The sequence below is a fragment of the Oncorhynchus nerka genome, linkage group LG7 (genome assembly GCF_034236695.1).
Source record: "Oncorhynchus nerka isolate Pitt River linkage group LG7, Oner_Uvic_2.0, whole genome shotgun sequence".
Lineage (NCBI taxonomy): Eukaryota > Metazoa > Chordata > Actinopteri > Salmoniformes > Salmonidae > Oncorhynchus > Oncorhynchus nerka.
This window is the reverse complement of record NC_088402.1, coordinates 5,762,928-5,835,016: the sequence shown is the minus strand read 5'-3', so window position 1 is coordinate 5,835,016 and position 72,089 is coordinate 5,762,928.

The window sequence follows — 72,089 nt, the reverse complement described above, 5'->3', positions numbered from 1 at the left end:
AGCCCTGAAGGCTGAGCTTTTGGTGCTAGTCAGGGAGGGTTTAGTGAGAGAACGGATTCTCTCATTGCAAGGAGAGGAGACTGGTAGACCTTCTGATGCCAAGTCAGAGGACAGGCGGAGGAAGGGGGTTCTCTCGCACTTTTTACATTGCCCCGATTCGATCCTTTATCTTCTGCTTCGGGTCGTTCAGATGGGACTGCTAGGCTGAAGGTGAGGCTGGCTCAGTTAGAAATGGAGCAAAAGATAAAAGAGAGACAGATGAATTTTTGAACTTGAAATTAGGAAAATAGAAGCTGACAAGGAGGTGAGGATCCGACAACTGGAGCTAGACGCTGGCTCCAGTGCGATCACAAGCTGCTCATCATCAAGCCCACTTCGATGTGAGTAAAAACATAGCTTTAGTCCCTCCATTCCGAGAGTCGGAAGTTGATTCTTATTTCTCGTTTGAGCGTGTGGCCACTGCGCTGCATTGGCCACTCGAGGTTTGGCCTCTCTTGTTACAATGTAAATTGTCTGGGAAAGCCCAGGAAGTAGTAGCTGCTCTCTCCCTGGAAGACAGTTTACACTACAATACAGTTAAAACTACAGTGTTGCGGGCTTATGAGTTGGTGCCTGAAGCTTATAGACAGCGCTTCAGGAACCACAAGTAACCCTCTCACCGTACATTTGTTGAATTTGCTAGGGACAAAGATTCTCTGTTTAGTCGCTGGTGTTCAGCCAGCAAAGCTAACACCTTTGCTGATATTCGGGAGTTGATGCTGTTGGAGGACTTTAAAAGTAACCTCCCAGATAGAATTGTAGTTCATTTAAATGAACAGAAAGTGGCGACATTGGCCCAAGCAGCAGTGTTGGCAGATGAGTACGCTTTGACACACAAGACTGTCTTTGGTGCACCTCGCTTTGAAGGCCGGACGATTACGTCATCAGTTCCTCGTTCAGGTCGCTTTACCGCTGAAAACCCTAAGCCTTTTCATGAAATCCGTGAATGTTTTTACTGTCACCAAAAGGGTCACGGATTGCGGACTGCCCAGTTTTGAAAAAAATAAACCGAAACAGTCCTGTCACCGTCCCCAAAATGAAAAGTTTGGGTTTAGTCAGTCTTTGGCTCTTCCATTGATCGAGTTATTGATTCACCATTTGAGAAACCGGATCCTGTCTATGCTCCGTTTATCTCTGCCGGTGTTGTTTCCTTAACAGGAGAACAAGCTGATCAGAAGCCTATCCAAATCCTACGAGACACCGGGGCGGCGCAGTCAGTAATCGTTACTGATACTTTACCCTGGTCTCCTGAAACCTATTGTGGCTCGCATGTCATATTACAGGGGATAAAGACAAAAACAGTACCTGTACCATTACACTGGGTCCACTTAGTGTCAGACTTGGTATCAGGACGTTTCCGTGTTGGTGTAGTGTCTACACTGCCAGTATCAGGAGTCAAATTGCTACTAGGGAATGATATTGCTGGTGGTAATGTCACTCCTGTGTTAGAGGTAGTAGACAATCCAGAAATCAGAACTACAGATGAGAAATTGGTTCAAGCATTTCCTCATGTTTTTCCTGCTTGTGTGTTAACGAGGGCACAATCTTGCAAGCTAGGAGATGTGGTGGATTTGGCTAGTTCCATTTTTGAGAACGTTGAAGTAGAAGGCAATGCACCGAGTATGCCTTCTGCAATGCCGACAGTTTTTACCCCCGTAAAAACTAAGGCAGGGGAAAACGAAATTGTACCCCAATTACATGACATTCTTTTGTCTGTCACCCCAGAGAAGGTGATTGAATGTCAAAAAGAAGACACCAGTCTTCGCAAGTGTTTTGCTTCGGTAATTTCCATTGAGGAAGCTAAAACTAGAGAGACTGCCTACTTTATGGAAGCAGGAGTTTTGATGCGTAAATGGGCAGCTCATGACACCGTTAATGACTGGAGTGAAGTGTGTCAAGTGGTTGTTCCTACACCGTTCCGGCAGCAGGTGCTGTCACTCGCCCATGACCAGGCGTGGTCTGGACACTTGGGGATCACAAAGACTTATAACCGGGTCCTTCGTCATTTCTTCTGGCCAGGTTTGAAGTCTGACGTGGTCCAATTTTGTAAAACATGTCACATATGTCAACTCACAGGGAAAGTGAATCAAACAGTTCCTCGAGCGCCGCTCTGCCCGATTCCTGTGGTGGGGGAACCGTTTGAAAGAGTGATAATTGATTGTGTAGGTCCATTGCCGAAAACCAGGTCAGGTAACCAGTTCCTACTAACAATAATGTGCAGTGCTACTCGATACCCAGAGGCTATTCCTCTCCGTACTATAACGGCTAAGACTGTGGTGAAGGCACTGGTGAAGTTCTTCTCTACGTTTTGACTCCCTAAAGTAATCCAAACTGATCAGGATCCAACTTCATGTCTAAACTGTTTTCAAATGTGTTAAAGACATTGTGTATTTCCCATCAGGTCTCCAGTCCGTATCATCCAGAGAGTCAAGGGGCTCTAGAATGCTGGCATCAGACACTGAAGGCAATGCTACGCAAGTATTGTATGGATACCAGTACTGATTGGGATGAGGGGTGCCCTTTGTCCTATTTGCTATAAGGGGAAACGATACAAGAGTCCTTAGGGTTCAGCCCTGCTGACCTTGTGTTTGGACACACCACGGGTCCGCTGAAAGTTTTGAAGGAGCATATCTTATCTCCTACACCCAGTAGCGCCCCTAAAAAATGTGTTGGATTATGTCAGTAAGATGCGGGAGAGACTGCACGCCGCATGTGCGTTAGCCCAAAAGTCTCTCTCCTCGTCTCAAAAACGCATGAAGTTGCATTATGACAAAAAGGCTGTTGGCCGTTCATTTGCACCAGGGGATCAAGTTTTAGTTTTGTTGCCAATCCCTGGCTCATCTCTGTCAGCACGTTTTTCTGGACCATATCTGGTGGAAAAGAAACTCAATGACACCAATTATTTGATAAAGACACCAGATTGAAGGCGTTCTTCCCGTGTGTGTCATGTTAACATGCTGAAAACATATTATGTGCGTGATTCTCCCGACAGCTCCTCAAGTAAGCCGGTCCAGCCCGCGGTCTCCAGTGTGGCTGCGGTGGTGCTGAAGCCTGGCTGGGACCTAGATGAGGATAAGGAGGACGGGTTGGAGTTACGCCATACGTTACAGCAAGTGTGTTTCAGGACATTCCAAGTCGCACATCCATCTTGGAACATGACGTGGATGTGGGGAACGCTGTTCCTATACGTCAGCATCCGTGATTGTACAAGGATATAATGTACAGATGGCTTATATGAAGGGCTCGGCGAATGTGGTTGCTGACGCTCTATCACGGGTTTACTAACTGGGGATACGTTGGCTTTTGTTATTGCAAAACTAGGTTTGCAATTTTTGTGGTGGGCGTGTTACGTTCCCCAGTTTATGTGTTGTAGTTTGTCTGTGCATGTGTTTATTTCAGGAAAATGGCTTCCGGAAATCCTTCAAACAGCTGATTGGTCGACTCCAGGGCTAATTGGAGAGCTGACTCCGCCCCCTCGTCAAGACAGCTGTCTCCAATTACCCATTCCATCTGAAGATATATAAATGCCAGTGTTCTGTTCAGGAGGGAGAGCTTTTTGTAGAGAGATTTTCTGAGAGCTTTTTGTAGAGAGATTTTCTGAGAGATTTTGCTAGAGATTTTGCTAGAGGTTGATTTTGCTGAGAGTTGGTATGTTTTGTGAGTTTGTTGCTCAGATAGAGCTTATTTGATGTCGTTTGTTAGTTTGTTTGAAAATTGTTTAATATTCTGTTTCATTTGTTCCCAGGGGGGAAGGGGAAGGCACCTTGGGAGTGTTTAGGCAAGAGGCCCGCGGGCATACATATACCCGTAGCATATTCGCTGTCTAGGCACACTAGGTAAGACCTGGGCGGACCACCCCCTGTATTTTGGTTAGGGCACCAGGTGGTGCTAAATTAGGTAAGTAGTGGGTAGGCAGGTAAGATAGGAGAGGGGGGGCTTTGAGATTTACTTTCTTTGCTTTGGTTCCGTCCAGACCCTTTTCCCCATATTATCGTGTAAAGGAATAAAGTCCTTGTAAACGGTACCACATTCTGCATGTTGTCATTCTTACTTGCACCTACAGTCCATACCTTTTTCTCTTCACGGAGAGTTTAGTTGTAGCAGGGTGTTGCGTTCCCTCTTCATAGAGGCGTGCGTAACAGGGGGCAAGGGGTCAGTCTGTTATATCTGGAGTATTTCTCCTGTCTTATCCGGTGTCCTGTGTGAACTTAAGTATGCTCTCTCTAATTCTCTCTTTCTTCATTTCTCTCTCTCGGAGGGCCTGAGCCCTAGGACCATGCCTCAGGACTACCTGGCATGATGACTCCTTGCTGTCCCCAGTCCACCTGGCCATGCTGCTGCTCCAGTTTCAACTGTTCTGCCTGCGGCTATGGAACCCTGACCTGTTCACCGGCCGTGCTACCTGTCCCAGACTTATTAACTCTCTAGAGACAGCAGGAGCGGTAGAGATACTCTTAATGATCGGCTGTGAAAAGCCAACTGACATTTACTCGTGAGGTGCTGACTTGTTGCACCCTCGACAACTACTGTAATTATTATTATTTGTCCATGCTGGTCATTTAAGAACATTTGAACATCTTGGCCATGTTCTGTTATAATCTCCACAAGGCACAGCCAGAAGAGGACTGGCCACCCCTCATAGCCGGGTTCCTCTCTAGGTTTCCTCCTAGGTTTTGGCCTTTCTAGGGAGTTTTTCCTAGCCACCGTGCTTCTACACCTGCATTGCTTGCTGTTTGTTGTTTTAGTGTAGGTTTTTGTACAGCACTTTGTGACATCAGCTGATGCAAGAAGGGCTTTATAAATACATTTTATGAATTGATTGATATTGACTGTTTCTGACAGTTTGTGCAGAAATCCTTTGGTTGTCCAAACCCACAGTTTCATCAGCTGTCCGGGTAGCTGGTCTCAGACAATCCTGCTGGTGAAGAAGCCAGAGGTGGAGGTCCATGTGGAGGTCCATGTGGAGGTCCTGTGGAGATCCTGTGGAGGTCCATGTGGAGGTCCTGTGGAGGTCCATGTGGAGGTCCTGTGGAAGTCCATGTGGAGGTCCATGTGGAGGTCCTGTGGAGGTCCTGTGGAGGTCCATGTGGAGGTCCTGTGGAGGTCCTGTGGAGATCCTGTGGAGGTCCATGTGGAGGTCCTGTGGAGGTCCATGTGGAGAACCATGTGGAGGTCCTGTGGAGGTCCATGTGGAGGTCCATGTGGAGGTCCATGTGGAGGTCCATGTGGAGGTCCTGTGGAGGTCCTGTGGAGGTCCTGTGGAGGTCCATGTGGAGGTCCTGTGGAGGTCCATGTGGAGAACCATGTGGAGAACCATGTGGAGGTCCTGTGGAGGTCCATGTGGAGGTCCATGTGGAGGTCCTGTGGAGGTCCATGTGGAGGTCCATGTGGAGGTCTATGTGGAGGTCCATGTGGAGGTCCTGTGGAGATCCTGTGGAGGTCCATGTGGAGGTCCTGTGGAGGTCCATGTGGAGGTCCTGTGGAGGTCCATGTGGAGGTCCATGTGGAGGTCCATGTGGAGGTCCATGTGGAGGTCCATGTGGAAGTCCATGTGGAGGTCCATGTGGAGGTCCATGTGGAGGTCCATGTGGAGGTCCATGTGGAAGTCCATGTGGAGGTCCATGTGGAGGTCCATGTGGAGGTCCATGTGGAGGTCCATGTGGAGGTCCATGTGGAGGTCCATGTGGAGAACCATGTGGAGGTCCATGTGGAGGTCCATGTGGAGGTCCACGTGGAGGTCCACGTGGAGGTCCTGTGGAGGTCCATGTGGAGGGTGGAGGTCCACGTGGAGGTCCACGTGGAGGTCCACGTGGAGGTCCTGTGGAGGTCCACGTGGAGGGTGGAGTTCCATGTGGAGGTCCATGTGGAGGTCCTGTGGAAGTCCACGTGGAGATCCTGTGGAGGTCCACATGGAAGTCCTGTGGAGGTCCACGTGGAGGTCCATGTGGAGGTCCATGTGGAGATCCTGTGGAAGTCCATGTGGAGATCCTGTGGAAGTCCATGTGGAGGTCCATGTGGAGGTCCTGTGGAGGTCCTGTGGAGGTCCATGTGGAGGTCCTGTGGAGGTCCTGTGGAGATCCTGTGGAGGTCCATGTGGAGGTCCATGTGGAGGTCTATGTGGAGGTCCATGTGGAGGTCCTGTGGAGATCCTGTGGAGGTCCATGTGGAGGTCCATGTGGAGGTCCATGTGGAGGTCCATGTGGAGGTCCTGTGGAGGTCCATGTGGAGGTCCATGTGGAGGTCTATGTGGAGGTCCATGTGGAGGTCCTGTGGAGATCCTGTGGAGGTCCATGTGGAGGTCCTGTGGAGGTCCATGGAGGTCCTGTGGAGGTCCATGTGGAGGTCCATGTGGAGGTCCATGTGGAAGTCCATGTGGAGGTCCATGTGGAGGTCCATGTGGAGGTCCATGTGGAGGTCCATGTGGAAGTCCATGTGGAGGTCCATGTGGAGGTCCATGTGGAGGTCCTGTGGAGGTCCATGTGGAGGTCCTGTGGAGGTCCATGTGGAGGTCCATGTGGAGGTCCATGTGGAGGTCCATGTGGAGGTCCATGTGGAGAACCATGTGGAGGTCCATGTGGAGGTCCACGTGGAGGTCCACGTGGAGGTCCACGTGGAGGTCCTGTGGAGGTCCATGTGGAGGGTGGAGGTCCATGTGGAGGTCCACGTGGAGGTCCACGTGGAGGTCCTGTGGAGGTCCACGTGGAGGGTGGAGTTCCATGTGGAGGTCCATGTGGAGGTCCTGTGGAAGTCCACGTGGAGATCCTGTGGAGGTCCACATGGAAGTCCTGTGGAGGTCCACGTGGAGGTCCATGTGGAGGTCCATGTGGAGATCCTGTGGAAGTCCATGTGGAGATCCTGTGGAAGTCCATGTGGAGGTCCATGTGGAGGTCCCTGTGGAGGTCCTGTGGAAGTCCACGTGGAGATCCTGTGGAGGTCCACATGGAAGTCCTGTGGAGGTCCACGTGGAGGTCCATGTGGAGGTCCATGTGGAGATCCTGTGGAAGTCCATGTGGAGATCCTGTGAAGTCCATGTGGAGGTCCATGTGGAGGTCCTGTGGGAGGTCCTGTGGAGGTCCATGTGGAGGTCCTGTGGAGGTCCTGTGGAGATCCTGTGGAGGTCCATGTGGAGGTCCTGTGGAGGTCCATGTGGAGAACCATGTGGAGGTCCTGTGGAGGTCCATGTGGAGGTCCATGTGGAGGTCCATGTGGAGGTCCATGTGGAGGTCCATGTGGAGGTCCATGTGGAGGTCCTGTGGAGGTCCTGTGGAGGTCCATGTGGAGGTCCTGTGGAGGTCCATGTGGAGGTCCATGTGGAGAACCATGTGGAGGTCCTGTGGAGGTCCATGTGGAGGTCCATGTGGAGGTCCATGTGGAGGTCCTGTGGAGGTCCATGTGGAGGTCCATGTGGAGGTCTATGTGGAGGTCCATGTGGAGGTCCTGTGGAGATCCTGTGGAGGTCCATGTGGAGGTCCTGTGGAGGTCCATGTGGAGGTCCTGTGGAGGTCCATGTGGAGGTCCATGTGGAGGTCCATGTGGAGGTCCATGTGGAGGTCCATGTGGAAGTCCATGTGGAGGTCCATGTGGAGGTCCATGTGGAGGTCCATGTGGAGGTCCATGTGGAAGTCCATGTGGAGGTCCATGTGGAGGTCCATGTGGAGGTCCTGTGGAGGTCCATGTGGAGGTACTGTGGAGGTCCATGTGGAGGTCCATGTGGAGGTCCATGTGGAGGTCCATGTGGAGGTCCATGTGGAGAACCATGTGGAGGTCCATGTGGAGGTCCATGTGGAGGTCCACGTGGAGGTCCACGTGGAGGTCCTGTGGAGGTCCATGTGGAGGGTGGAGGTCCATGTGGAGGTCCACGTGGAGGTCCACGTGGAGGTCCTGTGGAGGTCCACGTGGAGGGTGGAGTTCCATGTGGAGGTCCATGTGGAGGTCCTGTGGAAGTCCACGTGGAGATCCTGTGGAGGTCCACATGGAAGTCCTGTGGAGGTCCACGTGGAGGTCCATGTGGAGGTCCATGTGGAGATCCTGTGGAAGTCCATGTGGAGATCCTGTGGAAGTCCATGTGGAGGTCCATGTGGAGGTCCTGTGGAGGTCCTGTGGAAGTCCACGTGGAGATCCTGTGGAGGTCCACATGGAAGTCCTGTGGAGGTCCACGTGGAGGTCCATGTGGAGGTCCATGTGGAGATCCTGTGGAAGTCCATGTGGAGATCCTGTGGAAGTCCATGTGGAGGTCCATGTGGAGGTCCTGTGGAGGTCCTGTGGAGGTCCATGTGGAGGTCCTGTGGAGGTCCTGTGGAGATCCTGTGGAGGTCCATGTGGAGGTCCTGTGGAGGTCCATGTGGAGAACCATGTGGAGGTCCTGTGGAGGTCCATGTGGAGGTCCATGTGGAGGTCCATGTGGAGGTCCATGTGGAGGTCCATGTGGAGGTCCATGTGGAGGTCCTGTGGAGGTCCTGTGGAGGTCCATGTGGAGGTCCTGTGGAGGTCCATGTGGAGGTCCATGTGGAGAACCATGTGGAGGTCCTGTGGAGGTCCATGTGGAGGTCCATGTGGAGGTCCATGTGGAGGTCCTGTGGAGGTCCATGTGGAGGTCCATGTGGAGGTCTATGTGGAGGTCCATGTGGAGGTCCTGTGGAGATCCTGTGGAGGTCCATGTGGAGGTCCTGTGGAGGTCCATGTGGAGGTCCTGTGGAGGTCCATGTGGAGGTCCATGTGGAGGTCCATGTGGAGGTCCATGTGGAGGTCCATGTGGAAGTCCATGTGGAGGTCCATGTGGAGGTCCATGTGGAGGTCCATGTGGAAGTCCATGTGGAGGTCCATGTGGAGGTCCACGTGGAGGTCCACGTGGAGGTCCACGTGGAGGTCCTGTGGAGGTCCATGTGGAGGGTGGAGGTCCACGTGGAGGTCCACGTGGAGGTCCACGTGGAGGTCCACGTGGAGGTCCACGTGGAGGGTGGAGTTCCATGTGGAGGTCCATGTGGAGGTCCTGTGGAAGTCCACGTGGAGATCCTGTGGAGGTCCACATGGAAGTCCTGTGGAGGTCCACGTGGAGGTCCATGTGGAGGTCCACGTGGAGATCCTGTGGAAGTCCATGTGGAGATCCTGTGGAAGTCCATGTGGAGGTCCATGTGGAGGTCCATGTGGAAGTCCATGTGGAGAACCATGTGGAGGTCCTGTGGAGGTCCATGTGGAGCTCCATGTGGAGGTCCATGTGGAGATCCTGTGGAAGTCCATGTGGAGATCCTGTGGAAGTCCATGGGGAGGTCCATGGGGAAGTCCATGTGGAGAACCATGTGGAGGTCCATGTGGAGGTCCATGTGGAGGTCCATGTGGAGGTCCATGTGGAGATCCTGTGGAAGTCCATGTGGAGGTCCTGTGGAGGTCCATGTGGAGAACCATGTGGAGGTCCTGTGGAGGTCCATGTGGAGGTCCATGTGGAGGTCCATGTGGAGGTCCATGTGGAGGTCCATGTGGAGGTCCATGTGGAGGTCCTGTGGAGGTCCTGTGGAGGTCCATGTGGAGGTCCTGTGGAGGTCCATGTGGAGGTCCATGTGGAGGTCCATGTGGAGAACCATGTGGAGGTCCTGTGGAGGTCCATGTGGAGGTCCATGTGGAGGTCCATGTGGAGGTCCTGTGGAGGTCCATGTGGAGGTCCATGTGGAGGTCTATGTGGAGGTCCATGTGGAGGTCCTGTGGAGATCCTGTGGAGGTCCATGTGGAGGTCCTGTGGAGGTCCATGTGGAGGTCCTGTGGAGGTCCATGTGGAGGTCCATGTGGAGGTCCATGTGGAGGTCCATGTGGAGGTCCATGTGGAAGTCCATGTGGAGGTCCATGTGGAGGTCCATGTGGCGGTCCATGTGGAGGTCCATGTGGAGGTCCATGTGGAGGTCCATGTGGAGGTCCATGTGGAGGTCCTGTGGAGGTCCATGTGGAGGTCCTGTGGAGGTCCACGTGGAGGTCACGTGGAGGTCACGTGGAGGTCCACGTGGAGGTCCACGTGGAGGTCCACGTGGAGGTCCACGTGGAGGTCCACGTGGAGGTCCTGTGGAGGTCCACGTGGAGGGTGGAGTTCCATGTGGAGGTCCATGTGGAGGTCCTGTGGAAGTCCACGTGGAGATCCTGTGGAGGTCCACGTGGAAGTCCTGTGGAGGTCCACGTGGAGGTCCATGTGGAGGTCCATGTGGAGATCCTGTGGAAGTCCATGTGGAGATCCTGTGGAAGTCCATGTGGAGGTCCATGTGGAGGTCCTGTGGAGGTCCTGTGGAGGTCCATGTGGAGGTCCTGTGGAGGTCCTGTGGAGATCCTGTGGAGGTCCATGTGGAGGTCCATGTGGAGGTCTATGTGGAGGTCCATGTGGAGGTCCTGTGGAGATCCTGTGGAGGTCCATGTGGAGGTCCATGTGGAGGTCCATGTGGAGGTCCATGTGGAGGTCCATGTGGAGGTCCATCTGGAGGTCCTGTGGAGGTCCATGTGGAGGTCCATGTGGAGGTCTATGTGGAGGTCCATGTGGAGGTCCTGTGGAGATCCTGTGGAGGTCCATGTGGAGGTCCTGTGGAGGTCCATGTGGAGGTCCTGTGGAGGTCCATGTGGAGGTCCATGTGGAGGTCCATGTGGAGGTCCATGTGGAGGTCCATGTGGAGGTCCATGTGGAGGTCCATGTGGAGGTCCATGTGGAGGTCCATGTGGAGGTCCATGTGGAGGTCCATGTGGAAGTCCATGTGGAGGTCCATGTGGAGGTCCTGTGGAGGTCCATGTGGAGGTCCTATGGAGGTCCATGTGGAGGTCCATGTGGAGGTCCATGTGGAGGTCCATGTGGAGGTCCTGTGGAGGTCCATGTGGAGGGTGGAGGTCCATGTGGAGGTCCACGTGGAGGTCCATGTGGAGGTCCTGTGGAGGTCCATGTGGAGGTCCATGTGGAGAACCATGTGGAGGTCCTGTGGAGGTCCATGTGGAGGTCCATGTGGAGGTCCATGTGGAGGTCCATGTGGAGGTCCATGTGGAGGTCTATGTGGAGGTCCATGTGGAGGTCCTGTGGAGATCCTGTGGAGGTCCATGTGGAGGTCCTGTGGAGGTCCATGTGGAGGTCCATGTGGAGGTCCATGTGGAGGTCCATGTGGAGGTCCATGTGGAGGTCCATGTGGATGTGGAAGTCCATGTGGAGGTCCATGTGGAGGTCCATGTGGAGGTCCATGTGGAAGTCCATGTGGAGGTCCATGTGGAAGTCCATGTGGAGGTCCATGTGGAGGTCCATGTGGAGGTCCTGTGGAGGTCCATGTGGAGGTCCTGTGGAGGTCCACGTGGAGGTCCACGTGGAGGTCCACGTGGAGGTCCACGTGGAGGTCCACGTGGAGGTCCTGTGGAGGTCCATGTGGAGGGTGGAGGTCCACGTGGAGGTCCACGTGGAGGTCCTGTGGAGGTCCCGTGGAGGTGGAGTTCCATGTGGAGGTCCATGTGGAGGTCCTGTGGAAGTCCACGTGGAGATCCTGTGGAGGTCCACATGGAAGTCCTGTGGAGGTCCACGTGGAGGTCCATGTGGAGGTCCATGTGGAGATCCTGTGGAAGTCCATGTGGAGATCCTGTGGAAGTCCATGTGGAGGTCCATGTGGAGGTCCATGTGGAAGTCCATGTGGAGAACCATGTGGAGGTCCTGTGGAGGTCCATGTGGAGCTCCATGTGGAGGTCCATGTGGAGATCCTGTGGAAGTCCATGTGGAGATCCTGTGGAAGTCCATGGGGAGGTCCATGGGGAAGTCCATGTGGAGAACCATGTGGAGCTCCATGTGGAGGTCCATGTGGAGGTCCATGTGGAGGTCCATGTGGAGGTCCATGTGGAGATCCTGTGGAAGTCCATGTGGAGATCCTGTGGAAGTCCATGTGGAGGTCCATGTGGAGGTCCTGTGGAGGTCCTGTGGAGGTCCATGTGGAGGTCCTGTGGAGGTCCTGTGGAGATCCTGTGGAGGTCCATGTGGAGGTCCTGTGGAGGTCCATGTGGAGAACCATGTGGAGGTCCTGTGGAGGTCCATGTGGAGGTCCATGTGGAGGTCCATGTGGAGGTCCATGTGGAGGTCCTGTGGAGGTCCTGTGGAGGTCCATGTGGAGGTCCTGTGGAGGTCCATGTGGAGGTCCTGTGGAAGTCCATGTGGAGGTCCATGTGGAGGTCCATGTGGAGGTCCTGTGGAGGTCCATGTGGAGGTCCTGTGGAGGTCCATGTGGAGGTCCACGTGGAGGTCCACGTGGAGGTCCACGTGGAGGTCCACGTGGAGGTCCACGTGGAGGTCCACGTGGAGGTCCTGTGGAGGTCCATGTGGAGGGTGGAGGTCCACGTGGAGGTCCACGTGGAGGTCCACGTGGAGGTCACGTGGAGGTCCTGTGGAGGTCCACGTGGAGGGTGGAGTTCCATGTGGAGGTCCATGTGGAGGTCCTGTGGAAGTCCACGTGGAGATCCTGTGGAGGTCCACATGGAAGTCCTGTGGAGGTCCACGTGGAGGTCCATGTGGAGGTCCATGTGGAGATCCTGTGGAAGTCCATGTGGAGATCCTGTGGAAGTCCATGGGGAGGTCCATGTGGAGGTCCATGTGGAAGTCCATGTGGAGAACCATGTGGAGGTCCTGTGGAGGTCCATGTGGAGCTCCATGTGGAGGTCCATGTGGAGATCCTGTGGAAGTCCATGTGGAGATCCTGTGGAAGTCCATGGGGAGGTCCATGGGGAAGTCCATGTGGAGAACCATGTGGAGAACCATGTGGAGCTCCATGTGGAGGTCCATGTGGAGGTCCATGTGGAGGTCCATGTGGAGGTCCATGTGGAAGTCCACGTGGAAGTCCACGTGGAAGTCCACGTGGAAGTCCACGTGGAAGTCCACGTGGAGGTCCTGTGGAGGTCCTGTGGAGGTCCACGTGGAGGTCCACGTGGAGGTCCTGTGGAGGTGCATGTGGAGGTCCATGTGGAAGTCCACGTGGAGGTCCTATTTATATTGTTCCTCCGTCTACTATTCTCACAAAAGCATGTCATTACTGTCAAGCTTTGCCTAACAATCAGATATTATTCAGAATAAAATGACAGTCAACAGTTCTTTAATTAAAGGCACAAATTATCACATTCTCTAGAAATACATTTCCTAAAGATACATTTCAATATGTTGTGAGGAGATGCTAATTGTTTCACTCTCCCAAAAGCCAGCTGTTACACGTTAGTAAAATATTAGATAAGCTTATATCCCAGAAAGATAGCCTCTTGTTAATGTTCACATTCATTCCATGTGAACTCCACCAACTTTAAGCTAATGTTGAACATCTAGTGGATTAAATGGACTAATTAGTGATCTAACAGAAGATGAAGATGATTCTCCAAGCATGTCTACAAGATAGAAGTATTATTGGAGGGAACTGGAGCTGGGAGCTAATGTTAGCTTTAGCCAACCCCGGTTTGCATCTCTTTTTGCCCAGAGCCTACTCATCTGTTCTGTCAGACATTTTTTTCTCTCACTTTTGCTTGATGCTTTGGGAGTGAGGGAGAGTCGTCCCCTAATTCAGGGAGAGAGAATCTTCCCCTAAATTAGGAAGACTGAGTCTTCCCCTAAATTAGGGAGACAAATTCGTCCCCTAATTCAGGGAGAGAGAGTCTTCCCCTAAATTAGCGAGAGAGAGTGTTCCCCTAAATTAGAGAGATGGAGTAAAAAATCAGGGAGCAGAGTCTAAATCAGGGAGACAGAGTCTAAATCAGGGAGACAGAGTCTACATCAGAGAGACAGAGTCTACATCAGGAGACAGAGTCTATATCAGAGAGACAGAGTCTACAACAGAGAGACAGAGTCTATATCAGAGAGACAGAGTCTACATCAGAAAGACAGAGTCTACATCAGGAGACAGAGTCTACAACAGAGAGACAGAGTCTACATCAGGGAGACAGAGTCTACATCAGGGAGACAGAGTCTACATCAGAGAGACAGAGTCTATATCAGGGAGACAGAGTCTACAACAGAGAGACAGAGTCTATATCAGAAAGACAGAGTCTAAATCAGGGAGACAGAGTCTACAACAGAGAGACAGAGTCTAAATCAGAGAGAGAGTCTAAATCAGGGAGACAGAGTCTAAATCAGGGAGACAGAGTCTAAATCAGGGAGACAGAGTCTACAACAGAGAGACAGAGTCTACAACAGAGAGACAGAGTCTAAATCAGGGAGACAGAGTCTACAACAGAGAGACACAGTCTACAACAGAGAGACAGTCTACATCAGAGAGACAGAGTCTACATCAGAGAGACAGAGTCTACATCAGTGAGACAGAGTCTACATCAGAGAGACAGAGTCTACATCAGGGAGACAGAGTCTAAATCAGGGAGACAGAGTCTATATCAGGGAGACATAGTCTACATCAGAGAGACAGAGTCTAAATCAGAGAGACAGAGTCTACATCAGAGAGACAGAGTCTACATCAGAGAGACAGAGTCTACATCAGGGAGACAGAGTCTACATCAGAGAGACAGAGTCTACAACAGAGAGACAGAGTCTACATCAGGGAGACAGAGTCTACAACAGAGAAGAGGTGTCTTTCTCAATCCCTCTCTTCTTCCTCTACTCTCTTTTAAGGCTCCCTCAGTTTTTTCCTGTGGTTCAACATCTCCCCTAGGGGAGGCTCAGGGACCAAGGGTTGGAAGGGATGTGCTTCCTTGTGTGTGTGTGTGCGTATGTGTGTGCGCCTGTTTGTGTGTTTGCGTGTGTGTCTGTGCATTCCTGCGTGTGTCTGTGCACGCCTGTGTGTGTGTGTGCACGCCTGTGTGTGTGTGTGTCTGTGCACGCCTGTGTGTGTCTGTGCATGCCTGTGTGTGTGTGTGTCTGTGCACGCCTGTGTGTGTGTGTGTCTGTGCACGCCTGTGTGTGTGTGTCTGCACGCCTGTGTGTGTGTGAGCGCGCCCCTCTGTGTGTGTGTGTCTGTGCACGCCTGTGTGTGTGTGTGTGTGTCTGCGCCCCTCTGTGTGTGTATGTGTGTGTGTCTGTGCACGCCTGTGTGTGTGTGTCTGTGCACGCTTGTGTGTGTGTGAGCGCGCCCCTCTGTGTGTGTGTGTCTGTACACGCCTGTGTGTGTGTGTGTGTGTGTCTGCGCCCCTCTGTGTGTGTGTGTCTGTGCACGCCTGTGTGTGTGTGTGTGTGTGTGTCTGCACCCCTCTGTGTGTGTGTGTGTGTGTGTGTGTTTGTGTGTCTGTGCGTGTGTATGTTGGGGAGACAGAAGAGTATATGTATACTTCCATATGAGTCAGATATATTATATTAACACCCCTAGGCGTGTTCCATGGCCGCCATCACACCCCTCAATCCAGTCCAGTATCAAAACCACCCCCCCCCTTGAGAAACTCAGGCAGAAGAAGAAAAAGGGGAAGAAGAAAGGAGGGAGAGGAGCTGGGAGGGAGAGGAGAGGAGAGGCTGGTGTGGTTAAGGGAGCTGGGAGAGGAGAGGCTGGTGTGGTTAAAGGAGCTGGGAGAGGAGAGGCTGGTGTGGTTAAAGGAGCTGGGAGCGGAGAGGCTGGTGTGGTTAAAGGAGCTGGGAGCGGAGAGGCTGGTGTGGTTAAAGGAGCTGGGAGAGGAGAGGCTGGTGTGGTTAAAGGAGCTGGGAGAGGAGAGGCTGGTGTGGTTAAAGGAGCTGGGAGCGGAGAGGCTGGTGTGGTTAAAGGAGCTCGGAGAGGAGAGGCTGGTGTGGGAGCTCGGAGAGGAGAGGCTGGTGTGGTTAAAGGAGGTGGGAGAGGAGAGGCTGGTGTGGTTAAAGGAGCTGGGAGAGGAGAGGCTGGTGTGGTTAAAGGAGGTGGGAGAGGAGAGTCTGGTGTGGTTAAAGACACTGAGGAACCTTTGTCTGGTGCAGTGGGGGAGGGGCCTGACCAGAGAGGAAGGGCAGGTGGTCAGGATGGGTGATGGAGGTGACTCAGACTCCTCCTCAATGGGGCCTAAGCTGACAGCCAGTCATTGGGTCAAAGTACATGCTGAGTGAAGTGTCTTGTTTTTTTTTGCTATCCGGGAAAGTTTGTAAGATCAGTACAACACGCTATGAAAAACGAGGGGCATGGTGTCCTCTCAACCAGGGATTAGGGTTTAGGTTGAGGAAGTGGGTCACAACAACGTAAAGATCTACCTTCAGATGCTGTTTAGATTAATCGTTTTTTTTTCTGGCAATGGGGCTTTTTGAGATTTGTTATTAGTCTCTTTATTTGCTTAATTTTCTCCCACTTTTTATGGAGACTCTTTGGCCAGATATGCGGGAAAGAGGAGTCTGTTTGGGGAATATGTAAAACAAAAAAATGCAGGTGTTGTTTTTGCAGGAGACACAGTGATGTGGTGAATGAGGTTGATTGGGGGCTCTGGTGGAAAGGGAAAAGTGTGCTGAACCATGGGACAAATGTTAGTTCAGGGGTGGCAGTCTTTTTGCACCTGGTCTGGCGTAAACAATTTGTTCCTCAAACGAGGTGTGTAGGGGGTAGACTGATTGGGGGGTAGACTGATTGGGGGGGTAGACTGATTGGGGGGGTAGACTGATTGGGGGGTAGACTGATTGGGGGTAGACTGATTGGTGGGGGTAGACTGATTGGTGGGGGTAGACTGATTGGTGGGGGTAGACTGATTGGGGGTAGACTGATTGGGGGGTAGACTGATTGTAGTAAAAGCAGAAATTAACAACATGTGTTTTGTCCTTACAAATGTGTTTACACCTAACACAGGGAGAGAAAGGGGGATTCTGTTTGGGTGTCTTAGACAGGAACTCTCACAGGTAGCGCCTGAGGAGACGCTGGTAGTGGGCGGGGACAGGAACTCTCACAGGTAGCGCCTGAGGAGACGCTGGTAGTGGGCGGGGACTGGAACTGTATAATGGATTTGACGAAAGACAGAAATGGGAAGGAGCCTCATTCAGGCTCAGTGGGGGGGTGTTAAGGGATGTTATTAATCAGTTTGATCTAGCGGATGTTTGGAGAACTAGACATCCCAACACAAGACAGAATACATGGGTGAAGGTCTTTGTGGCTAGGGTGAGTACAGTCTGACTAAATTTGACATGTCCAGGAATCAGAGCAATAGGCTGTTGGGATATCTCCCGGTAGTTAAAAAAAGAAATCACTACATAACCATGGCTCTGCTGTTTATTTCACCAGGGCTTCGGCAGGCATCCTATTGGAAGTTTAATGTAAAGCTCTTACTAGATGCCACTTAGGTTTCCAGACCTGTTGGGAAATGTGGGGGCAGCGAAGAGAGGAGTATGAGTCTCTGAGTCAATGGTGGGATATGGGGAAAGTCCAAATGCGGCTGTTCTTTCAACAGTATACGGCTCTCACCCTCAGAGGCTAGGAGAGTATTGGGGGAACTCGAGAGTTGTATTAGTGAGGTGGAGATAGATCTGGTGGGGCAGGCAATGTAGGCCTCCAGGCTAATTTAGCTGGGCAGTTTTTTCCAGGCTAAAGCAAAGGGAGCACTTGTAAGAGCTAGGTTCGCCATGCTCAAGGAGATGGATGCTCCCAGATCCTTCTTCTTTGGTTTGGAAAGACAGAGAGGTGAAGCCAAGGGTATGCATTGTCTATGGCTGTCGGATGGGAGGGTGACCTCTGTGGTGGGGGAGATGGGGGAGCGAACTGTGGAGTTTAATACTAAATTGTATAGGGCAGAACCTTTTGATCCTATGTGTGCTCAGATTTTTTTTGCAGAACTCTCTAAGCTCTCTCTGGCACAGAGGGATGAAATGGACATTTCCCTGTCGTCTAATGAACTGGCAGAGGCCGAAACCCAGATGTCCGGAGGTGCACCGGGAATCTCTCAGTGGAGTTTTATAACAAATTCTGGTGAAAAATTGGACAGAACTTGAGTTCAGAACCATGAGTATCTGTTTAATGTAATGTCTGTGTTCGGGTTTGGGTAAAGGTTTATGGCATGTGTGAAGATGTTGTATGTTTGGGCATTATGTATGGTCAAGGTAAGAGGGGGGCTCAGTAGGCCAGTCTGGGTGAGGTGGGCATTAGACAAGGATGCCCTCTATCAGGGCAGATATATACACTAGCCATTGAACCTTTTTTGGGCCAGCTACGCAGGAGACTTCAGGGAGTGTGCTGGACATGCATGGGTGTGTTGACAGGCATAGCAGTGATTGTTTAAGTAAAGAAAGACAAAAAGTCTCTCTCTCTCTCTATCTCTCTCTCTGATGGTGTTACACATTGTAATGCTTGGAAGGGTGTGGCCTCAGTCTAACAGTGGAGGCTTGTGGGAGGAGCTATAGGAGGGCAGACTCCTTGTAATACAGAGTAAATGGAATGGTATCTAACACATCAAACTTTTGGAAAACACTTGTTTGACTCCTTTCCATCAATTCCATTCCAGCTATTACAATGAGCCAGTCCTCCTATAGCTCCTCCCACCAGCCTCCACTCCAGTGTGAATACTGTTGTCACTGGTGGGTACAGGGCACAGTAACCTCGTATTGTTTCAGAGCTGCAGAATTAGTTTTATTCTGTCCAGCCTGTAGATAAGATAAGCCTGTCAGGAATACAGCAGGGGATCAGCTTCTTAGCTTGGACTTTAGAGAGGACTGTCTCCATCTCTTTTTCCTCTCTCTCATGTATTCTGTCTTTCTACAGTTTTTGTTGATTATTTTCTAACTTTCACCTTCTCCATCTTGTCTCCATTTCTTCTCTCTTTCATTTTCTCAGGTTCTCCACTTCTAACCACATTACTTGTTTTGAGATGAGTTGCTTTCAAAGCTTTTCTTTCTATCTCTCTGTCTCAGACTATATATATAACTACCTAACCCTACAGGCTGTAAATAACACCCTAACCCTAAGGGCTGTAAATAACACCCGATCTCTACAGGGTGTAAATAACACCCTAACCCTAAGGGCTGTAAATAACACCCGATCTCTACAGGGTGTAAATAACACCCTAACCATACAGGGTGTAAATAACACCCTGATCCTACAGGGTGCCAATAACACCCTAACCCTACAGGGTGTAATTAACACCCTAGCCCTAATCCTACAGGGTGTAAATAACACCCTAACCCTACAGGGTGTAAATAACACCCTAGCCCTAATCCCACAGGGTGTAAATAACACCCTAATCCTACAGTGTGTAAATAACACCCTAACCCTAATCCCACAGGGTGTAAATAACACCCTAACACTAAAGTGTGTAAATAACACCCTAACCCTACGTGGTATAAATAACACCCTAACCCTACAGTGTGTAAATAACACCCTAACCCTACGTGGTGTAAATAACACCCTAACCCTACAGTGTGTAAATAACACCCTAACCCTAAATAACCCTACAGTAACCCTACAGTGTGTAAATAACACCCTAACCCTACGTGGTATAAATAACACCCTAACCCTACAGTGTGTAAATAACACCCTAACCCTACAGTGTGTAAATAACACCCAATCCCTAACCCTATAGTGTGTAAATAACACCCTAACCCTACGTGGTGTAAATAACACCCTAACCCTACAGTGTGTAAATAACACCCTAACCCTATGTGGTGTAAATAACACCCTAACCCTACAGTGTGTAAATAACACCCTAACCCTATGTGGTGTAAATAAAAGTAACCCCAACCCTAAGTGGTGTAAATAACAGTGTGTAAATAACACCCCCAGTGTGTAAACCTAACCCACGTGGTGTAAATAACTAACCCGTGGTGTAAACCCTAACCCTATGTGGTGTAAATAACACCCTAACCCCCTGGTGTAAATAACACCCTAACCCTATGTGTGTAAATAAATAACCCCAACCCTAAGTGGTGTAAATAACCCTACAGTGTGTAAATAACACCCTAATAACACCATTATCCCAGTGTGTAAATAACACCCAAACACTATGTGGTGTAAATAACACCCTAACCCTACGTGGTGTAAATAAATAACCTTAACCCTAACCCTATTCCTACAAGTGTGTAAATAACACCCTAACCCTACGTGGTGTAAATAACACCCTAACCCTACGTGGTGTAAATAACACCCTAACTACAGGTGTGTAAAATAAAACCCTAAACCCAACCCGTGGTGTACAATGTGTAAATAACACCCTAACCCTACAGTGTGTGTAAATAACACCCTAAACGTGGTGTAAATAACACCTAACCCTACAGTGTAAATAACACCCTAATCCCTAACCCTACGTAGTGTAACAAATAAACAACCTAACCCTACAGTATGTAAATAACACCCTAACCCTAACCCTACGGGGTGTAAATAACACCCTAACCCTACGTGGTGTAAATAACACCCTAACCCCACGTGGTGTAACTAACAACCTAACCCTAACCCTACGTGGTGTAAATAACACCCTAACCCCACGTGGTGTAAATAACACCTAACCTTAACACTACGTGGTGTAAATAACACCCTAACCCTACGTGGTGTAACTAACACCCTAACCCTAACCCTGTGGTGTAAATAACACCCTAACCCCACGTGGTGTAAATAACACCCTAACCCTAACCGTGTGTATAAATAACACCCTAACCCTACGTGGTGTAAATAACACCCTAACCCTACAGTGTGTAAATAACACCCAATCCCTAACCCTATAGTGTGTAAATAACACCCTAACCCTACGTGGTGTAAATAACAGCCTAACCCTACGTGGTGTAAATAACCCTTAACCCTAACCCTAAGTGGTGTAAATAACACCCTAACCCTATGTGGTGTAAATAACACAGTAAATAACACCCCAACCCTAAGTGGTGTAAATACCACCCTAACCCCACAGTGTGTAAATAACACCCTAACCCTACGTGGTGTAAATAACAGCCTAACCCTACGTGGTGTAAATAACCCTTAACCCTAACCCTAAGTGGTGTAAATAACACCCTAACCCTATGTGGTGTAAATAACACCCTAACCCTACCTGGTGTAAATAACACCCTAACCCTATGTGGTGTAAATAACACAGTAACCCCAACCCTAAGTGGTGTAAATACCACCCTAACCCCACAGTGTGTAAATAACACCCAATCCCTAACCCTACGTGATGTAAATAATACCATTATCCTACAGTGTGTAAATAACACCCAAACACTATGTGGTGTAAATAACACCCTAACCCTACGTGGTGTAAATAAAACCCTAACCTTAACCCTACAGGGTGTAAATAACACCCCAACCCTATTCCTACAATGTGTAAATAACACCCTAACCCTACATGGTGTAAATAACACCCTAACCCTACGTGGTGTAAATAACACCCTAACCCTACAGGGTGTAAATAACACCCTAACCCTACATGGTGTAAATAACACCCTAACCCTACGTGGTGTAAATAACACCCTAACCCTACAGGGTGTAAATAACACCCCAACCCTATTCCTACAATGTGTAAATAACACCCTAACCCTACATGGTGTAAATAAACTAACCCCGTGGTGTAAATAAACCCTAACCCCTAACCCTACGTGGTGTAACTAACAACCTAACCCTAACCCTACGTGGAGTAAATAACACCCTAACCCCACGTGGTGTAACTAACAACCTAACCCTAAATAACCCTAACCGTGGTGTACACCCAATCCCTAACACCCTAACCCCTACGTGGTGTAAATAACGTGGTGTAAACTAACAACCCCTAACCTAAGTGGTGTAAATACCACCTAACCCTACGTGGTGTAAATAACACCCTAACCCCACGTGGTGTAAATAACAACCTAACCCTAACCCTACGTGGTGTAAATAACACCCTAACCCTACGTGGTGTAAATAACACCCTAACCCTACGTGGTGTAAATAACACCCTAACCCTACGTGGTGTAAATAACAACCCTAACCCTAACCCCACAGTGTGTAAATAATCCCTAACCCATTATCCTACAGTGTGTAAATACGTGGTGTAAATAAAACACCTAACCCTACAGGGTGTAAATAACACCCCAACCCTATTCCTACAATGTGTAAATAACACCTAAATAACACCCTAACCCTACGTGGTGTAAATAAACTAACCCCAGGGTGTAAATAAACCCCAACCCTATTCCTACAATGTGTGTAAATAACACATGGTGTAAATACCCCCTACACGTGGTGTAAATAACACCCTAACCCTACAGTGTGTAAATAACACCCTAACTGTGGTGTAAATAACACTTAACCCTACATGGTGTAAATAACACCCTAACCCTACATGGTGTAAATAACACCCTAACGTGGTGTAAATAAATAACCCTACAGGGTGTAAATAAACCAACCCTATTCCTACAATGTGTAAATACACCCTAACACCCTAACCCTACGTGGTGTAAATAACACCCTAACCCTACGTGGTGTAACTAACAACCTAACCCTAACCCTACGTGGTGTAAATAACACCCTAACCCCACGTGGTGTAACTAACAACCTAACCCTAACCCTACGTGGTGTAAATAACACCCTAACCCTAACCCTACAGTGTGTAAATAACACCCTAACCCTACGTGGTGTAAATAACCCTAACCCTAACCCTACGTGGTGTAAATAACACCCTAACCCCACGTGGTGTAAATAACACCTTAACCCTAACCCTACGTGGTGTAAATAACACCCTAACCCTAACCCTACAGTGTGTAAATAACACCCTAACCCTACATGGTGTAAATAACACCCTAACCCTAACCTAAGTGGTGTAAATAACACCCTAACCCTAACCCTACAGGGTGTAAATAACACCCTAACCCTAACCCTACAGTGTGTAAATAACACCCTAACCCTACAGTGGTGTAAATAACACCCTAACCCTACGTGGTGTAAATAACACTAACCCTACAGTGTGTAAATAACACCCTAACCCTAAGTGGTGTAAATAACACCCTAACCCTAACCCTACAGGCTGTAAATAACACCCTAACCCCAACCCTAAACCCACGTGGTGTAAATAACACCCTAACCCTACATGGTGTAAATAACACCTTAACCCTACATGGTGTAAATAACACCTTAACCCTACATGGTGTAAATAACACCTTAACCCTACCGGCTGTAAATAACACCCTATAACCCTATAGTGTGTAAATAACACCCTAACCCTACGTGGTATAAATAACACCCTAACCCTACAGTGTGTAAATAGCACCCTAACCCTCAGTGTGTAAATAACACCCTAACCCTAACCCCACAGGGTGTAAATATTTATGTAAATGAGATATTTCTTTATTTCATTTTCTTTGCTGAAATGTCTAAAAACTACACTGACCATCTACCCTTTTCCATTTACCTTACCCCTTATATAAACTCCCCTCTCCTGTCCATCACCCCTCTGTCCCCTCCTGTCTGCTCCCCCTGCTCAGTCCTCTCCCCCTGCTCAGTCCTCTCCCCTGGGGTCATATCCACCGACAGGCCCATTCCCCATAAATCCTCCAGCCTGGATAAGTATGGTGCCAGCTTTTAGCTGTTGACCAAGGGCCCATAGGGCTCTGATCAAACGTAGTGCACTACATAGGGAATATACTGCCATTTGGAGAGGCAGCCTTTACCTCCAAGTGCCCCCTAGCTAGCGGGGAGGCTGGCCATAAATCAGCCAGGGACGGAGTGCAGCAGGCTGGGGAGATAAGAGGGAGGGAGTGGGTAATTGCTCTTTGTGACAGGGTCAGTGTGGGGACACCCCTGCCTAACACACACAAAGTCACACATTATGTGTTGATACAAAATAATGAATGCACATATTTTTATTTAACTAGACAAGTCAGTTAAGAACAAATTCTTATTTACAATGATGGCCTATCCCAGACAGCGCTGGGCCAATTGTGCGCCGCCCTACGGGACTCCCAATCACAGCCGGATCTGATACAGCCTGGATTCAAACCAGGTACTCTGGCGATGCCTCTTGCACTGAGATGCAGTGCTTAGACCGCTGCGCCACTCGGGAGCCCAAGTATGAATGTAAGTCGTTTCGGATGAAGACGTATGCTAAATGGCATATATTATATATTAATATTGTATTGTTACATCATACGCCATCTTACCTGATAGGATTATTACTTTCTATATTAATAATGTCATTGGGAGATCTACAGCCGTTAGGAGATCTACAGCCGTTAGGAGATCTACAGCCGTTAGGAGATCTACAGCCGTTAGGAGATCTACAGTCGTTAGGATCTACAGTCATTAGGAGATTTACAGTCGTTAGGATCTACAGTCATTAGGAGATTTACAGTCGTTAGGATCTACAGTCGTTAGGATCTACAGTCATTAGGAGATTTACAGTCGTTAGGATCTACAGTCGTTACGATCTACAGTCATTAGGAGATCTACAGTCATGAGGAGATCTACAGTCAATAGGTTCTACAGTCAATATCATGGGCACAACTTTCAATTGGGACAAGTGGACCTCCCACATTCTGAAATTGCATTTTTGTCATTGGAATGTGATACAATCCATGCGGACGCCTCCGAGAGGTCAGGTAGGCTGTTTGCCGTGTTTATTCGACTGGATTTAGGACCATGCGGACAACACAGAGCGTTGGGAAGTACCCACAGGCTGTGTGAAGGCAAAGCTTCTGGAAGGCTTTGCTGGACTAGCAAGGGAGAGTTGAGTAGCTCAATGTTTCCACTCTTTCACCAAGTTGTAAAAGAAAGCAGAACAGAACGTGTCTACTCTTTAGTTGACTGATGTAGCTGGCAAGGTAACTGCTGTAGAAAAAAACTAGTGTTTATTCGAGGTGCTGAGCCAGTATTGTAACTGACATGTATCATTAGTTAATGTTACATCCCCTCTCGACTGTGTTGAATGAATAAGATATGTTATTCAGTAGCCTCCACATCCAGGTCAGCTCTAGCCTCTAGTTATCTGTCAGATATTACTATCTAACAACAGTTGTTTGTTTTGAAATGTTTTGTAACCTTTGTTTTGTCACGTTGCAAAAGGAAATAAAGTTGGCAAGCTTTCGCCTGTTAATGTACCATTCGAGAGAGAGCTGGCCAAACGTAGGCTTACGTAAGCTATTCTTCTATTTCCTCAAGCTAGACCTGAATCAAATGATGAAACCATCAGCCAAATGATTGAAGATTGATATTCTGAAGTTTTTTCAGTGCAATGTGAGTAGTAGTCAGTATGTCAACGTAACGTTATTGATCTGTCAGTATCCCTAGATAATTCCCTATTTCACACTGACACAGCAATAGACAGCTCTAAAGTTACAGGCAACTCTGTCGTGTTGCACAATAGAGGTCTGTGTGGGACAGATTTCTTCATCCCACTCCCGCCTGCACTGGCTGGCTTTCTGTCCAACTCCCAATCGCTACTGCAAGAACTGGTTCCAGACCCAACCACTGTCCCGCAAGAACTTGTCTCAAACGCAACCACAGTCCTGCAAGAACTGGTCTCAAACCCAACCACTGTCCCACAACGTTATTGCAGCTCACTTACCAGCAATGGTCCCAGCAATTTTGTGTCCTTTAGGCAATATCGAATGCGCAAAAATAGCTTTAGAAATAGGTTAAATTACACAACATTCTCACATGGCCCTTACATTGTATTACTGGGCTACATCAGCCAATATGCTAGATGTAGTTTGAAGAAAGCAGAGTTGGCGAGAGTTGCACTTTCTCTTCAGCTATTTTTATTGTCTACCTTTTAGGTGTGGGAAGATTTTCAGACTGAGAAATATGGTTGATCAATATTTGAAAATGAAAATTCCCCAGCGTATATGTTGTCTGTTTTTTCCTTTTTTAATGATGATTAAAAAAAATTGGATTGCACTTCGACTCACGTGACAAACCAACAAAAAAATAATAACCGAAACCTGCCGCTATACAAAATAGTGCTGACAGGCTCCTACACATAGTCAAGATCCCACAATTACCAATGGGGATAATGGCTACCTAAATATGATCCCAAATCAGAGACAACGATAAACAGCTGTCTCTGATTGGGAACCATATCAGGCCAACATAGAAATACAAAACCCCCTAGATGAACTAAACTAGAGTACCCACTCTAGTCACACCCTGACCTAACCAAAATATATAGAAAAACAGGGATATCTAAGGTCAGGGCGTGACATCACATTGGTTGAGTTGCCCTCTACATCCTTTTATTATTAATATTTATTTATCAATGTTGTAGTAAACTACAGTCTGATTATTTTAAAGTTAATTTCATGTTTAAGTTTAACTGCCACGTGATTCTCCATCCATGTAGGCAGCCTACTCTACTTCAGTGAGACTACACATACTGAACCTCTCACACCCAACTAGGAATGGTAGGCTACTGACGTTGACGCAGCGAATTCTGAGTGTGAAAAACATGTGCTTTTAATACACGTGGTAGGCTGACGCATACAAAGCAGAAAGAAGACAGTTCTACAAATAATAATTTTCATCCCAAAGTCATCTGTCTGACCGCCCGGTCCTGCCTGCGGCATGAAAAATGCAGACCTCTGTTGGACCCATATGTCCTGCAGGCATCCCGTGGGAATGCAGTCCTCTAGTGCAGTCAGTACACAACACTATGCTCATCATGTCTTAGCAGGATCAGATGTTGACAGGGGGTCCCCAGCAGGGTCAGACAGCCAGGGAAGACCAGGCTACAGAGCTCAGGTGAATTCTGCAGTATATTCAGTGAATGATACCAACGGTTCATCTTGAATTGATGGGTTTACTGACAGTAACTAAAGGACAGCAGTTTAAGAATAAAGCTAGAGTCTAGGATCTGGGAATAAATGGTCATTTCAATTATTGAACCATTGATTCTATTCTTGGATAATATAATGTATGAATGTACACCAAGGTAATTCTTTATCATGCCTCAATATTAGGAGGATCAAATGGTGACAGGGGTCTCGGCAGAGTTGCTTTTCCCAATGACACAAAACATGCAGAACAAAAAAATTTGAGGAAGACCTGGGAGACACTATTGACGATGAAGAATGGATCAAATCAAATCAAATTTATTTATATAGCCCTTCGTACATCAGCTGATATCTCAAAGTGCTGTACAGAAACCCAGCCTAAAACCCCAAACAGCAAGCAATGCAGGTGTAGAAGCACGGTGGCTAGGCAAAACTCCCTAGAAAGGCAGGAACCTAGGAAGAAACCTAGAGAGGAACCAGGCTATGTGGATAAAGATATGTTAGAATACAGAGTCATGTTCTTATCATCTCAGACATGAGTTTAAGAGTTAAGTTAAGTTTCCATAGAACGTACTGTACTATATGCCAGTGAAACTGAACATCATGCACTCAGAGATTGTACAGGAGGTGTATAAAGCACAAACAATGGAACATATTTGTATCTGTTATGATCTTGTGTAGGCTGGCTGAATTCTGCCAAGAGTATGTTCTTTTATCTCAGCGTGTCTACAGATTCTCCCTTCTCCCCGGATTTTTGTTTGCTTGGAAATGTTGATACTGGAGACTGTTATCAGAAGAAGAAACTGTGTAATCTACAATTTACACTGGCTAGGAAATGCATTGCCATTAATTGGAAGGTTTTCTTCCCACAAAGAAGAAGAAATGTCAAGTTATGTACAGTATCACGTGATTTGTTTTTAGGATTTAAGGGTTTACTGTGCAAATTTCATACAGTCTGGATGCCTTATATGGAATATTGTATGACTGAAGGAGTCTGTATTGAAAACAGGCACTCGTCAGGGAAGATACCTATTTAGGCCATCCCTGTCTGCTGGGCTGTTCAGTCCTGATCCCCGGGGTCTTCTGTACTATTGACACTCTGGCCTAACACACTTGAAACCAAACATGAATGTTTCACTAAGATCCTAAAGCTGAGTGGGGGGTGTTGGATTGGGGCGCTGCAGGGTGGTGGACCCCTAGGGGCAGGACGGGGCATGTGAAAAGAGCTCTACCATATCATTAGGCCTATGAGATGAATTATATGGAGATGTCACATCCTGATCTGTTTCACCTGTCCTTGTGCTTGTCTCCACCCCCCTCTAGGTGTAGCCCATCTTTCTCATTATTACCTGTGTATTTATGCCTGTGTTTTCTGTCTGTCTGTGCCAGTGTTGTGTTGGTTGCCAAGTCAACCAGCGTTTTGTCTCATAGCTCCTGTTTTTTTCCCCCCGTTCTGCCTGCCTGACCATTCTGCCTGCCTGACCATTCTGCCTGCCTGACCGTTCTGCCTGCCTGACCATTCTGCCTGCCTGACCATTCTGCCTGCCTGACCATTCTGCCTGTCTGACCATTCTGCCTGCCTGACCATTCTGCCTGCCTGACCATTCTGCCTGCCCTGTTCCGTTTGGATCTCTGACCTGGTTTTGAAGTCTTGCCTGTCCCCTACCTGCCTTTTGCCTACCCCTTGGACAATAATAAATATCAGAGCTCAAACTATCTGCCTCTGAGCCCGCCTGCATGACCATTGCCTGCCTGACCTTTCTGCCTTCCCTTGACCTCGAGCCCGCCTGTCTGACCATTCTGCCTGCCTGACCATTCTGCCTGCCCTTGACTCTGAGCCCGCCTGCCTGACCATTCTGCCTGCCTGACCATTCTGCCTGCCCTTGACCTCGAGCCCGCCTGCCTGACCATTCTGCCTGCCCTTGACTCTGAGCCCGCCTGCCTGACCATTCTGTCTGCCTGACCATTCTGCCTGCCCTTGACTCTGAGCCCGCCTGCCTGACCATTCTGCCTGCCCTTGACCTCGAGCCCGCCTGCCTGACCATTCTGCCTGCCTGACCATTCTGCCTGCCCTTGACTCTGAGCCCGCCTGCCTGACCATTCTGCCTGCCCTTGACCTCGAGCCCGCCTGCCTGACCATTCTGTCTGCCTGACCATTCTGCCTGCCCTTGACTCTGAGCCCGCCTGCCTGACCATTCAGCCTGCCTGACCATTCTGCCTGCCCTTGACTCTGAGCCCGCCTGCCTGACCATTCTGCCTGCCTGACCATTCTGCCTGCCTGACCATTCTGCCTGCCTGACCCTTGCCTGCCCTGTTCCGTTTGGATCTCTGACCTGGTTTTGAAGTCTTGCCTGTCCCCGACCTGCCTTTTGCCTACCCCTTGGACAATAATACATATCAGAGCTCAAACCATCTGCCTCTTGATTCCGCATCTGGGTCTCGCCTTGTGTCGTTATAGGAGGGTCTACAGTTTCCGTGTGTTAATGTGTAGGTGTATGTGTGTTTTCATGCAACTTTTTTGTTTGTTCTTCAAACCTTCCTTGAAACATAAAAAGAAAGATGGGAAGGAAGTTGTGTTGGGGAATAAGTTGAGTTATTGACTAGACTGGTGGGTGTCGGGTATGTAGGCGGCTTGGGTTGGCTGGGCGGTCTGGCTGAAATCTGGCTGAAATTTGATATAGAGGACAGCTTAAAGACCATCAAAAGTAGTCTTGTAATGTATTTGTAAGAGTTGCTCCATTTGTTATTTTTTTAAAAATTTTTTTATTTCACCTTTATTTAACCAGGTAGGCTAGTTGAGAACAAGTTCTCATTTACAACTGCGACCTGGCCAAGATAAAGCATAGCAGTGTGAACAGACAACACAGAGTTACACATGGAGTAAACAATTAACAAGTCAATAACACAGTAGAAAAAAAGGGGGAGTCTATATACAATGTGTGCAAAAGGCATGAGGTAGGCGAATAATTACAATTTTGCAGATTAGCACTGGAGTGATAAATGATCAGATGGTCATGTACAGGTAGAGATATTGGTGTGCAAAAGAGCAGAAAATTAAATAAATAAAACAGTATGGGGATGAGGTAGGTGAAAATGGGTGGGCTATTTACCAATAGACTATGTACAGCTGCAGCGATCGGTTAGATGCTCAGATAGCTGATGTTTGAAGTTGGTGAGGGAGATAAAAGTCTCCAACTTCAGCGATTTTTGCAATTCGTTCCAGTGAGATACACCTGCTGGAGCGCGTGCTACGGATGGGTGTTGCCATCGTGACCAGTGAACTGAGATAAGGCGGAGCTTTACCTAGCATGGACTTGTAGATGACCTGGAGCCAGTGGGTCTGGCGACGAATATGTAGCGGGGGCCAGCCGACTAGAGCATACAAGTCGCAGTGGTGGGTGGTATAAGGTGCTTTAGTGACAAAACGGATGGCACTGTGATAGACTGCATCCAGTTTGCTGAGTAGAGTGTTGGAAGCCATTTTGTAGATGACATCGCCGAAGTCGAGGATCGGTAGGATAGTCAGTTTTACTAGGGTAAGCTTGGCGGCGTGAGTGAAGGAGGCTTTGTTGCGGAATAGAAAGCCAACTCTTGATTTGATTTTCGATTGGAGATGTTTGATATGAGTCTGGAAGGAGAGTTTGCAGTCTAGCCAGACACCTAGGTACTTATAGATGTCCACATATTCAAGGTCGGAACCATCCAGGGTGGTGATGCTAGTCGTGCATGCGGGTGCAGGCAGCGATCGGTTGAAAAGCATGCATTTGGTTTTTACTAGCGTTTAAGAGCAGTTGGAGGCCACGGAAGGAGTGTTGTATGGCATTGAAGCTCGTTTGGAGGTTAGATAGCACAGTGTCCAATGACGGGCCGAAAGTATATAGAATGGTGTCGTCTGCGTAGAGGTGGATCAGGGAATCGCCCGCAGCAAGAGCAACATCATTGATATATACAGAGAAAAGAGTCGGCCCGAGAATTGAACCCTGTGGCACCCCCATAGAGACTGCCAGAGGACCGGACAGCATGCCCTCCGATTTGACACACTGAACTCTGTCTGCAAAGTAATTGGTGAGCCAGGCAAGGCAGTCATCCGAAAAACCGAGGCTACTGAGTCTGCCGATAAGAATATGGTGATTGACAGAGTCGAAGGCCTTGGCAAGGTCGATGAAGACGGCTGCACAGTACTGTCTTTTATCGATGGCGGTTATGATATCGTTTAGTACCTTGAGTGTGGCTGAGGTGCACCCGTGACCGGCTCGGAAACCAGATTGCACAGCGGAGAAGGTACGGTGGGATTCGAGATGGTCAGTGACCTGTTTGTTGACTTGGCTTTCGAAGACCTTAGATAGGCAGGGCAGGATGGATATAGGTCTGTAACAGTTTGGGTCCAGGGTGTCTCCCCTTTTTGAAGAGGGGGATGACTGCGGCTGCTTTTTTGTTAGGCGATTGGTTAAAGGTGAAACACAAAATTGATTATTGAATTATCATTGATCTAGTTCAGTCTTATCAATTACTTAAACATATTTAATAATATCTTACCTAGCTTGATGACTGTGGGCATTTCCGCTTACTTTGTGTTGTTGTAAAAAGAGACGACTAGAAGGGCCATGGGTCATATTGGATTGTGTAGAAATGCAGTATATGTGCTTTAGATATGGGAGGACCCTCAGCACCAAGTTATGTCCCCCTCTGTAGCACTGTTCGTGATTTACAAAATCATAGTCAATCGATCAATAATATAATAATACTCAAATCAAAAAAATGTATTTTTAATTTACAATCTGTAGAAACTATGATAATAGAAGGTTTGAACTTTTGTAAAACATCAGAGCTGAAAAATATATGGCAAATAGAAACTGGATGGTGTTCAGAGATAGATGGGAGGGATTGAGTGGAGCTGAAGGACTGGATGGTGGTCAGAGATAGATGGGAGGGGTTGAGGGGAGTTGAAGGATGGGACTGGATGGTGGTCAGAGATAGATGGGAGGGGTTGAGTGGAGCTGAAGGCTGGGACTGGATGGTGTTCAGAGATAGATGGGAGGGGTTGAGTGGAGCTGAAGGCTGGGACTGGATGGTGTTCAGAGATAGATGGGAGGGGTTGAGTGGAGCTGAAGGCTGGGACTGGATTGTAGAGAAATAACATCTGTTGTGTTCCCTGTCAAAACTGACCGGTATGATTGTATTAGTAAAGAAAGAACATTGGCTCAAAAACTACACATGAAAACTTTACCATATTCACAAAATTAATGTCTGAACACATTAAAGAACAACAGTAACAATAACAGTATTACTAACAATAACAAAGACATTAAAATGTTCACAATCTGTCAATGGTGGTTCCATTTTGTGTGTTCCATTTTGTGTGTTCTCATACACATGTTGGACAATATGTGATGGTTGTTGCATGTGCTTTGCAAATATATGCACTGCGTTTATGGAATATAATGCTCGTTTTGACATCTCGGTGCACAGAGATCGCCCTTCTTCCTTTTGTCTCTCCTGTCTCTGGCAGCTTCAAGGTTGTCCACTCCCTCTTTGTTCCTTTTGTAATCCAGGACAGCGTTGGGCTTCTTGTACTCCCTGGTACTCGCTCTTTGTTCCTGTTGTAATCCAGGACAGCATTGGGATTCTTGTACTCCCTGGTACTCACAGCAGCATCCCTGTGCAGAGTTGTCATAAGGAGCACATTCTTCTTTATTCTTCGGGCGGTAGGACACAAGAGTGTGTGTATCGGTGAAGGCAAATTTAGGGGAAAGACAACCAATGTCCTTGGTAGTGAGTAAGGCAGGAGGCAACCTGTTCCTTCTGTCCGTCCCCACCATGGTCATTTTTGGGGGGAGCAGCTCCTGAACAAGAGCATATGAGGTGAAGAAATTGTTATGTTGTGCCCCTGAGACCTGCAGTCATTTCCAGGACCCCCCGCTTCCCTGGTTCCATTCAGGAACACGATCAGCATGGTTTTCCTGGTTCCTTTCAGGAACACCGTCAGCAGGTTTCCCTGGTTCCTTTCAGGAACACCGTCAGCAGGTTTCCCTGGTTCCTTTCTGGAACACCGTCAGCAGGATTCCCTGGTTCCTTTCTGGAACACCGTCAGCAGGATTCCCTAGTTCCTTTCTGGAACACTGTCAGCAGGTTTCCCTGGTTCCTTTCAGGAACACCGTCAGCAGGTTTCCCTGGTTCCTTTCTGGAACACCGTCAGCAGGATTCCCTAGTTCCTTTCTGGAACACCGTCAGCAGGATTCCCTGGTTCCTTTCTGGAACACCGTCAGCAGGATTCCCTGGTTCCTTTCTGGAACACCGTCAGCAGGATTCTCTGGTTCCATTCTGGAACACCGTCAGCAGGATTCCCTGGTTCCTTTCTGGAACCCCGTCAGCAGGTTTCCCTGGTTCCTTTCTGGAACACCGCCAGCAGGTTTCTCTGGTTCCTTTCTGGAACACCGTCAGCAGGTTTCTCTGGTTCCTTTCTGGAACACCGCCAGCAGGTTTCTCTGGTTCCTTTCTGGAACACCGTCAGCAGGTTTCTCTGGTTCCTTTCTGGAACACCGTCAGCAGGTTTCTCTGGTTCCTTTCTGGAACACCGCCAGCAGGTTTCTCTGGTTCCTTTCTGGAACACCGCCAGCAGGTTTCTCTGGTTCCTTTCTGGAACCGTTTCCCGGTGTAAACCCATGTTCCAGGCAGGTTTCATCTGGTTCCTTGGCATGTACTGTTTGAATGGGAACACCATCAGCAGGTTTCTCTGGTTCCTTTCTAGGAACACCGTCAGCAGGTTTCTCTGGTTCCTTTCTGGAACACCCGTGACATCATGTGAAATTCTGGTTCCTTTCTGAAAACACCAGACTCTGCATCCCATAAACTGGTGGTAAATTTTTTCTGGTTCCAGCCAAAATCAAGAGACACCGCCAGCAGGTTCCTCTGGTTCCAGTTTCTGTAAACACCGTCCAAGTTGGTCATGTTTATCTCTGGTTCCTTTCTGTCAGAAACAGTTCAGCAGGATTTTAATTCATCTGGTTCCTATCTGTTGGCCCTGGGGTCATCCGCCAGCAGGTTTCTCTGGTTCCTTTCTGGAACACCGTCAGCAGGTTTCTCTGGTTCCTTTCTGGAACACCGCCAGCAGGTTTCTCTGGTTCCTTGTGGAACACCATCAGCAGGTTTCTCTGGTTCCTTTCTGGAACACCGTCAGCAGGATTCCCTGGTTCCTTTCTGGAACACCGTCAGAACCGTTTCCCGGTGTAAACCTGCATGTTCCAGGCATAACGTGTCCTGTCATCACATACTGTCCTGTCATCCCATACTGCCCATATCTTTATTCCATATTCAGATGGGTTTGCTTGGCATGTACTGTTTGAATGGGCAGCATCCCCTAAAAGCAACCAGACGCTCATCCACTGTGAAGTCTGGACTTGGGTTATAGATGAGTGGCAGGCGCTGATCGCTGCCAGCTTGTCTTGTATCACGGTTGTCAAAGCAATTCACCCGTGACATCATGTGAAATGTCTGGAGTGACATGGTGGCCTGGAAAATTGCCAGACCAGACTCTGCATCCCATAAACTGGTGGTAAATTTGTTTCTGGGTCTGTACACACCAGCCAAAATCAAGAGACCCACGTATGATTGGACGTGTGTCCGGTCCACCTCTTCCAGTTGTCTTTGTAAACTCCCCTCCAAGTTGGTCATGTTTATCACTATGGTCTCGATTGACTCTGTCAGAAACAGTTCAAAGCAGGATTTTAATGTCATCAACCTGAGGATATCTTGTATCACGAATGTGGCCCTGAGCAGGTCATCCTTCCTTCACTGGAATGTAACGACAACCTGAGCAGGTCCCTCTCAGGTGGGGATGAAGACGAGGATAAATTCCCATTCTTTGACCGGAATGTAACAACAACCTGAGCAGGGCCCTCTTCCTCATCACTGGAATGTAACAACAACCTGAGCAGGACCCTCTTCCTCATCACTGGAATGTAACAACAACCTGAGCAGGACCCTCTTCCTCATCACTGGAATGTAACAACAACCTCAGCAGGGCGCTCTTCCTCATCACTGGAATGTAACAACAACCTGAGCAGGGCGCTCTTCCTCATCACTGGAATGTAACAACAACCTCAGCAGGGCCCTCTTCCTCATCACTGGAATGTAACAACAACCTCAGCAGGACCCTCTTCCTCATCACTGGAATGTAACAACAACTTCAGCAGGGCCCTCTTCCTCATCACTGGAATGTAACAACAACCTCAGCAGTGTCCTCTTCCTCATCACTGGAATGTAACAACAACCTGAGCAGGGCCCTCTTCCTCATCACTGGAATGTAACAACAACATCAGCAGGACCCTCTTCCTCATCACTGGAATGTAACAACAACCTGAGCAGGGCCCTCTTCCTCATCACTGGAATGTAACAACAACATCAGCAGGACCCTCTTCCTCATCACTGGAATGTAACAACAACCTCAGCAGGGCCCTCTTCCTCATCACTGGAATGTAACAACAACCTCAGCAGGGCCCTCTTCTTCATCACTGGAATGTAACAACAACCTGAGCAGGGCCCTCTTCCTCATCACTGGAATCTAACAACCTGAGCAGGGCACTCTTCCTCATCACTGGAATGTAACAACAACCTGAGCAGGACCCTCTTCCTCATCACTGGAATGTAACAACAACCTGAGCAGGTCCCTCTTCCTCATCACTGGAATGTTCCACATCGGTTGTCTCTTGGTCTGGATCATATTCTGTGTTGTCTTCAACTTCTGACACTTCCTCCTCTAATGCATCTTCACTGTCAGTTTCCTGGCCTCTCTCCTCCTCACCAGTGTCATGATCAAAGATATGATCAAGAGCCTCACATACAGTATATCGTTTGGTCATTGTGCTGCCACAGAATGAATTGTGAACAAGGCCTCAAAAAAGCTTTACCAAAACTGCGAGAAAAGTTATATATATTTATGAAACAATGTTGTGATTGTGAGAATGCCAACAGGTGTGGTTCCTGTGGGGGAGGATTCTATTGGGGAAAGGTTCCTGTGGGGGTTGCCATGGAAGCCAAGAAGGGAAGTGAGGTGTGTGTGTGTGTGTGCACTCAAACACACATGCATGAGGGGTCTGGGAGAGGAAGTGTGTCAATCTGGTGAATGGTTATTATCAATGCCTGAACTCAATTTTATACACTAATTTTAGTCTCACCTATTAATTTCTACCGACCGGTCATTTTTGACAGGGAACACCACAGGTGTACAAACATTAAATAAAAATGTAATGAAAATCATCAAAATGTATTTTGTGTGTTCAGATGCCCTGTGTGGACAAAGTCACGGAACCTTATAACAATCAGATTAAAGCTTCAGTCCAATTAAATTGGTCCAGTTTGACCGGAACACAACAGGAGGGTTAATCTTTTCTTTTTATTGGCCAGTCTGAGATAAGGCTTTTCCTTTGCAACTCTGCCTAGAAGGTCAGCATCCCGGTGTTGCCTGTTCACGTTGAGACTGGTGTTTTGCAGCTACTATTTAATGAAGCTGCCAGTTGAGAACTTGTGAGGCATCTGTTTCTCAAACTAGACACTCTAATGTACTTGTCCACTTGCTCAGTTGTGCACTGGGGCCTCCCACTCCTCTTTCTATTCTGGTTAGAGCCAGTTTGTGCTGTTCTGTGAAGGGAGTAGTACACAGCGTTGTACGAGATCTTCAATTTCTTGGCAATTTCTCGTATGGAATAGCCTTCATTTCTCAGAACAAGAATCATCTTTAAATCAGAACAACAGTTTTCAGCTCTGCGAACATAATTGCAAAAGGGTTTTCTAATGATCAATTAGCCTTTTAAAATTATAAACATGGATTAGTTAACACAACGTGCCATTGGAACACAGGAGTGATGGTTTCTGATAATGGGCCTCTGTACGCCTATGTAGATATTCCATTAAAAATCAGCCGTTTCCAGCTACAATCGTCATTTACAACATTAACAACGTCTACACTGTATTTTTTAATCAATTTGATGTTATTTTTATGGACACAATGTTTTACTTTTCTTTCAAAAACTAGAAAATGTCCAAGGACCCAAACATTTTGAACGGAAGTGTATAGAAGCTGGAAGTAGAAGCTTAAACGTTGTTGTTCATTAGTTTACTCCAATTAGGGGAGGGATGGTAGGATTAGTGGAAAATAATAAAGGAAAATATATCTAGTCATTACAATTTACAGTCATTAGGAGGGAAGGAGAGTACAACCAATAGGATCTACAGTCATTAGGATCTACAGTCGTTAGGATCTACAGTCATTAGGATCTACAGTCATTAGGAGATCTACAGTCATTAGGATCTACAGTCATTAGGATCTACAGTCGTTAGGATCTACAGTCGTTAGGATCTACAGTCGTTAGGGTCTACAGTCATTAGGATCTACAGTCATTAGGATCTACAGTCGTTAGGATCTACAGTCGTTAGGATCTACAGTCGTTAGGAGATCTACAGTCGTTAGGATCTACAGTCATTAGGATCTACAGTCATTAGGATCTACAGTCGTTAGGAGATCTACAGTCATTAGGATCTACAGTCGTTAGGATCTACAGTCATTAGGATCTACAGTCATTAGGATCTACAGTCATTAGGATCTACAGTCATTAGGATCTACAGTCGTTAGGAGATCTACAGTCATTAGGATCTACAGTCGTTAGGAGATCTACAGTCATTAGGATCTACAGTCATTAGGATCTACAGTCGTTAGGAGATCTACAGTCGTTAGGATCTACAGTCGTTAGGATCTACAGTCATTAGGATCTACAGTCATTAGGATCTACAGTCGTTAGGATCTACAGTCATTAGGATCTACAGTCATTAGGATCTACAGTCGTTAGGAGATCTACAGCCATTAGGATCTACAGTCATTAGGATCTACAGTCATTAGGATCTACAGTCGTTAGGATCTACAGTCGTTAGGAGATCTACAGTCGTTAGGATCTACAGTCATTAGGATCTACAGTCATTAGGATCTACAGTCGTTAGGAGATCTACAGCCATTAGGATCTACAGTCGTTAGGATCTACAGCCATTAGGATCTACAGTCGTTAGGATCTACAGTCATTAGGATCTACAGTCGTTAGGAGATCTACAGTCATTAGGATCTACAGTCATTAGGAGATCTACAGTCATTAGGATCTACAGTCACGTTTGACGTTTGACCAGGACACATTGGGCTTTACAGTGCATTACATTTGACCAGGACACATTGGGCTTTACAGTGCATTACGTTTGACCAGGACACATTGGGCTTCACAGTGCATTACATTTGACCAGGACACATTGGGCTTTACAGTGCATTACATTTGACCAGGACACATTGGGCTTTACAGTGCATTACGTTTGACCAGGACACATTGGGCTTTGTTAAGAAGTAGTGCTCAGTATAGGGAATAGGTTGTCATTGCATACAGTGTGTTAATTGCTTTCCTTGTGCATAAATCATAGAGAACATTATGAGAAAAAAAGATGTATATTTATTTAATTACAATGTGTCAGAAAAAGTATTTCCTGACTAAGAATTGTTTGTCTTCTTCAAATAATTAAATCAAATACATTTTATTTGTCACATGCTTGGTGTAGACTAACAGTGAAATGTTTACTTATGGTGAGATATGGGATATGTTTGGAATATCGTGTATAAGTGTGTATATGTTTGCAAGTTTTTGGAGGGACATACGTTTATGAGTAAGGTCATAATGACTCTGGTCTCATCTGTCGAATGCTCAACACTGCTCTCGAAACTCAGTTTTTCTTCCCCTGTCATAACCAAGATGGAGAATGGGTTCTGGTATCTCTTTCACTATCATAACCAAGATGGAGAATGGGTTCTGGTATCTCTTTCACTATCATAACCAAGATGGAGAATGGGTTCTGGTATCTCTTTCACTATCATAACCAAGATGGAGAATGGGTTCTGGTATCTCTTTCACTATCATAACCAAGATGGGGCTTGGGTTCTGGTATCTCTTTCACTATCATAACCAAGATGGAGAATGGGTTCTGGTATCTCTTTCACTATCATAACCAAGATGGAGAATGGGTTCTGGTATCTCTTTCACTATCATAACCAAGATGGAGAATGGGTTCTGGTATCTCTTTCACTATCATAACCAAGATGGGGCTTGGGTTCTGGTATCTCTTTCACTATCATAACCAAGATGAGGCTTGTATCTCTTTCACTATCATAACCAAGGTTCTGTATCTCTTTCACTATCATAACCAAGATGGGGCTTGGGTTCTGTATCTCTTTCACTATCATAACCAAGATGGAGAATGGGTTCTGGTATCTCTTTCACTATCATAACCAAGATGGGGCTTGGGTTCTGGTATCTCTTTCACTATCATAACCAAGATGAGGCTTGGGTTCTGTATCTCTTTCACTATCATAACCAAGATGGGGCTTGGGTTCTGTATCTCTTTCACTATCATAACCAAGATGGGGCTTGGGTTCTGTATCTCTTTCACTATCATAACCAAGATGGGGCTTGGGTTCTGTATCTCTTTCACTATCATAACCAAGATGCAGAATGGGTTCTGGTATCTCTTTCACTATCATAACCAAGATGGGGCTTGGGTTCTGGTATCTCTTTCACTATCATAACCAAGATGGGGCTTGGGTTCTGTATCTCTTTCACTATCATAACCAAGATGGGGATTGGGTTCTGTATCTCTTTCACTATCATAACCAAGATGCAGAATGGGTTCTGGTATCTCTTTCACTATCATAACCAAGATGGGGCTTGGGTTCTGGTATCTCTTTCACTATCATAACCAAGATGGGGCTTGGGTTCTGTATCTCTTTCACTATCATAACCAAGATGGGGCTTGGGTTCTGTATCTCTTTCACTATCATAACCAAGATGGGGCTTGGGTTCTGTATCTCTTTCACTGTCATAACCAAGATGGAGAATGGGTTCTGGTATCTCTTTCACTATCATAACCAAGATGGGGCTTGGGTTCTGGTATCTCTTTCACTATCATAACCAAGATGGGGCTTGGGTTCTGTATCTCTTTCACTATCATAACCAAGATGGGGCTTGGGTTCTGTATCTCTTTCACTATCATAACCAAGATGGGGCTTGGGTTCTGTATCTCTTTCACTATCATAACCAAGATGGGGCTTGGGTTCTGGTATCTCTTTCACTATCATAACCAAGATGGGGCTTGGGATCTGTATCTCTTTCACTATCATAACCAAGATGGAGAATGGGTTCTGTTTCTCTTCCACTATCATAACCAAGATGGAGAATGGGTTCTGTTTTTCTTCCACTATCATAAACAAGATGGAGAATGGGTTCTGTATCTCTTCCACTATCATAACCAAGATAGAGAATGGGTTCTGTTTCTCTTCTCTTGTCATAACCAAGATGGAGAATGGGTTCTGTATCTCTTCCACTATCATAACCAAGATGGGGCTTGGGTTCTGTATCTCTTTCACTATCATAACCAAGATGGAGAATGGGTTCTGTTTCTCTTCTCTTGTCATAACCAAGATGGAGAATGGGTTCTGTATCTCTTCCACTATCATAACCAAGATGGAGAATGGGTTCTGTTTCTCTTCTCTTGTCATAACCAAGATGGAGAATGGGTTCATGTCAGTGTTGGGGTGTTTTTGTAGCCTAAGAGGGATGGGGGGGTGAAGGCGTTATGACGAGGCCAGAGAATGGGCACACACACACACAAAAACACAGATCAGAGGATGGGCAGGGTTACACCCCAAACCAAACATTGTCACGATGCCATATTCAATACCCAGCTGGAAAATGAAGCATCTCATTGGTAGGACAGGACCATACACATAGCCAATGGGCTACCCAGTAGAGATTGTCCGGAAGAAACCACGAATCGGAAACCTTGGTTGAACTGAAAAATACAAAACCATGTCAAAGAAATCAAAGCAGGCGGAATTTGTTGAACATTTCAGCTATGAAGCATTTTCCAGCTGTGATGCATTACTAATACCTGATCAGCTTATCTACATGTTATTACTAATACCTGGTCAGCTTATCTACATGTTATTACAAATAACTGGTCAGCTTATCTACATGTTATTACTAATACCTGGTCAGCTTATCTACATGTTATTACTAATACCTGATCAGCTTATCTACATGTTATTACAAATACCTGATCAGCTTATCTACATGTTATTACTAATACCTGATCAGCTTATCTACATGTTATTACAAATACCTGGTCAGCTTATCTACATGTTATTACTAATACCTGATCAGCTTATCTACATGTTATTACAAATACCTGATCAGCTTATCTACATGTTGTTACTAATACCTGATCAGCTTATCTACATGTTATTACTAATACCTGATCAGCTTATCTACATGTTGTTACTAATACCTGATCAGCTTATCTACATGTTATTACTAATACCTGAACAGCTTATCTACATGTTATTACTAATACCTGACCAGCTTATCTACATGTTATTACTAATACCTGATCAGCTTATCTACATGTTATTACTAATACCTGGTCAGCTTATCTACATGTTATTACTAATACCTGATCAGCTTATCTACATGTTATTACTAATACCTGGTCAGCTTATCTACATGTTATTACAAATACCTGATCAGCTTATCTACATGTTATTACTAATACCTGATCAGCTTATCTACATGTTGTTACTAATACCTGGTCAGCTTATCTACATGTTGTTACTAATACCTGGACAGCTTATCTACATGTTATTACTAATACCTGGTCAGCTTATCTACATGTTATTACTAATACCTGATCAGCTTATCTACATGTTATTACTAATACCTGGTCAGCTTATCTACATGTTATTACTAATACCTGGTCAGCTTATCACAGTGTTATTTTTAGTTGTTTCCAGGTTAAATGCTTAAATGTTAAATGTTTTATAGATCTCACTCAACTTTCTTCAGCTGGTGGAAGAGGGAGGTACACCTGATTGAAGAAGGAGGCCACATCTTTACCTGGTTGAAGAGGGAGGACACATTTTACCTGGTTGAAGAGGGAGGACACATCTTTACCTGGTTGAAGAGGGAGGACACATTTTACCTGGTTGAAGAGGGAGGACACATCTTTACCTGGTTGAAGAGGGAGGACACATCTTTACCTGGTTGAAGAGGGAGGCCACACCTTTAACTAATTGAAGAGGGAGGCCACACCTTTAACTAATTGAAGAGGGAGGCCACACCTTTACCTGGTTGAAGAGGGAGGTCACATCTGTACCTGGTTGAAGAGGGAGGTCACAACTTTACCTGGTTGAAGAGGGAGGTCACATCTGTACCTGGTTGAAGAGGGAGGTCACAACTTTACCTGGTTGAAGAGGGAGGCCACACCTTTACCTGGTTGAAGGGGGAGGTCACACCTTTACCTGGTTGAAGAGGGAGGTCACAACTTTACCTGGTTGAAGAGGGAGGTCACAACTTTACCTGGTTGAAGAGGGAGGTCACACCTTTACCAAATTGAAGAGGGAGGCCACACCTTTACCCGAATGAAGAGGGAGGTCACACCTTTACCTGGTTGAAGAGGGAGATCACACCTTTACCAAATTGAAGAGGGAGTCCACACCTTTACCCGAATGAAGAGGGGTCACACCTTTACCTGACGGAAGAGGGAGATCACACCTTTACCTGATTGAAGAGGGAGGTCACATCTTTACCTGATTGAAGAGGGAGGTCACATCTTTACCTGATTGAAGCGGGAGGCCACACCTTTACCTGATTGAAGAGGGAGGTCACACCTTTACCTGGTTGAAGAGGGAGGTCACATCTTTACCTGATTGAAGAGGTAGTCCACACCTTTACCTGGTTGTAGAGGGAGTCCACACCTTTACCTGATTGAAGAGGTAGTCCACACCTTTACCTGGTTGAAGAGGGAGTCCACACCTTTACCTGATTGAAGAGGGAGTCCACACCTTTACCTGATTGAAGAGGTAGTCCACACCTTTACCTGATTGAAGATGGAGTCCACACCTTTACCTGATTGAAGAGGTAGTCCACACCTTTACCTGATTGAAGAGGTAGTCCACACCTTTACCTGATTGAAGAGGTAGTCCACACCTTTACCTGATTGAAGAGGTAGTCCACACCTTTACCTAATTGGAGAGGGAGTCCACACCTTTACCTAATTGGAGAGGGAGTCCACATCTTTACCTAATTGAAGAGGTAGTCCACACCTTTTACCTGATTGAAGATGGAGGACACCTTTACCTGGTTGAAGAGGGAGGCCACACCTTTACCCGAATGAAGAGGGAGGTCACACCTTTACCTGATTGAAGGGGGAGGTCACACCGTTACCTGATTGAAGGGGGAGGTCACACCTTTACCTGATTGAAGAGGGAGCTCACAACTTTACCTGATTGAAGAGGGAGGTCACATCTTTACCTGATTGAAGCGGGGGGCCACACCTTTACCTGGTTGAAGAGGGAGGCCACACCTTTACCTGATTGAAGAGGGAGGTCAGATCTTTACCTAATTGAAGAGGGAGGCCACACCTTTACCTGATTGAAGAGGGATGTCACACCTTTACCTAATTGAAGAGGGAGGCCACACCTTTACCTGATTGAAGAGGGAGTCCACACCTTTACCTGATTGAAGAGGGAGGCCACACCTTTACCTGATTGAAGAGGGAGTCCACACCTTTACCTGATTGAAGATGGAGGATGCCTTTACCTGATTGAAGCGGGAGGCTGACCTTTACCTGGTTGAAGAGGGAGGCCACACCTTTACCTGACTGAAGAGGGAGTCCACACCTTTACCTAATTAAAGAGGTAGTCCACACCTTTACCTAATTGAAGAGGAGTCCACACCTTTACCTGATTGAATAGGTAGTCCACACCTTTACCTGATTGAATAGGTAGTCCACACCTTTACCTAATTAAAGAGGTAGTCCACACCTTTACCTGGTTGAAGAGGTAGTCCACACCTTTACCTGATTGAATAGGTAGTCCACACCTTTACCTGATTGAAGAGGTAGTCCACACCTTTACCTGATTGAATAGGTAGTCCACACCTTTACCTGGTTGAAGAGGTAGTCCACACCTTTACCTGGTTGAAGAGGTAGTCCACACCTTTACCTGGTTGAAGAGGTAGTCCACACCTTTACCTGATTGAATAGGTAGTCCACACCTTTACCTAATTAAAGAGGTAGTCCACACCTTTACCTGATTGAATAGGTAGTCCACACCTTTACCTGATTGAATAGGTAGTCCACACCTTTACCTGATTGAAGAGGTAGTCCACACCTTTACCTGATTGAAGAGGGAGGCCATACCTTTACCTAATTGAAGAGGGAGTCCACACCTTTACCTGGTTGAAGAGGTAGTCCACACCTTTACCTGATTGAAGAGGTAGTCCACACCTTTACCTGATTGAAGAGGTAGTCCATACCTTTACCTAATTAAAGAGGTAGTCCACACCTTTACCTGATTGAAGAGGGAGGCCATACCTTTACCTAATTGAAGAGGGAGGCCATACCTTCACCTGGTTGAAGAGGGAGGCCATACCTTTACCTGGTTGTAGAGGGAGGCCATACCTTTACCTAATTGAAGAGGGAGGCCATACCTTTACCTAATTGAAGAGGGAGGCCATACCTTTACCTGGTTGTAGAGGGAGGCCATACCTTCACCTGGTTGAAGAGGGAGGCCATACCTTCACCTAATTGAAGAGGGAGGCCACACCTTCACCTGGTTGAAGAGGGAGGCCACACCTTTACCTGGTTGTAGAGGGAGGCCACACCTTTATCTAATTGAAGAGGGAGGCCACACCTTTACCTGGTTGTAGAGGGAGGCCACACCTTTACCTGGTTGTAGAGGGAGGCCACACCTTTATCTAATTGAAGAGGGAGGCCACACCTTTATCTAATTGAAGAGGGAGGCCACACCTTTACCTAATTGAAGAGGGAGGCCACACCTTTACCTGGTTGTAGAGGGAGGCCATACCTTTACCTGGTTGTAGAGGGAGGCCATACCTTTACCTGGTTGTAGAGGGAGGCCACACCTTTACCTGGTTGTAGAGGGAGGCCATACCTTTACCTGGTTGTAGAGGGAGGCCACACCTTTACCTGGTTGTAGAGGAAGGCCATACCTTTACCTGGTTGTAGAGGGAGGCCACACCTTTACCTGGTTGTAGAGGGAGGCCATACCTTTACCTGGTTGTAGAGGAAGGCCATACCTTTACCTGATTGAAGAGGTAGTCCACACCTTTACCTGATTGATGAGGTAGTCCACACCTTTACCTGATTGAAGATGGAGTCCACACCTTTACCTGATTGAAGAGGTAGTCCACACCTTTACCTGATTGAAGAGGTAGTCCACACCTTTACCTGATTGAAGAGGTAGTCCACACCTTTACCTGATTGAAGAGGGAGGTCCACACCTTTACCTGATTGAAGAGGGAGGTCACACCTTTACCTGATTGAAGAGGGAGGCCACACCTTTACCTGATTGAAGAGGGAGTCCACACCTTTACCTGATTGAAGAGGGAGTCCACACCTTTACCTAATTGGAGAGGGAGTCCACATCTTTACCTGATTGAAGAGGGAGTCCACACCTTTACCTAATTGAAGAGGTAGTCCACACCTTCACCTGGTTGAAGAGGGAGTCCACACCTTCACCTGGTTGTAGAGGGAGTCCACACCTTCACCTGGTTGAAGAGGGAGTCCACACCTTTACCTGATTGAAGAGGGAGTCCACACCTTTACCTGATTGAAGAGGGAGTAAACAAACACCAGGAAGCAGAAGACCCAGCATTGTGTGCATGGCAGGAGACTGAGAAGACAGGCCAGTACAGTGATAGTGTGGAGTCATCTCTCCTCTTCTCCATGGGGTAAGAACGTTTGTGCTTGTAGAAGATTCAGACTCTTTAGCAAACACCCACATAGACTCAAGGTAGTGTTAAAGGTAACAGTGAAAGTTATTCACAAAGAGAGAGATCTTGCAGGGTTTGTGACTCACTTACAGGCTTTAAGGTTTGAGCCAGAAAAACAACCACATTTGGGTTTCTCTCATTTATTTGAGTGTGTGTGTGTGTGTGTGTGTGTGTGTGTGACTACACTGCTTTCTTCATCCGTTTCACAGCTGGAGAAGGACACAGTGTTTAGTCATCTTCATCCCAACACAATGTCAGTCTGGGTCCCTGTGCTTCACACACTACTACCTCTAGATGCTCAGTCCCAAACTGCATCCTATTCCCTACATAGTACGTTCGTTCTGGCCAGGGACGGTGCCATTAAGGACACATCCCAGGGACCAAACCAAGGTTCATTCTTTCTTGAGGCTGGCCACGTATTTCTGTTTGACTCAGCGGTGGGTTTTTCATTCATGTTTTGTAAGTTAATTTAAAACTAATTTGTTGGAGCTGGAGCTGAGAGCAGAGGGGTCCTTTCGTGGGTGTTATAGTGTTAAGTCTTGCTTCCTGATTGGGTACAAGTCTAATCCGTGGCTTGTGGAGGGGCTTGGAGTGGCCTTCCTCTGACGCCCACGCTATTCCTACTCTCCTCCTCTCCTCCTCTCTACTCTCCTCCTCTCCCTCTCCTCTCTCTTCTCTACTCTCCTTTTCTCTTCTCTCCCCTTTTCCTTCTCTCTTCTCTCCCTCTCACTTCTCTCTCCTCTCCTTCACTCTTCTCTCCCCCTCTCCTCCATCTACCTCTGTTGCCATGACACATCAATGAAAATGTACAGTAAACATTGCATTCACAAAAGTTCCAAAAAGAATAAAGACATTTCAAGTATACAGTGTTATAATGATGTGCAAATGGTTAAAGTACAAAAGGGAAAATACATCAACATAAATATGGGTTGTATTTACAGTGATGTTTGTTCTTCACTGGTTGCCCTATTCTTGTGGCAGCAGGTCACAAATCTTACTGCTGCTAATGCACACTGTGGTATTTCACCCAACAGATATGTAAGTTTATCAAATTTGGATTTGTTTTCAAATTCTTTGTGGGTCTGTGTAATCTGAGGGAAAAATGTTTCTCTAAGGTTAAAGGTGAATGGCCAATGGGTTCTATAAATGATTAAAATATTTTTTTGCCATGTCCTAATTGGTATGTCGAATTTTATGTTCTTTTTGATGGCACAGAAGGCCCTTCTTTTTTTGGAACACAATTACTTTTGTCTTACTGACATTTACTGTCATGGCCCAGGTCTGACAGAATCTGTGCAAAAGATCTACGTGGTGCTGTAGGCCCTCCTTGGTGAGGAGATCATCAGCAAACAGTAGACTTTTGACTTCAGATTCTAGTAGGATGAGGCCAGGTGCTGCAGACTATTCTAGTGCCCTCGCCAATTTGTTGATATATATGTTGAAGAGGGTGGGGCTTAAGCCGCATCCCTGTTTCACCCTCTGTGGAAAGAAATGTGTGAAAATTTGCAGAAAACACACTTGTTGTTTGTGTACATAGATTTTATAGTGTTGAATGTTTTCCCCAACACCACTTTCCATCCATTTGTATAGCAGGCCCTCATATCAACAAAGCTTGAAAAGACTTGCCTTTGTTTTTTTTGTTTTTTTGTCAATTAGGGTATGAATACGTGGTTTGTTGTACGGTAATTTGGTAAAAAGCCAATTTGACATTTGCTCAGTACATTGTTTTCACTGAGGAAATGTACGAGACGCTAGCGTCCCACCTGGCCAACATCCAGAGAAATTGCAGAGCGCCAAATTCAAAAACAGAAAAACTCATGATAAAAATCCAGAAAACATATAAATGTTATACATAGGTTTAAAGGGTAACTTCTTGTGAATCCAACCAGTGTCAGATTTCAAAAAGGCTTTACGGCAAAAGCATGCCATGCGATTATTTGAGAACATAGCCCAGCAGACAAATCATTACAAACAGTAACCAGCCAAGTAAAAGAGTCACACAAGTCAGAAATAGAGATAAAATTAATCACTTGCCTTTGATGATCTTCATATGGTTGCACTCAGAAGACATTCATTTACTCAATAAATGTTTGTTTTGCTCCATAACGTCTCTTTATGTCCAAAAACCTCCATTTTGTTTGCACGTTTTCATCCACAGGCTCAAACGCAGTCACAACAGGCAGACAAATAAATCCTAATTGTATCCGTAAAGTTCATATAAACATGTCAAACGATGTTTATAATCGATAATATTTCAACCGGACAATAACGTCAATATAAAAGGGAAACAAGAAAGGCACTCTCTCGGTCGCGAGCATGAAAAAGCTCTGTGACACTTTGGTCTTACTCCCTAATTTTTCAGAATACAAGCCTGAAACAATTTTCTAAAGACTGTTGACATCTAGTGGAAGGCATAGGAACTGCAATTTGAGTCCTAAGTCAATGGATACTGTAATGGCATTAAATAGAAAACTACAAAAAGAAAAAAATCCTACTGCCTGGATGGATTTTTCTCAGGTTTTCGCTTCCTCTGGGTTTCGCCTGCCAAATCAGTTCTGTTATACTCACAGACATTATTGTAAGAGTTGTGGAAACTTTAGAGTGTTTTCTATCCAAATCTACCAATCGTGTGTATATCCTAGCTTCTGGGCCTGAGTAGCAGGCAGTTTAATTTGGGCACGCTTTTCATCCAAAATTCAGAATCCTGCCCCCTACCCTAGTGAAGTTAAACAGTCACAAATCTTAGAGAAGTGGTTTATACATCTCAGTTTTTTTAACTCTTAATTTCTCATTTTCGCAGAAGTGGTTACATTTGATGTATTCTTCAATTGCATTGAGTTGATTTCTGACGTGCCTTGCCTTCTTTGTCCTGTAGGTCATTTCTGTATTGTTTTAGTGGTTCACAACATATTTTCTGGGTCTCTATGTTTTTGGTTGGATAGGTTTCTCAATTAATTAATTTATTAGGTTTTAGCTCTCTCCATCGAAACATTTCTCAATGTTGTTAATTTTCTTAGGCTGTCTGCTTGAAATGTTTAGATTTTTAGATTTGTAAGGGAAGAGCCCCCTGTATTGGACAAAAATGAATGGCAACATATTGGCAGTGAGCAAACCATATACACATTGTCCAATACCACCCAATTCGGCGTTGATTCATGCAAAGCATATTGCAAATGCCATATGGCAATTGCCAGTTGTAACACTAAAAATTCAACAGGTGGCGAATCCGCTCCACTGTGGTTTTTCATATTGGATATGTAACCCAAGTCAACGTCCAAAAGCAAAATTTTGAAAAAATGAAATTTTTGTAAAAAACTTATCACCCCTTAAAAAAGTGCTTTCTGGACCGTTTTTCAAAATTCTTTCGATTTTTTTGTCAATTACACATGTGTAAGAACTGTATGAATATACTTTTGTCCAATTTTATTATCATAATTTTTTTTTTTTTTTTTTTACATGCGCATAAGGAATATGTTTTGTCCAATTTCAATATGATTTCATACGAAGTCAAAAGTCAAAAGTCAAAAATGTCATAATTTTGTCTTAAAAAGTGCTTTTGGAATTTTTTGTCAAAACATGTGTAAGAACTGTATCAATACACTTTTGTCCAATTATATTATCTTTTTTTTTTTTTTTTACATGCGCATAAGGAATATGTTTTGTCCAATTTCAATATGATTTCTAGGAAGTCAAAAGTCAAAAGTCAAAAATGTCAAAATTTTGTAAAAACTTTTTTCTGGAAAATTCTTTCAAATTTTTGTCAATTACACACGTATAAGAACTGTATCAACATACTTTAGTTGTATTTTAATATCATATATATATTATTTTTTTTTACTTGTGCATAAGGAATATGATTTGTCCATTTACAATATGATTTCATAGGAAGTCAAAAGTCAAAGTCAAAATTCACTTTTTTTTGGGGCCAAATGCCATATGAAATTTGACATGCTCAAAAATGCTAAATTGACTGGCCTGATGAACACAGGATGGCCGAGCAGTGATAGTTGTACCTTTCCATCACTCGTTGTGTTGATTTCATCATGTCCATTAGGTGATGTTTTTTCACTATAGAATCATATTGCAAGTGCACGTGCATTTGCAATATGGTTCAATGGACAATTACCATATGAAATTTGACATGCTCAAAAATCCTGCAGAAATGCAAAATTGACTGGCCAGATGAACTCGGGATGGCCTGACAGTGATAGTTGCTCCTTTCCATCGCTCGTTGTGTTGATTTCATCATGTCCATTTGTTTATGTTTTCTCACTTTTGCAAAGTCACTGTGCATTTGCAATATGGTTCAATGGGCAGGTACCATCACAAATTTGTCATGCTATAAAAACCATGCAGGAATGTGAAATTGACTGGCCCGATGAACTCGGGATGGCTGGGCAGTGATTCTGGTTCATCTCAATGGCTCGTTAGGGTTGATTTCAGAATGTCACTTTTGGTGATGGTACCTCACTGTTTAAACATATTGCAAATGGACAAGAGTCACCAGCAAGTCACCATCCATCAGTCAATTAGATATCATTCTGACAACAAACTGATACAAACTGACACTAAACCCACTTTTTCCAACTCATTTAGTAACCAACTATCACATACTTCAGAGCGGGCCCAAAATTCACAACGCCTTATGTTCAAACCATAAAAAAAACATAAAACACGTAGTTACGTTCTAGCTGCGGATCCATTTCTTATGTTATGTGTAGGCCTAGCTGAGGCGACCCCGAATCCCAAGTTTCGGCTCGATCGGTCTTTTGGTGTCCGAGCAAAACCCTAATTGGTGCTGAAAATCCACTTTTTTCCATGACTTGCTACGGGGTCCTTGAATGAGCTATCGGACCGAAACGTTGGGGTCTGTCTATATGGGCCGAGACGGTCGCAATGCACCTAGTCTTGTGTCTCTGAGACATTTCTAAATGTCGCCATTTTCGTAATGGTCAAAATGAATTGAAGTCATTGCAAATGTACGAAGCTGTTTCTCGGTCCGAGAACCGTCTAGAGCCACGTAACTCACCACGCACTATCGACCTGAGGTCTAGAACAGGTTTCTAAAGTTTCGGAACTCTAGGTCTGACGGTTCTTTAAAAGTTCCAACAAGGTTAACTAATGCAGGCAGTGTATGTCTCTACGCACCCCAATGGGTCCCTCCTTCCAAGCTGTGTGTGTGTGTGATTTAGTTTTCCTTTGAAATTTTATGGGAAAAATGACTGATTTACAGTTCATGGGGGTTGCCTAATCACATATATGAAGTTTTGGAAAGATCTGACTTTTTGAACCCCTCGAAACAGCCCAAGAGACACCAATTATGGCACTTCCGGTTGGCACAGGAAGCTATAAGTCAACACATATCCTCATTGGGGTATGCTTTTACAGAATCCTGAGTTTTAATTCTTTACGTTAAGAACTGACTGATTTACACAGGGTTCAATGCACTATGTCTATCAAACTGCAGTCAGGGTATGGAAAAACACTTTTAGGGTGACTTTAACCACTTCCGGTTGGTCCAGGAAGCTTAGAATCAACACAGGTAGACCTCATACTGTCCTGATGGACTGTTACTAAAGACAGGTTCATACGGCATTCATAACCCATATAGACTTCAGGTTGAATTTAGGGGTGCAGGCAATGTATTCCTATGGGGAGACAAGTCAATGCAAACTCTTTGAAGTAAACATCTTCTTTTAACTATTAAGGGTTAATGCTACACGGTCAAGGTTATGCTTGCACGGATCGGGAGGACCTTAGGAACGTACCTGAGGTCGAATTGTGCTTCTCACCCTAACGGTTCTCTCACTGTCACCCAAAAGCAAATGACATTGAGGGCCAGGCTTAATTTTGGTTCTGCTTTTTTTCAAGGTCACTGCACTCAGAGCGAGCTACGGTCAAGCGGGGCGTCTCGTTGAACTCGGCACAGTCTGGAGACTATGGTGATGCCATTTTTTGTGTTGATTTCAGAATGCCATTTTGGTGATGGTCCCTCTCCGTTTAAACATATTGCTAATGTACAAAAGTCAACTAGCAAGTCAGTGTCCATCAGTCAATTAGATGTCATTCTGACACAGAACTGATACCAATTGACACCAAACCCACTTTTTAGGCTTTGTGTGTCTTTAAGCACTGCACTTTGTCACTCCATCCTTGCTGTGTGTGTGTTTCTGTGTGTGTGTGTGTGAGAGAGAGCTTTTCTTTGACATCTGTTGGGAGAAATGACTGACTTACAGTTTATGGGGGTTGCCTAATCACACATATGAACTTTTGAAAAGATCTGACCTTTTTAACCCTTGGAAACTGCCACTGTGACACCATTTAAGGCACTTCCGGTTGGCACAGGAAGCTATAAATAAACTCATATCATGATTTGGGTATGCCTTTACAGAATCCTGAGTTTGAAGTCTTTACGTTAAGAACTGAGTTATTTACGGAGGGTTTAGTGAGTGTGTGTTATTTCAGAAAATCATAGAAAATCACAGAAATCTTGCAGAGCTCCGCAGCACACTTTAAAAAGATTCGTAAGAACACCCTGCAACTGGATCTGTAACAGTTGAAAAAAAAAACACCTATCCGTGAACATCACCTAGGTGTCGTTGTACGATTTCTCTTAAATGACGATAGATAAATGGCAGGTTCTTTTTTTATTGACACTGGAGGCTCCTTGACTTTGACGTGAAGTGGAAAAATAATTTCTCTATTTTCATTTTGGACCTTTAATCCCAGATGAATGGCCATAACTCAAAAACCGTTGAGGCCTAGACGCCATCTTGTTCGGGGCCAACTGCCCATTATGCCGCCCCTACGCTCACCGAGTTTCGGCTTCTAAATATTTTCAGTTTTCGAGATAAGGCCCCGTCGTGAATCGTGATGTTTTGTCCAATACCAATATGATTGCTTATGCCCTCTTGTGGGAATTTCCGGGACGGCGGAAAAATGACCTAAATCTTATTATTTTTGTAAAACGGAAACCGAATGTCCGACAAAGTTCATTTGATGACTTCCTGGTAGGTCCGGCCCTGCCGCTCGGCCCGACGCCGTCCGCGAATTTTCCAAACGATTTCGGACGTCTAGTAAGGGACCGTACATTTGCAATATGGACTTTCTCACTAACCATACAGGTACTGCCAAAATCTTCCCTTAAGGTATGGTAGGGAAGCTGATAGGTCAAATGTACTGTTTAGGTTTTCTACTGCTAAATGTATATCTTCACTATTACAGTGACACATTTTTTTACTGGAAATTATCTAGAAGGGTTTGGAATTGTTGTTCCCTAATTGTTTTTCGGGAGATTTCCACACTACTTTCCTTCCATCTATAGCATTTCTCAATATTTTTTTCAGTTCCTTTGGCTTTAATGTCTAATGATTGAGAAATTGTTGATCTAGGATGGGGAAGTGATCATCATTAAAGGGGATTATGGGGATTCTATTGGGGGGATATAGGTAGCACACATGAGGACATTTCTCTGTTAATATTATTTCCACATTAAAATTGAATTAAATTGTTCAACTACGAGCCTATTTGGTTTAGCCACAGAAAAGTGTCACAGCCGTGATTGGCTGAGATAATGAGTGGGCCGGACATGTCGAGAAATGAGTACGGATTTCTCTGCCATTTGGCACACTTCTGTCTACAGCTGGTATGTGAAGGGAATCCTGTATAACAAGGATTTTTTAAATATAGCACGTAGTAGAACTGCATCAGTGTTGCTCTCCACTTGCTGGAGGACCGCATTTTGAAATCAATGGAATTAGAGTATGATGGCTAAGGACATGAAGAAAACACCTGTCTCCGGATTACATCTTTAAACAAAGAGTAACCTTGGCATCCGTGACAGGGAGATGCGTCTAACCATGATGTATAACGGGTCAAATAGTCTAGCTAGCTATATTTCCAGATATAACACGTTTTGAATTTTGACAAAGTCATTTTCATTTCAAGTTAAAGTGTACTGATAGCGTGCTTGATAATGTTAGCTGGCTGGCTCGCTAGCTAACGTTATGTGTATGATCTTATTATTCGTATCTCAGAGCCATTTGCTTGACTAGTTATAGCCTACTGTTGGCTAGCTAACATTGAACCTGGTTGTTAGCTACCTGCAGATTCATGCAGAGTAGTAACAACATGACTTGGGATTATGGTGCATTGTTTAGCTAGCTAGCTACATGTCTTAACAAAATACTCCACTATGCAAGTATCCATTTCAATAGAACGTCACTAAGAATACTGTTAGCCAGTTAGCTTGGGTGCTTGACTGCTGTTGTTAGGACAGAATGCTCGGATTAAAGAGATTGGTGAATCGAAAGTTTAAGAGGGTTGTGAATGATGCTGAATGGGTAATAGACAATGAAGTATGTAAGATGTAGACAATCTCCAATAGGTTTTAACAAACGTTCAAAGGCCATTTCATCAAAAGTGAGGTGACAAGTTTATCAACTTTCAAAACAGAATTATTTTCCCATTGTTCCTCAAATGCAGTGTATGATATACTACATTGTAGCTCTGTGTCTCTGCTTTTATCTAATGTAAAAAACAGCACAATTTCAAATGTTGCTACATAAGACTGAATCAAGGCAGTCGGTTACTGACAGTTGGGCAAACAAGTATTTAGTCAGCCACCAATTGTGCAAGTTCTCCCACATAAAAAGATGAGAGAGGCCTGTAATTGTCATCATAGGTACACTTCAACTATGACAAAATTAGATTTTAATTCCAGAAAATCACATTGTAGGATTTTTAATGAATTTATTTGCAAATTATGGTGGACAATAAGTATCTCACACACTGTATAGAGTGTGGCTAGGATTTGCTTGGGGCGGTCTTAGCTGGTTGGGGTGTGGCTGGTGATGCTTTGGTCTGGGTGTTGGACCTCTTGGTGTGGGTTCTGACGGTGCAGGTCCTTCAGGAGGGGGGTCTTGCAGGTGCAGGTCTCCTCTCTCTCTCATTCTCCATCATACCACTATTTCCACCTCTTTCTCTCCCTCTTGTTTTGCCTTATTTGCTGTGAAGTCCATTTTGACTGGTGACTGTCATTAGGTGCCTATCTATATGTAAACAATTCCTCTGGGTCTCACTCTCTTACTGCAAACCCCCCAGCTGCAAATTACTACGGGTATAATGCAACATGTAGTTACTGTGGAAAACTGATTCCTTTAAAAGGGAAAGGGAATTGGTAGGCAGGATCAGTGAAATCTCTGTATGTCTGTCTGTTTGCTGAGTGAGAGAGAGAGTGAGAGTGAAAGAGAGAGAGAGAAAGAGAAAGAGGGGGGAGAGAGACACAGAGAGAGAGACACAGAGAGAGAGAGAGAGACACACAGAGAGAGAGAGAGACAGAGAGAGACAGAGAGAGAGAGAGAGACCTAACCTATTTCCCTCAGGTTATACAGACCCACAAAGAATTCGAAAACATTCCAATTGTGATAAACTCCCGCTTCTATTGGGTGAAATACCACAGTGTGACATCACAGCAGCAATATTTGTGACCTGTTGCCACAAGAAAAGGGAAACCAGAGGAATGAATAGCAAGAGAGAAACAAAGGGATTGGGATGGGGGGAAAAAGCAGAGAAAGATTCCATGTCTGCCTGACTGAGAAAGATAGACCAGAGGTGCTTGTGAGTTAGAGTGAGGAAACAGAAGCGAGGGAGAGGGGTTTTTTGTCCTCCGAGGTGACAGTTTTCTCTTGGAAATCAGCAGCATTTTAATGGACAAAGAGCTGTCTCTGATAAACATAGGCCAAGCATTCTTACACAACTGCAGAAAACAATGCAACGCTGCCAGTCCAGTAACTCTCCATTGGTCAGCAATCAGGAAGTATAAACATGATTGATTCAGAAAAAAAAAAGAGGAGACACAGTTCAGTTGAACAACTGAATGCTTTCAACCCTGAAATGTGTCTTCCACATTTTAACGCAACGCCTCTGAATCAGAGATGTGGCAATGGAGGACTTCCTTAAAACGACGTCATCGGTCATCAGTTGTTCCAGATAATGTTGTGTTGTTGTTGTTGGAGGGTGGCAGAATAAGGCCTGTGTGTCGATGTCTGAAGACGCAACAGGTCAATTAAATAACTGAGACACTTAACATGGAGCTCCAGTCAGTTTTAGAATGGGTAACACAGATCTCCAGTCAGATTTAGAATGGGGAACTAGCAATAGGCTTAACACAGATCTCCAGTCAGATTTAGAATGGGTAACACAGATCTCCAGTCAGTTATAGAATGGGTAACACAGATCTCCAGTCAGTTTTAGAATGGGTAACACAGATCTCCAGTCAGTTTTAGAATGGGTAACACAGATCTCCAGTCAGTTTTAGAATGGGTAACACAGATCTCCAGTCAGTTTTAGAATGGGTAACACAGATCTCCAGTCAGTTTTAGAATGGGTAACACAGATCTCCAGTCAGTTTTAGAATGGGTAACACAGATCTCCAGTCAGATTTAGAATGGGTAACTAGCAATAGGCTTAACACAGATTTTCAGTCAGTTTTAGAATGGGTAACTAGCAATAGGCTTAACACAGATTTTCAGTCAGTTTTAGAATGGGTAACTAGCAATAGGCTTAACACAGATCTCCAGTCAGTTTTAGAATGGGTAACTAGCAATAGGCTTAACACAGATCTCCAGTCAGTTATAGAATGGGTAACTAGCAATAGGCTTAACACAGATCTCCAGTCAGTTTTAGAATGGGTAACTAGCAATAGGCTTAACACAGATCTCCAGTCAGTTATAGAATGGGTAACTAGCAATAGGCTTAACACAGATCTCCAGTCAGTTATAGAATGGGTAACTAGCAATAGGCTTAACACAGATCTCCAGTCAGTTTTAGAATGGGTAACTAGCAATAGACTTAACACAGATCTCCAGTCAGTTTTAGAATGGGTAACTAGCAATAGGCTTAACACAGATCTCCAGTCAGTTTTAGAATGGGTAACACAGATCTCCAGTCAGTTTTAGAATGGGTAACTAGCAATAGACTTAACACAGATCTCCAGTCAGTTTTAGAATGGGTAACACAGATCTCCAGTCAGTTTTAGAATGGGTAACTAGCAATAGGCTTAACACAGATCTCCAGTCAGTTTTAGAATGGGTAACTAGCAATAGGCTTAACACAGATCTCCAGTCAGTTTTAGAATGGGTAACTAGCAATAGGCTTAACACAGATCTCCAGTCAGTTTTAGAATGGGTAACACAGATCTCCAGTCAGTTTTAGAATCAGTTTTAGAATGGGTAACACAGATCTCCAGTCAGTTTTAGAATGGGTAACTAGCAATAGGCTTAACACAGATCTCCAGTCAGTTTTAGAATGGGTAACTAGCAATAGGCTTAACACAGATCTCCAGTCAGTTTTAGAATGGGTAACTAGCAATAGGCTTAACACAGATCTCCAGTCAGTTTTAGAATGGGTAACTAGCAATAGACTTAACACAGATCTCCAGTCAGTTTTAGAATGGGTAACACAGATCTCCAGTCAGTTTTAGAATGGGTAACACAGATCTCTAGTCAGTTTTAGAATGGGTAACACAGATCTCCAGTCAGTTTTAGAATGGGTAACACAGATCTACAGTCAGTTTTAGAATGGGTAACTAGCAATAGGCTTAACACAGATCTCCAGTCAGTTTTAGAATGGGTAACTAGCAATAGACTTAACACAGATCTCCAGTCAGTTTTAGAATGGGTAACACAGATCTCCAGTCAGTTTTAGAATGGGTAACACAGATCTCCAGTCAGTTTTAGAATGGGTAACTAGCAATAGACTTAACACAGATCTCCAGTCAGTTTTAGAATGGGTAACACAGATCTCCAGTCAGTTTTAGAATAGTTAACACAGATCTCCAGTCAGTTTAAAAAAAATCAAAAATGAAAGAGTAAAAACCATTGAATGAGTAGGTTTGTTCCAAACGTTTGACTGATACTCTATATGTATTATGTACTACGTATTATCTACTGATACTCTATATGTATTATGTACTACGTATTATCTACTGATACTCTATATGTATTATGTACTACGTATTATCTACTGATACTCTATATGTATTATGTACTACGTATTATCTATATGTAGGTACATATATATATATTTAGGGCAAGTGTCAGTAACATTGAGGAGTAAATGTTCTGTACCAGGTATTATGTCATGGTGTCATTAATGTGGACACCAATAGCTGATGCTTTTCCAAATGGCTAATCCTAATAATTACCAAGAACAAAAGATTTCTCTACCTTTGCCGGCTCAGGGATTCGAACCAGCGACTTTGTTGATTAACATAATATGTAGTACAGAACATTTACTAGTCTGAAAGACATTTAAATAGTCACACACAGCCCTGCATATCATTACATACACACACAATATCTAGGTCTAATACATAACACAGTGCATATTACAATATAAAAGATATGTACGGTGGCACAGTCTCTTCACAATCCCCGTTGTGCAGTAAGGTGTTTATTTTATCTGCTATGTTGATTTACCTGGGTTTGGCAGAGAGTTCCGTGAATTCACGGCTCTATTTAATAATGTGTTTTTTTCCCCGGCCTCTGTTCTGGACCTGTGGACTGCGTTGGCCCAAAGCTCTTAACCCGCTAGACTACCTGCTGCAACATCATTAGTTGTCCTGGTTTAACTGAGGAAAAGGTCGTTACAACGTTACTTGTTAAATATTAATACGTCTCGTGAGTATTCTGAATAACAGGCAACCATTACTAACCCCCTGTAGAAAAACAGAAGGCCAGCCTTTGTACTTCAATACGTGCCACAATGTAAATCATTCAAAGCAAGTCACATCACTAGAAGCTCAACTGCTCAACCTCGTCGTCCCCTAGTGAAATTGCTTCACTATAAAACAGCTTTTTAAACATTTTAAATAGGGACAACAAGCCAACCCCCTGTACTGCTAACCCTCACTGACGTGTATGAGGAAATGGCAATCTGACTATTTGCCCCTATGAGAAACATCCTACCCATTCCCTTCAGTCTGAATATTATCCCTATGAGAAACATCCTACCCATTCCCTTCAGTCTGAATAGTATCCCTACGAGATACAGCCTATACAGTCCTTTCAGTCTGAATATTATCCCTATGAGAAACAGCCTATACAGTCCTTTCAGTCTGAATATTAGCCCTATGAGATACAGCCTATACAGTCCTTTCAGTCTGAATATTAGCCCTATGAGATACAGAATATACAGTCCTTTCAGTCTGAATATTATCCCTACGAGATACAGCCTATACAGTCCCTTCAGTCTGAATATTATCCCTATGAGATACAGCCTATACAGTCCCTTCAGTCTGAATATTATCCCTATGAGAAACAGCCTATACAGTCCCTTCAGTCTGAATATTATCCCTATGAGATACAGCCTATACAGTCCCTTCAGTCTGAATATTATCCCTATGAGATACAGCCTATACAGTCCCTTCAGTCTGAATATTATCCCTATGAGATACAGCCTATACAGTCCTTTCAGTCTGAATATTATCCCTATGAGAAACAGCCTATACAGTCCCTTCAGTCTGAATATTAGCCCTATGAGATACAGCCTATACAGTCCCTTCAGTCTGAATATTAGCCCTACGAGATACAGCCTATAGAGTCCCTTCAGTCTGAATATTAGCCCTATGAGATACAGCCTATACAGTCCTTTCAGTCTGAATATTAGCCCTACGAGATACAGCCTATACAGTCCCTTTGGGACTTTGAGATTCAATGATCGCAACATATTTAGCAAAACCAACAATTCCCTGCATACTGTGGAAAGTATTCAGACTTCTTGACTTTCCCCCACTTTTTAGTTACAGCCTTATTCGAAAAAAAAAAAAAAAGTTTAATCCCTCAATCTACACACAACACTAACCCACAATGACATCACAATACCCCACAATGACATCACAATACCCCACAATGACATCACAATACCCTACAATGACAAAGCAAAAACTGGTGTTTAGAATTTCTGAAACTGAAATATCATATTTACACAAGTTTTGGGACCCTTTACTCAGTACTTTGTTGAAGTACCTTCGGCAGCGATTACAGCCTTGGGTATGACTCTACAAGCTTGACTCTCCCATTCTTCTCTGCAGATCCTCTCAAGCTCTGTCAGGTTGGATGGAGAGTGTTGCTGAACAGCTATTTTCAGGTCTCTCCAGAGATGTTCATTCAGTTTCAAGTCTCTGACTTGTCCCAAAGCCACTCCTGCATTGACTTGGCTGTGTGCTTAGGGTCGTTGTCCTGTTGGAAGGTAAACCTTCGCCCCAGTCGGAGGTCCTGAGTACTCAGGAGCAGGTTGATTATCAAGGATCTCTCTGTACTTTGCTCTGTTCATCTTTGCCTCGATCCTGACTAGTCTCCCAGTCCCAGCCTCTGAAAAACATCCCCAAAGCATGTTGCTGCCACCACCATGCTTCACCGTAGGGAGGGTACCAGGTTTCCTCCAGAGGGGATGCTTGGTATTCAGGCCAAAGAGTTCAAAATTGGTTTCATTAGACCAAAGCATCTTCTTTCTCATGGTCAGAGAGTCTTTAGGTGAGTGGGCTGTCATGTGCCTTTTACTGAGGAGTGGCTTCTGTCTATTGGTGAAGTGATGCAGAGATGGTTGTCCTTCTGGAAGTTTCTCCAATCCCCACAGAGGAACCCTAGAGCTCTTTCATAGTGACCATCGGGTTCTTGGTCACCTCCCTGACCAAGGTCCTTCTCTCCCGATTGCTCAGGTTGGCCGGGTGGCCGGCTCCAGGAAGTGTCTTGATGGTTCCAAACTTCTTCCATTTAAGAATGACGAAGGCCACTGTGCTCCTGGGGACCTTCAATGCTGCAGAACGTTTTTGGTACCCTTTCCCAGATCTGTGCCTCGATACAATGATGTCTTGGAGCTCTACAGACAATTCCTTCGACCTCGTGGTTTGGTTTTTGCTGTGACATGAACTGTCAACTGAGGGACCTTATATATTCAGGTGTGTGCCTTTCCAAATCATATCCGATCAATTGAATTTACCACAGGTGGACTCCAATCAAGTTGTAGAAATATCTCAATGACGATAATTGAAAACAGGATGCACCTGAATACTCATGTACTTATGTTTTTTAATTTAATACATTTACAAAAAAAATCTAAAAACCTGTTTTCGCTTTGTTATTTTGGGGTATAATGTGTCATTTTCGGAGCATTTTTAGAATAATAATAATAATAATAATAATAATAATAATAACGTAACAAAATGTGGAAGAAAACCAATGGGTCTGAATACTTTCCAAAGGCACTGTACAAATTATAAATAAAAATAAATATTACAAAAAAAAATTACCAATCACCTCACTATTGTCGCATAAACTGTGAAATCAATAAACATTCCGATCACCGCACTACGAAAGAGGGCATTTTTAACCAATCACCGCACTACGAAAGAGGGCCTGCATTTTTAACCAATCACCGCACTACGAAAGAGGGCCTGCATTTTTAACCAATCACCGCACTACGAAAGAGGGCATTTTTAACCAATCACCGCACTACGAAAGAGGGCCTGCATTTTTAACCAATCACCACACTTCATACAATTGTTTAATCAAGCCACACGCCAACAAACCGTTCCCCCATCAGCACATTTTCGTGAAAAGTTGGGGCAAAAAAAAAACAATGCCAAAATCAGACTTGCTGCAGCAAATTTCACAAAACAGAAGCGGGAAAAGCCTGGAGGGAAAAAGCCTTCCCCTCTAGATACTGCCTTCCCCTCTAGATACTGCCTTCCCCTCTAGATACTGCCTTCCCCTCTAGATACTGCCTTCCCCTCTAGATACTGCCTTCCCCTCTAGATACTGCCTTCCCCTCTAGATACTGCCTTCCCCTCTAGATACTGCCTTCCCCCCCTCTGCCTTCCCCTCTAGATACTGCCTTCCCCTCCCCTCCCTCTGCTAGATACTGCCTTCCCCTCTAGATACTGCCTTCCCCTCTAGATACTGCCTTCCCCTCTGCTAGATACTGCCTTCCCCTCTAGATACTGCCTTCCCCTCTGCTAGATACTGCCTTCCCCTCTGCTAGATACTGCCTTCCCCTCTAGATACTGCCTTCCCCTCTGCTAGATACTGCCTTCCCCTCTAGATACTGCCTTCCCCTCTAGATACTGCCTTCCCCTCTAGATACTGCCTTCCCCTCTGCTAGATACTGCCTTCCCCCTGCTAGATACTGCCTTCCCTCTCTAGATACTGCCTTCCCCTCTAGATACTGCCTTCCCCTCTAGATACTGCCTTCCCTCTGCTAGATACTGCCTTCCTCTGCCTTCCCCTCTAGATACTGCCTTCCCCTCTGCTAGATACTGCCTTCCCTCTCTAGATACTGCCTTCCCCTCTGCTACTGCCTTCCCCTCTACTGAGATACTGCCTTCCCCTCTGCTAGATACTGCCTTCCCCTCTAGATACTGCCTTCCCTCTGCTAGATACTGCCTTCCCCTCTAGATACTGCCTTCCCCTCTAGATACTGCCTTCCCTCTAGATACTGCCTTCCCCTCTAGATCCCTCTGCTAGATACTGCCTTCCCCCCTGCCTTCCCCTCTAGATACTGCCTTCCCCTCTAGATACTGCCTTCCCTCTGCTAGATACTGCCTTCCCCTCTAGATACTGCCTTCCCCCTAGATACTGCCTTCCCCTTAGATGCCTTCCCTCTGCTAGATACTGCCTTCCCCTCTAGATACTGCCTTCCCCTCCTAGATACTGCCTTCCCCTGCTAGATACTGCCTTCCCCCCTCTGCTAGATACTGCCTTCCCCTCTAGATACTGCCTTCCCCTCTGCCTTCCCCTCTGCTAGATACTGCCTTCCCCTCTAGATACTGCCTTCCCCTCTGCTAGATACTGCCTTCCCCTCTAGATACTGCCTTCCCCTCTGCCTTCCCCTCTAGATACTGCCTTCCCCCCTGCCTTCCCCTCTAGATACTGCCTTCCCCTCTGCTAGATACTGCCTTCCCTCTAGATACTGCCTTTCTGCTAGATACTGCCTTCTGCTAGATACTGCCTTCCCCTCTAGATACTGCCTTCCCCTCCTAGATACTGCCTTCCCCTCTAGATACTGCCTTCCCCTCTGCTAGATACTGCCTTCCCCTCTAGATACTGCCTTCCCCTCTAGATACTGCCTTCCCCACTGCTAGATACTGCCTTCCCCTCTGCTAGATACTGCCTTCCCCTCTAGATACTGCCTTCCCCTCTGCTAGATACTGCCTTCCCCTCTGCTAGATACTGCCTTCCCCTCTAGATACTGCCTTCCCCTCTGCTAGATACTGCCTTCCCCTCTAGATACTGCCTTCCCCTCTGCTAGATACTGCCTTCCCCTCTAGATACTGCCTTCCCCTCTGCTAGATACTGCCTTCCCCTGCTAGATACTGCCTTCCCCTCTGCTAGATACTGCCTTCCCTCTGCTAGATACTGCCTTCCCCTCTAGATACTGCCTTCCCCTCTGCCTTCCCCTCTGCTAGATACTGCCTTCCCCTCTAGATACTGCCTTCCCCTAGATCTGCTAGATACTGCCTTCCCCTCTAGATACTGCCTTCCCCCCTAGATACTGCCTTCCCTCTGCTAGATACTGCCTTCCCCTCTGCTAGATACTGCCTTCCCCTCTGCTAGATACTGCCTTCCCCTCTAGATACTGCCTTCCCCTCTGCTAGATACTGCCTTCCCCTCTGCTAGATACTGCCTTCCCCTCTAGATACTGCCTTCCCCTCTGCTAGATACTGCCTTCCCCTCTAGATACTGCCTTCCCCTCTGCTAGATACTGCCTTCCCCTCTAGATACTGCCTTCCCCTCTAGATACTGCCTTCCCCTCTGCTAGATACTGCCTTCCCCTCTAGATACTGCCTTCCCCTCTAGATACTGCCTTCCCCTCTAGATACTGCCTTCCCCTCTGCTAGATACTGCCTTCCCCTCTAGATACTGCCTTCCCCTCTGCTACATACTGCCTTCCCCTCTCTAGATACTGCCTTCCCCTCTCTAGATACTGCCTTCCCCTCTAGATACTGCCTTCCCCTCTGATACTGCCTTCCCCTCTGCTAGATACTGCCTTCCCCTCTAGATACTGCCTTCCCCTCTGCTAGATACTGCCTTCCCCCTCTGCCTTCCCTCTGCTAGATACTGCCTTCCCCTCTGCTAGATACTGCCTTCCCCTCCTAGATACTCTAGATACTGCCTTCCCCTCTGCTAGATACTGCCTTCCCCTCTGCTAGATACTGCCTTCCCCTCTGCTAGATACTGCCTTCCCCTCTAGATACTGCCTTCCCCTCTGCTAGATACTGCCTTCCCCTCTGCTAGATACTGCCTTCCCCTCTGCTAGATACTGCCTTCCCCTCTGCTAGATACTGCCTTCCCCTCTGCTAGATACTGCCTTCCCCTAGATACTGCCCCCTCTAGATACTGCCTTCCCCTCTAGATACTGCCTTCCCCCTGCTAGATACTGCCTTCCCCTCTAGACTGCCTTCCCCTCTGCTAGATACTGCCCTCTGCTAGATACTGCCTTCCCCTCTAGATACTGCCTTCCCCTCTGCTAGATACTGCCTTCCCCTCTGCTAGATACTGCCTTCCCCTCTAGATACTGCCTTCCCCTCTGCTAGATACTGCCTTCCCCTCTGCTAGATACTGCCTTCCCCTCTAGATACTGCCTTCCCCTCTGCTAGATACTGCCTAGATACTGCCCCCTCTGCTAGATACTGCCTTCCCTCTGCTAGATACTGCCTTCCCCTCTGCTAGATACTGCCTTCCCCTCTGCTAGATACTGCCTTCCCCTCTAGATACTGCCTTCCCCTCTGCTAGATACTGCCTACCCCTCTAGATACTGCCTTCCCCTCTGCTAGATACTGCCTTCCCCTCTAGATACTGCCTTCCCCTCTGCTAGATACTGCCTTCCCCTCTGCTAGATACTGCCTTCCCCTCTGCTAGATACTGCCTTCCCCTCTGCTAGATACTGCCTTCCCCTCTGCTAGATACTGCCTTCCCCTCTGCTAGATACTGCCTTCCCCTCTGCTAGATACTGCCTTCCCTCTCTGCTAGATACTGCCTTCCCCCTCTAGATACTGCCTTCCCCTCTGCTAGATACTGCCTTCCCTCTAGATACTGCTAGATACTGCCTTGCCTTCCCCTCTGCTAGATACTGCCTTCCCCTGCTAGATACTGCCTTCCCCTCTGCTAGATACTGCCTTCCCCTCTGCTAGATACTGCCTTCCCCTCTGCTAGATACTGCCTTCCCCTCTAGATACTGCCTTCCCCTCTAGATACTGCCTTCCCCTCTGCTAGATACTGCCTTCCCCTCTGCTAGATACTGCCTTCTTCCTGCCTTCTGCTAGATACTGCCTTCCCCTCTGCTAGATACTGCCTTCCCCTAGCTAGATACTGCCTTCCCTCTGCTAGATACTGCCTTCCCCTCTAGATACTGCCTTCCCTCTGCTAGATACTGCCTTCCCCTCTGCTAGATACTGCCTTCCCCTCCTAGATACTGCCTTCCCCCTCTAGATACTGCCTTCCCTCTGCTAGATACTGCCTTCCCCTCTAGATACTGCCTTCCCTCTGCTAGATAGCTAGATACTGCCTTCCCCTCTGCTAGATACTGCCTTCCCCTCTGCTGCCTTCCCTCTAGACTGCCTTCCCCTCTGCTAGATACTGCCTTCCCCTCTGCTAGATACTGCCTGCCTTCCCCTCTGCTAGATACTGCCTTCCCCTCTAGATACTGCCTTTCCCTAGATCTGCTAGATACTGCCTTCCCCTCTGCTACATACTGCCTTCCCATCTGCTAGATACTGCCTTCCCCTCTGCTAGATACTGCCGTCCCCTCTAGATACTGCCTTCCCCTCTAGATACTGCCTTCCCCTCTGCTAGATACTGCCTTCCCCTCTGCTAGATACTGCCTTCCCCTCTAGATACTGCCTTCCCCTCTGCTAGATACTGCCTTCCCCTCTAGATACTGCCTTCCCCTCTGCTAGATACTGCCTTCCCCTCTGCTAGATACTGCCTTCCCCCTCTGCTAGATACTGCCTTCCCCTCTGCTAGATACTGCCTTCCCCTCTGCTAGATACTGCCTTCCCCTCTGCTAGATACTGCCTTCCCCTCTAGATACTGCCTTCCCCTCTGCTAGATACTGCCTTCCCCTCTAGATACTGCCTTCCCCTCTGCTAGATACTGCCTTCCCCTCTGCTAGATACTGCCTTCCCCCCTCTAGATACTGCCTTGCCCCTCTAGATACTGCCTTCCCCTCTGCTAGATACTGCCTCCCCTCTAGATACTGCCTTCCCCCTCTGCTAGATACTGCCTTTCCCTCTGCTAGATACTGCCTTCCCCTCTGCTAGATACTGCCTTCCCCTCTGCTAGATACTGCCTTCCCTCTGCTAGATACTGCCTTCCCTCTGCTAGATACTGCCTTCCCCTCTAGATACTGCCTTCCCCTCTGCTAGATACTGATTTCCCCTCTGCTAGATACTGCCTTCCCCTCTGCTAGATACTGCTAGATACTGCCTTCCCCTCTTCCCCTCTGCTAGATACTGCCCTTCTGCCCTCTGCTAGATACTGCCTTCCCCCTAGATACTCTAGATACTGCCTTCCCCTCTGCTAGATACTGCCTTCCCCTCTGCTAGATACTGCCTTCCCCTCTGCTAGATACTGCCTTCCCCTCTAGATACTGCCTTCCCCTCTGCTAGATACTGCCTTCCCCTCTGCTAGATACTGCCTTCCCCTCTAGATACTGCCTTCCCCTCTTACTGCCTTCCCCTCTGCTAGATACTGCCTTCCCCCCTAGATCTGCTAGATACTGCCTTCCCCTCTAGATACTGCCTTCCCCCCTAGATCTGCCTTCCCCTCTAGATACTGCCTTCCCCCTCTGCCTTCCCTCTGCTAGATACTGCCTTCCCCTCTAGATACTGCCTTCCCCTCTGCTAGATACTGCCTTCCCCCTAGATACTGCCTTCCCCTCTGCTAGATACTGCCTTCCCCTCTGCTAGATACTGCCTTACCCTCTGCTAGATACTGCCTTCCCATCTGCTAGATACTGCCTTCCCCTCTGCTAGATACTGCCTTCCCTACTGCTAGATACTGCCTTCCCCTCTGCTAGGTACTGCCTTCCCCTCTGCTAGATACTGCCTTCCCCTCTGCTAGATACTGCCTTCCCCTCTAGATACTGCCTTCCCCTCTAGATACTGCCTTCCCCTCTAGATACTGCCTTCTCCTCTGCTAGATACTGCCTTCCCCTCTGCTAGATACTGCCTTCCCCTCTAGATACTGCCTTCCCATCTAGATGCTGCCTTCCCCTCTAGATACTGCCTTCCCCTCTGCTAGATACTGCCTTCCCCTCTGCTAGATACTGCCTTCCCCTCTGCTAGATACTGCCTTCCCCTCTAGATACTGCCTTCCCCTCTAGATACTGCCTTCCCCTCTGCTAGATACTGCCTTTCCCTCTGCTAGATACTGCCTTTCCCTCTAGATACTGCCTTCCCCTCTAGATACTGCCTTCCCCTCTGCTAGATCTGCTAGATACTGCCTTCCCCTCTAGATACTGCCTTCCCCTCTGCTAGATACTGCCTTCCCCTCTGCTAGATACTGCCTTCCCCTCTGCTAGATACTGCCTTCCCCTCTGCTAGTTACTGCCTTCCCCTCTGCTAGATACTGCCTTCCCCTCTGCTAGATACTGCCTTCCCCTCTGCTAGATACTGCCTTCCCCTCTGCTAGATACTGCCTTCCCCTCTGCTATACTGCCTTCCCCCTGCTAGATACTGCCTTCCTCTGCCTTCCCTCTAGATACTGCCTTCCCCTCTAGATACTGCCTTCCCCTCTAGATACTGCCTTCCCCTCTGCTAGATACTGTCTTTCCCTCTGCTAGATACTGCCTTCCCTCTAGATACTGCCTTCCCCTCTAGATACTGCCTTCCCCTCTGCTAGATACTGCCTTCCCCTCTAGATACTGCCTTCCCCTCTGCTAGATACTGCCTTCCCCTCTGCTAGATACTGCCTTCCCCTCTGCTAGATACTGCCTTCCCCTCTGCTAGTTACTGCCTTCCCCTCTGCTAGATACTGCCTTCCCCCCTCTGCTAGATACTGCCTTCCCTCTGCTAGTTACTGCCTTCCCCTCTGCTAGATACTGCCTTCCCCTCTGCTAGATACTGCCTTCCCCTCTGCTAGATACTGCCTTCCCCTCTGCCTTCCCCTAGATACTGCCTTCCCCTCTGCTAGATACTGCCTTCCCCTCTGCTAGATACTGCCTTCCCCTCTGCTAGTTACTGCCTTCCCCTCTGCTAGATACTGCCTTCCCCTCTGCTAGATACTGCCTTCCCCTCTGCTAGTTACTGCCTTCCCCTCTGCTAGATACTGCCTTCCCCTCTGCTAGATACTGCCTTCCCCTCTGCTAGATACTGCCTTCCCCTCTGCTAGATACTGCCTTCCCCTCTGCTAGATACTGCCTTCCCCTCTGCTAGATACTGCCTTCCCCTCTGCTAGATAGTGAGAATACCAAACAAAACTACTTTTAAACTCTAGAGATTCCCTTCCTTCCTGAACTAAGAATGCAGTAACACAGTAGGCAGTCAGCAAGAGACTACCGCCCAAAGACAACAAAAAATAATAAACAAACATGTAGAAAGTACTGAAGTAATGAGCTCCCTTGCCTGGATTGCGTAACATAAACCATCAAGTAACAGTGTCTTTGGAGTGGCCTCCCCAGAGTTCTCTCTTAGTTTCCCAAAAAAGTAGTTTGACTGTTTTCTGCACTCTGTTACCTTATTAAGACTACAGTTTGAAGGAACTAGAGCTCTCTGGTAAGGCACATATTAGCAACCCACATGTGCACACACACACACACACACAAACACACACACACACACATACACACTCATACACACTCATACACACAAAAACCAATCAGACTGTATTAAGGACACAACCGATAGGACTGGGTAATTACACAATAAGGACAGAGAGGAATGACTGGGCAATAACACTAAAGACAATACATATGGATAGGAACAGGCAAAGCATCAATACAGGACAAAGATCGAATCGTGCTACACCGGCTCTGACGCTCGTTGGATGTGGCAGGGCTTGCAAACCATTACAGACTACAAAGGGAAGTGACAGTGACACGAGCCTACTACCAGACAAGGTAAACTACTACTATGCTATCTTAGAGGCAAATAATACTGAAACATGCATGAAAACACCAGCTGTTCCGGAAGACTGTGTGATCACACTCTCCGCGGCCATTGAGAGTAAGACCTTTAAACAGATCAACATTCACAAAGGCCGCAGTCCCAGACGGATTACCAGAATGCACTGACCAACTGGCAAGTGACTTCACTGACATTTTCAACGTCTCGCTGTCTGAGTCTGTAATACCAACATAAGCAGACCACCATAGTCCCTGTGCCCAAGAACACTAAGGTAAACTGCCTAAATGATTACAGACCCATAGCACTCACGTCTGTAGCCTTGAAATGCTTTGAAAGGCTGGTCATGGCTCACATCAACACCATTATCCCAGAAACCCTAGACCCACTCCAATTTGCATACTGCCCCAACAGATCCACAGAGGATGCATTCTCTATTTCACTCCACACTGCCCTTTCCCACATGGACAAAAGGAACACCTATGTCAGAATGCTGTTCATTGACTACAGCTCAGTGTTCAACACCATAATGCCCTCAAAGCTCATTAATAAGCTAAGGACCCTGGGACTAAACACATTCCTCTGCAACTGGATCCTGGACTTCCTGACGGGCTGCCCCTAGGTGGTAGGGTTAGGTAACAACACATCCGCCACGCTGATCCTCAACACATGGGTCCCTCAGTGGTGTGTGCTCAGTCCCCTCCTGTACTTCCTGTTCACTCACGACTCCAACACCATCATTAAATTTGTCAATGACACAACGGTGGTAGGCATGATCACCAACAACAATGAGAGCCTATAGAGAGGAGGTCAGAGACCTGGCCGTGTGGTGCCTGAACAACAATCTATCTCTCAACGTGATCAGGACAAAGGAGACGATTGTGGACTACAGGAAAAGGAGGACTGAGCACGCCCCCATTCTCATCGATGGGGCTGCAGTGGAGCAGGTTGAGAGCTTCAAGATCCTTGGTGTTCACGTCACCAACAAACGAACGAACATGGTCCAAGCCCACCAAGACAGTCGTGAAGAGGGCACGACAAAACCTATTCCACGTCAGGAGACTGAAAAGATTTGCCATTGGTCCTCAGATCCTCAACAGGTTCTACAGCTGCACCATCGAGAGCATCCTGACTGATTGCATCATTGCCTGGTATGGCACCTGCTCGGCCTCCGACCGCAAGGCACTACAGAAGGTTGTTAGAACGGCCCAGTCCATCACTGGGGCCAAATTTCCTGCCATCCAGGACCTCTATACCAGGCAGTGTCAGAGGAAGGCCCTAAAAGTTGGCAAAGACTCCAGCCATCATAGACTCTCTCTGCTACCGCACAGCAAGCAGGATTCTAAACAGCTACCTACCCCCAAGCCAAAAGAACATGGACATGAACATCTTGCCAAATGGCTACCCAGACTATTTGCATTGGCCCTCCTCTTTACACCACTGCTACTCTGTTGTTATCTTTTGTCACTTTAATAACTCTACCTACATGTACAAATTATTTTACTGCTGCTCTTTAATTACTTGTTACTTTTGTATCTTATTCTTATCTTAATTTTAAACTGCATTGTTGGTTAGGTACTTGTAAGTAAGCATTTCACAGTAAGGTCTACACCTGTTATATTCGGCACGTGACTAATAAAATTTGATTTGATATAGGAAGGACTGGGAAATTACACTACATTTTTATTTCACCTTTATTTAACCAGGTAGGCTAGTTGAGAACAAGTTCTGATTTACAACTGCGACCTGGCCAAGATAAAGAAAAGAAGTTTGACACACAACAACACAGAGTTACACGTGAAATAAAAAAACATGAAGTCAATAATACAGTAGAAAAAGTCTGTATGCAGTATATGCAAATGAGGTAGAATAAGGGAGGTAAGGCAATAAATAGGCTATGGTGGTGAAGTAATTACAATATAGCAATTAAACACTGGAATGATAGATGTGCAGAAATATATATATATATATATATATATATATATATATATACAGTATATGAATGTGCAAGTATAGATACTGGGGTGCAAAGGAGCAAGATAAATGGCCCTACACCCAAACAAGGGCACTGCGTTCATCCACCTCTGGCCTGCTCGCCTCCCTACCACTGAGGAAGTACAGTTCCCGCTCAGCCCAGTCAAAACTGTTCGCTGCTCTGGCCCCCCAATGGTGGAACAAACTCCCTCACGACGCCAGGACAGCGGAGTCAATCACCACCTTCCGGAGACACCTGAAACCCCACCTCTTTAAGGAATACCTAGGATAGGATAAAGTAATCCCTCTCACCCCCCCTTAAAAGATTTAGATGCACTACTGTTCCACTGGATGTCATAAGGTGAATGCACCAATTTGTAAGTCGCTCTGGATAAGAGCGTCTGCTAAATGACTTAAATGTTCATGTTAAATAAATAAATAAATAAATACAGTATGGGGGTGAGGTAGTTCGATGGGCTGTCAGGTGTCAGGTGCAGTGATCTGTGAGCTGCTCTGACAGCTGGTGCTTAAAGCTAGTGAGGGAGATATGAGTCTCCAGCCTCAGGGATTTTTGCAGTTCATTCCAGTCATTGGCAGCAGAGAACTGGAAGGAAAGGCAGCCAAATAAATAATTGGCTTTGGGGATGACCAGTGAGATATACCTGCTGGAGCGCGTACTACGGGTTGGTGCTGCTATGGTGACCAGGGGTGAAATAAGGCGGGGCTTTACCTAGCAGAGACTTTTAGATGACCTGTAGCTAGTGGGTTTGGCGACGAGTATGAGGCGAGGGCCAGCCAACGAGAGCGTACAGGTCGCAGTGTTCGTGCGATGGCACTGTGATAGATTACATCCAATTTGTTGAGTAGAGTGTTGGAGGCTATTTTGTAAATTACATCGCCAAAGTCAAGGATCGGTAGAATAGTCAGTTTTACGAGGGTAGGTTTGGCAGCATGAGTGAAGGAGGCTTTGTAGCGAAATACGAAGCCGATTCTAGATTTAATTTTGGATTGGAGATGCTTAATGTGTGTTTGGAAGGAGAGTTTACAGTCTAACCAGACACCTAGGTATTTGTAGTTGTCCACATATTCTAAGTCAGAACCGTCCAGTGTAGTGACGCTGGACGGGCGGGCAGGTGCAGGCAGCGATCGGTTGAAGAGCATGCATTTAGTTTTACTTGCATTTAAGAGCAGTTGGAGGCCACGGAAGGAGAGTTGTATGGCATTGCAGCTCGTCTGGAGGTTAGTTAACACAGTGTCCAAAGAAGGGCCAGAGGTATACAGAATGGTGTCGTCTGCGTAGAGGTGGATCAGAGACTCACCAGCAGCAAGAGCGACATCATTGATGTATACAGAGAATTGAACCATGTAGCACCCCCATCTAGGCTGCCAGAGGTCGGGACAACAGGATCTTCGAGTTGTTCTGAACTCAATCAGAGAAGTAGTTGGTGAACCAGGCGAGACAATCATTTTGAGAAACCAAGGCTGTTGAGTCTGCCTACATAAAGGAAGGACTGGTTAATAACACACTAAGGAC